The following is a 70,022-nucleotide window of genomic DNA, read 5'->3' as shown; positions in this document are numbered from 1 at the left end:
TATTTGTTAAGCGCTTACTATGTGCAAAGCACTGTTCTAAGCGCTGGGGTAGATACAAGGTAATCAGGTTGTCCCACGTGGGGCTCACAGTCTTCATCCCCATTTTACAGATGAGGGAACTGAGGCCCAGAGAAGTTAAGTGACTTGCCCAAAGTCACCCAGCTGACAAGTGGCGGAGCCGGGATTTGAACCCACGACCTCTTGACTCCAAAGCCCGTACTCTTTCCACTGAGCCACACTGCTTCTCATTTATGTATTTATTTTTTTATGTCATCAATCGTATTTACTGAGCGCTTACTGTGTGCAGAGCACTGGACTAAGCGCTTGGGAAGTACACGGCAGCATATAGAGACAGTCCCTACCCAACAGCGGGCTCACAGTCTAAAAGGGGGAGACAGAGAACAAAACCAAACGTACTAACGAAATAAAATAAATAGAATAGATATGTACAAGTAAAATAAATAGAGTAATAAATCTGTACAAACATATATCCATATATACAGGTGCTGTGGGGAAGGGAAGGAGGTAAGATGGGGGGATGGAGAGGGGGACGAGGGGGAGAGGAAGGAAGGGGCCTATTAGGGTCCTACTTCATTTATTTATTTATTTATTTATGTATTTTTTTAATGTATTTATGTATTTTTATGTATTTATTGAGCGCTCACTATGTGCAGAGCACTGGACTAAGCGCTTGGGAAGTCCAAGTCGGCAACATCTAGAGACGGTCCCTACCCAACAACGGGCTCGCAGTCTAGAAGGGGAAGATAAGGTAACCCAGAGAAGTGGAGTGACTTTATCATCATCAATCATATTTATTGAGTGCTTACTGTGCGCAGAGCACTGGACTAAGCGCTTGGGAAGTACAAGTTGGGGCGCTTGGGAAGTACAAGTTGGGGAAGTACAAGTTGGGCTTGCCCAAAGTCACCCAGCTGACAAGTGGCGGAGCCGGGATTGGAACCCGCGACCTCTGACTCCCAAGCCCGGGCTCTTTCCACTGAGCCACGCTGCTTCTCTGGAGCCCTCTACTAAGTGCTTGGAGAGAATAATTGTGGTATTTGTTAAGCGCTTACTTAGTGCCAGGCACTGTACTAAGCGCTGGGGTGGATACCAGCAATTCAGGCTGGACACAGTCCCTGGCCCCCTGGCCCTGTCAATTCCCATTTTACAGATGAGGTAACTGAGACATGGATGGAGAAGTGAAGTAAGTTGCCCAAGGTCACACAGCAGACAAATGGCAGAGGTGGGATTATTCATTCATTCATTCATTCATTCAATCGTATTTATTGAGCGCTTACTGTGTGCAGAGCACTGGACTAAGCGCTTGGGAGTAGAACCCATGACCTTCTGACTCCAAGGCCGGTGCCCTATAATAATAATAATGATAATAATAATGTTGATGGTATTTGTTAAGCACTTACTATGTGCCAAGCACTGTTCTAAGCGCTGGGGGGGATTCAAGGTGATCAGTTTGTCCCACATGGGGCTCACCATCTTCATCCCCATTTTACAGATGAGGGAACTGAGGCCCAGAGAAGTTAAGTGGCTTGCCCAAGGTCACATAGCTGACAAGTGGCAGGACCAGGATTAGAACCCATGACCTCTGACTCCCAAGCCCGGGCTCTTGCCGCTGAGCCACGCTGCTTCTCTTGACTAGGGTATGCTGCTTCCCTCTATGCTCTCCCTCGTGGAGCCTGATTATCTTTTTTTTAATAGCATTTATTAAGCGCATACTATGTGCAAAGCACTGTTCTAAGCGCTGGGGCGGTTACAGGGTGATCAGGTTGTCCCACAGGGGGCTCACAGTCTTCATCTCCATTTTACAGGTGAGGAAACTGAGGCACAGAGACGTTAAGTGACTTGCCCAAAGATAGAGCAGTGCTTTGCACATAGTAAGCGCTTAATAAGTGCCATTATTATTATTATTACACTGCTGACAAGTGGCGGAGCTGGGATTTGAACCTGTGACCTCCGACTCCAAAGCCCACGATCTTTCCACTGAGCCATTAGTACAGCACTTGTCATATAGTAAGTGCCTAATAAGTACCACAACAGTGTGGCTCAGTGGAAAGAGCACCGGCTTTGGAGTCAGAGGCCATGGGTTCAAATCCCAGCTCTGCCAATTGTCAGCTGTGTGACTTTGGGCAAGTCATTTCATCATCATCATCAATCGTATTTATTGAGCGCTTACTATGTGCAGAGCACTGTACTAAGCGCTTGGGAAGTACAAATTGGCAACATATAGAGACAGTCCCTACCCAACAGTGGGCTCACAGTCTAAAAGAGAAGAAAATACAAAATTTGTATTTATTATGAAGATCCTTCACTGTCACTACCTCTGTTTTAAGTGTTTTAATATAAAACTTGCCATGGAAATCAGCCAATTCTCCTTTTAGCTGGAAAATTTCATTCTGAACATGTTTGACATTCCCTCATGCCCCCAGATTTCCTGACTTTATCCTCACATTCATCAGTCAGTATTTAGGATTTAATATTCCGAAACAGACTCCAGATACACGGTGTCGCTAGTGTTCAACTGTCACCCCACAAGAGCAGAATTAATGGGCAAAGGATGACCGCGAATGGATTTCTGACAGGGAAGTTCCCTTCCCTTCATCATCATCATCATCAATCGTATTTATTGAGCGCTTACTATGTGCAGAGCACTGTACTAAGCGCTTGGGAAGTACAAATTGGCAACATATAAAGACAGTCCCTACCCAACAGTGGGCTCACAGTCTAAAAGAAGTCTTCCCTTAATGAAGCTTGAAAAACAAAATACCCAAATATCTGAGGGGAAGCTTTCCTTTCAGGTGGGGGGATGGATTTTTATATTACTATGATGGCATCAGCGGCATTAATTCTTTGCAAATGAAGAAGGACGCTTCCTGTCTTGTTTCACTTCTCTGGGCCTCAGTTACCTCATCTGTAAAATGGGGAACAAGACTGTGGGACAACCTGATCACCTTTTAACCTCCCCAGTGCTTAGAACAGTGCTTGTCACATAGTAAGTGCTTAATAAATGCTATTATTATTATTATTATTATCACCTGAGAGACATCTCACTCTCTGGCCACACCTGAGGGTGGGCCTGCCGGGCAAGGGAGAGGGCTCAGATGGCTGGCAACCAATCAATCAAATCAATCAATTAGTACAGCTCCTGTTACCTAATCAGAGCTTAACAAATACCATTTAAAAAACTCCAAAAAGTAGTGTGTCCCCACCCTTCTCTTCCCATCCTGTAGCTGAGTCTGGGGCACAACTCTGGGAAGGGCACGAATGGATGGATGGCAGAACTGGGCATCGAATGGCAGAGAGGTCATGTGTGAGGAGGGGAGGAGAGAATGGGCAGGAGAAAGAAAGATTGGGTATGAATTTGGGCATATTTGTGGGCACGCAAGTATGTCTGTAAGTGTGTCTCTTTGTGGTTGTGTTGCAGTTTGCCTAAATGCTTATCTGGAGAGATAGAGAGAGAATGTGTGTGGGGCTGGGCCTCCTTTCCAGGGCGAGAGTGGTGTTCCTTAAGCGCCTACTGTGCACCAGGCACTGTACTAAACTAGAGAATCAATCAGTCATCATCATCATCAATCGTATTTATTGAGCGCTTACTATGTGCAGAGCACTGGACTAAGCGCTTGGGAAGTCCAAATTGGCAACATCTAGAGACAGTCCCTACCCAACAGTGGGCCCATAGTCTAAAAGGGGGAGACAGAGAACAAAACCAAACATACTAACGAAATAAAATAAATAGAATAGATAGGTACAAGTCAAATAAATAAATAGAGTAATAAATATGTACAAACATATATACATATATACAGGTGCTGTGGGGAAGGGAAGGAGGTAAGATGGGGGGATCGTCTCATCACCTGAGAGACATATCACTCTCTGGCCACACCTGAGGGTGGGGCTGCGGGGGGGGGGGGGGGGGGGGGGAATCAATCAATCAATCAATCGTATTTAGTGAATGCCTGGAATGCCCTCCCTCTACCCATCCGCCAAGCTAGCTCTCTTCCTCCCTTCAAGGCCCTACTGAGAGCTCACCTCCTCCAGGAGGCCTTCCCAGACTGAGCCCCTTCCTTCCTCTCCCCCTCTCCATCTCCCCCATCTTTCCTCCTTCCCTTCCCCACAGCACCTGTATATATGTATATATGTTTGTACATATTTGTTACTCTATTTATCTTGTACATATCTATTCTATTTATTTTATTTTGTTAGTATGTTTGGTTTTGTTGTCTATCTCCCCCTTCTAGACTGTGAGCCCGTGTTGGGTAGGGACTGTCTCTATGTGTTGCTGACTTGTACTTCCCAAGCACTTAGTACAGTGCTCTGCACACAGTAAGTGCTCAATAAATACGATTGATTGATTGAGCACTTACTGTGTGCAGAGCACTGTACTAAGCGCTTGGGAAGTACAAGTTGGCAACATAGAGAGACAGTCCCTACACAACAGTGGGCTCACAGTCTAGAAGGGGGAGAAGAAGCGTGGCTTAGTGGAAAGAGCCCGGGCTTGGGAATCAGAGGTCATGGGTTCTAATCCCGGCTCCGCCACTTGTCAGCTGTATGACCTTGGGCAAGTCACTTCACTTCTCTGTGCCTCAGTTACCTCCTCTGTAAAATGGGGATTAAGACCGTGAGCCCCATGTGGGACAACCTGATTACCTTGTATCCATCCCGACGCTCACAACAGTGCTTGGCACATAGTAAGCACTTAACAAATACCAACATTATTATTAAGCGCTGGCGTGGCTCAGTGGAAAGAGCACGGGCTTTGGAGTCAGAGGTCATGGGTTCAAATCCCGGCTCCGCCACTTGTCAACTGTGTGACTGTGGGCAAGTCACTTAACTCCTCTGGCCCTCAGTTCCCTCATCTGTAAAATGGGGATTAAGACTGTGAGCCCCACGTGGGACAACCTGATCACCTTGTAACCTCCCCATCGCTTAGAACAGTGCTTTGCACATAGCACTTAATAGATCAATCAGTCGTATTTATTGAGCGCTTACTGTGTGCAGAGCACTCTACTAAGCGCTTGGGAAGTATTGTTATTATACAAGCAATTCGTGTTGGACAGACTCCCTGTCCCACGTGGGGGCTCGCAAACTGAATCCCCATTTTACAGAGGAGGCAACTGAGATGCAGGGAAGTGAACTGACTTGCCAGGGGCGGAACTGGAATTAATAATAATAATAATAATGGCATGCGATGTGCAAAGCACTGTTCTAAGCGCTGGGAATGGGAATTCCCATTGGGAATTAGAACCCAGGCCCTTCTGTTTCCCAGGCCCTGGGGGTCTAGCCACTAGGCCGCGTTGAGGGTGGGGGGATTCTCGTGTGTGTGTGTGTGTGTGTGTGTGTGTGTGTGCGCGTGCGTGAATGAGTTCTCCAAGGGAATGAATGTAGATATTTGTTATGTGTATATATGTTTGTACATATTTATTACTCTATTTATGTATTTATTTTACTTGTACATATCTATTCTATTTATTTTATTTTGTTAGTATGTTTGGTTTTGTTCCCTGTCTCCCCCTTTTAGACTGTGAGCCCACCGTTGGGTAGGGACTGTCTCTATATGTTGCCACCTTGGCCTTCCCAAGCGCTTAGTACATCATCATCAATCATATTTATTGAGCGCTTACTGTGTGCAGAGCCCTGTACTAAGCGCTTGGGAAGTACAAGTAGTACAGCGTGGCTCAGTGGAAAGAGCAACGGGCTTTGGAGTCAGAGGTCATGGGTTCAAATCCCGGCCCTGCCAATTGTCAGCTGCGTGACTTTGGGCAACTCACTTAACTTCTCTGGGCCTCAGTGACCTCATCTGTAAAACGGGGATGAAGACTGTGAGCCCCCCGTGGGACAACCTGATCAACTTGTAACCTCCCCAGTGCTTAGAACAGTGCTTTGCACGTAGTAAGCGCTTAATAAATGCTATCATTATTATTATTATTACAGTGCTCTGCACACAGTGAGCGCTCAATAAATACGATTGATTGTGTGTGTGTGTGTGTGTGTGTGGGTGTGTTGTGTTGTGTTTCGGGGAGCATGTGCCTGACCTCCTCGCCCCCCTCTATCTCTCCTTTGTCTATGTTAATTCCTTTGCATAATTGAATCAAAACTCAGGGCCCGGGGGGGGTGGGGAGGTGCTAATTAATTAATTAATTCCTTCCCCACCCCCGGGAGGAGGGGGAGGGGGCTCCCCAAGAGGAAGCCACTCTTTGGGGGTGGAGGGGGGGGGGCCTTGGGTCATTTCTCGGCAGGGGAGGAGGAGGAGGAGGAGGAGGAAGGGTCAGACCGGGCCCCTGGGGGCCCTTATCCTCCTCTTCCTCCCACCTCCTCCTTGGCCTGGGGCAGGGAAGGCTGAGGGGGGAAGTTGGGAATTGTGGAGACAAAGGATTTGGTTCCCAACCCCCACACCCATGCCCCTGGTCCCACAGCACACAAATAGGGGCTGTGCCCTTGTGTGTGTTTGCCTGGGAGTTGTGTGAGGTTTTTCTGGGCCTGTGTGGGGTGTGTATGGGGGAGTTTTCTCTCCATTTCCTCTAAATCAATCAATCAATCATATTTATTGAGCGCTTACTATGTGCAGAGCGCCGTCCTAAGCGCTTGGGAAGTACAAATTGGCAACATCTAGAGACAGTCCCTACCCAACAGTGGGCTCACAGTCTAAAAGGGGGAGACAGAGAACAAAACCAAACATACTAACAAAATAAATAGAATAGATATGTACAAGTAAAATAAATAAATAAATAAATAGAGTAATAAATATGTACAAACATATATACAGTGTATATACACTATATATGTGTATATATCAATCAATCAATCATATTTATTGAGCGCTTACTATGTGCAGAGCACTGTACTAAGCGCTTGGGAAGTACAAATTGGCAACATCTAGAGACAGTCCCTACCCAACAGTGGGCTCACAGTCTAAAAGGGGGAGACAGAGAACCAAACCAAACATCCTAACAAAATAAAATAGAATAGATATGTACAAGTAAAATAAATAAATAGAGTAATAAATATGTACAAACATATATACATATATACAGTGTATATACACTATACACTGAGAAGCAGTGTGGCTCAGTGGAAAGAGCCCGGGCTTTGGAGTCAGAGGTCATGGGTTCAAACCCCGGCTCTGCCAATTGTCAGCTGGGTGACTTTGGGCAAGTCACTTAACTTGTCTGTGCCTCAGTTACCCTATCTGTAAAATGGAGATTAAGACTGTGAGCCTCACGTGGGACAACCTGATCAACCTGTATCTACCCCAGCGCTTAGAACAGCGCTTTGCACATAGTAAGCGTGTAACAAATACCAACATTATTATATCAATCAATCAATCAATCGTATTTATTGAGCGCTTACTATGTGCAGAGCACTGTACTAAGCGCTTGGGAAGTACAAATTGGCAACACATAGAGACAGTCCCTACCCAACAGTGGGCTCACAGTCTAAAAGGGGGAGACAGAGAACAGAACCAAACATACCAACAAAATAAAATAAATAGGATAGAAATGTACAAGTAAAATAAATAAATAAATAGAGTAATAAATATGTACAACCATATATACATATATACAGGTGTATATATACAGGTATATATATATATATATATATATGTTATATATACACAACACAACATCTAAACCAGTTGGATGAATTCTGTCGTTAAGGGCATAACTGGGGGAGGGCGAGGGGCCGGCTGGAGGCTCAGGGGGGTGGGATGGGGGGCCGCCAAGGACCAGGTCGCACGGGGGGGATCCGGGGGGGGAAGATTGCAAGTGGATTAAGGCCTGAAATCAATTTTCATCAGGGGACTAATACCTGGCGACATCCTGGCACCCTGCCCTGCCTGGCGGCCTGGCCTGAAACCCAGAGACGCAGGCCGGCCCCGAGACAGAGAGATGGGAGAGACCAAAAATGGGCCGAGAGATGGACGTCAGGTTTAGGAAATGGGTTGGGAGTTAGTAATAATAATGATGACGGCATTTATTAAGCGCTTACTATGTGCAAAGCACTGTTCGCAGCGCTGGGGAGGTTACAACGTGATCAGGTTGTCCCACGGGGGGCTCACAGTCTTAGCCCCCATTTTGCAGATGAGCTCACTGAGGCACACAGAAGTTTGTGACTTGCCCAAAGCCACACAGCTGACAAATGGCAGAGGCGGGATTAGAACCCACAGCCTCTGACTCCCAAGCCCGGACTCTTTCCACTGAGCCACGCTGCTTCTCCATAAGCCTTTCAGAGGCCATCAATCAGTCAATATTTACTGAGCACTTATTTCGTGCAGAGCACTGGTCTAAATGCTTGAGAGAGTACACTAGAACAGAGTCGGTAGACGCGTTCCCTGCCCACGACAAACTTGTCGAGCGCTTACTTGATGCAGAGTACTGGACTAAGCGCTCGGGAGAGTCCAATACAACAGAGTTCATCATCAATCGTATTTGTTGAGCGCTTACTATGTGCAGAGCACTGTACACGTTCTCTGCCCACAACAAGCTTCCAGTCCTTGAGGGTCCGGATGGGGACCCAGCGCTCCTGCCTCCCCTCAGCTCCAAGAGAAGATGGAGTTGAAAGCCACAAAATGTTAGGTCCCTCCCTCTTTGATATCTCTCATTCATTCATTCAATTATATTAAGCATTAATTAATCATATAATCGTATTAATCATATTATTCCCCCTTCTAGACTGTGAGCCCACTGTTGGGTAGGGACCGTCTCTATATGTTGCCAACTTGGACTTCCCAAGTGCTTAGTCCAGTGCTCTGCACACAGTAAGCGCTCAATAAATACGATTGAATGAATGAATGAATGAATGAATTAAGCACTTACTGTGCGCAGAGCACTGTACTAAGCGCTTGGGAAAGTACAATGCAACAATAAACAGTGACATTCCCCTGCCCACAGTTCCCTCCCTCCTCATATCCCACAGTGACTCTCCCCACCTTCCAAGCTTTACTGAAGGCTCGTCTCCTCCAAGAAGCCTTCCCTGACTAAGCCCTCCTTTCCTCTTCTCCCACTCCCTTTGGCGTCTCCCTGACGTGCTCCCCTTATAATAATGATGGCATTTATTAAGCGCTTACTATGTGCAAAGCACTGTTCTAAGCGCTGAATCATCATCAATCGTATTTATTGAGCGCTTACTATGTGCAGAGCACTGTACTAAGCGCTTGGGAAGTACAAATTGGCAACATATACAAATTGGCAACATATATACCCCCGGAATACCCCCTTCCCCCAGCCCCACACCAATTTTGTCCAGATCCATAATCCATTTATTTCTATTAATGTCTGTCCCTCCCTCTGGATTGTAACCACACTGTGGACAGGGAACGTGACTCTTTACTCTGCCAAGCGCGTAGTACAGTACTATGTACAAGTTCACAGTCTCCCCGTAGACTGCGAGCTCACTGTGGGCAGGGACTGTCACTGTTTATTGTCATATTGTACTCTCCCAAGCGCTTAGAATAATAATAATAATAATAATAATAATGTTGGTATTTGTTAAGCGCTTACTATGTGCCAAGCACTGTTCTAAGCGCTGGGGTAGATACAAGGTAATCAGATTGTCCCACGTGGGGCTCACAGTCTTCATCCCCATTTTACAGATGAGGGAACTGAGGCCCAGAGAAATGAAGTGACTTGCCCAAAGTCACACAGCTGCCAAGTGGCAGAGCCGGGATCTGAACAGTGCTCTGCATTCATTCATTCATTCATTCATTCAATCGTATTTATTGAGCGCTTACTGTGTGCAGAGCACTGTACTAAGCGCTTGGGAAGTACAAGTTGGCAACATACAGAGATGGTCCCTACCCAACAGCGGGCTCACAGTCTAGAAGGGGGAGACAATCAATCAATCAATCAATCAATCAATCATATTTATTGTGCGCTTACTGTGTGCAAAGCACTGTACTAAGCACTTGGGAAGTACAAGTTGGCAACATACAGAGACGGTCCCTACCCAACAGCGGGCTCACAGTCTCGAAGGGGGAGACAATCAATCAATCAATCAATCAATCAATCATATTTATTGAGTGCTTACTGTGTGCAGAGCACTGTACTAAGCGCTTGGGAAGTACAAGTTGGCAACATACAGAGACGGTCCCTACCCAACAGCGGGCTCACAGTCTAGAAGGGGGAGACAATCAATCAATCAATCAATCATATTTATTGAGCGCTTACTGTGTGCAAAGCACTGTACTAAGCGCTTGGGAAGTCCAAGTTGGCAACATATAGAGACAGTCCCTACCCAACAGTGGGCTCACAGTCTAGAAGGGGGAGACAGAGAACAAAACCAAACATACTAACAAAATAAAATAAATGGAATAGATATGTACAAGTAAAATAACTAGTGAAATAAATATTACTGCACACAGTATGTGCTTAGCAAATACGATTGGATGACTGCGAGCTCACGGTGGGCAGGGAATGTTATTGTTTATTGTCGCATTGCGCTTAGTACAGTGCTCTGCACACAGTAAGTGCTTAAGAAGTACGATTGGATGAATGGACTTTTCGACTGTGAGCCCACTGTTGGGTAGGGACTGTCTCTATATGTTGCCAATTTGTACTTCCCAAGTGCTTAGTACGGTGCTCTGCACATAGTAAGCGCTCAATAAATACGGTTGATGATGATGAGGATGGATGCTCTGCACACAGTCAACGCTCAATGAATACGATCGACTGACTGGCCGCTCCACCGGCCAGAGGTGAGGAAAAGGGGGGCGATGGGCAGGTTGTTGGGGGGCGGTGGGTCACCTCCTCCATCCCCAGGGGTTGCCCGCCAGTCCGTGGCAGGGCAAGAAGGGCACCGGCCCCCCGGGCACTGGCCTTCCCAGACTGAGCCCCTTCCTTCCTCTCCCCCTCGTCCCCCTCTCCATCCCCCCATCTTACCTCCTTCCCTTCCCCACAGCACCTGTATATATGTATATATGGTTGTACATATTTATTACTCTATTTATTTATTTATTCATTTATTTTACTTGTACATTTCTATCCTACTTATTTAATTTTGTTGGTATGTTTGGTTCTGTTCTCTGTCTCCCCCTTTTAGACTGTGAGCCCACTGTTGGGTAGGGACTGTCTCTATGTGTTGCCAATTTGTACTTCCCAAGCGCTTAGTACAGTGCTCTGCACATAGTAAGCGCTCAATAAATACGATTGATTGATTGATTGATTGGCCTTCGGCGAGGCGGGCGGACGGATGGATGGACGGATGGACGGACGGATGGAGGGGGAACCAGCCGGCCCCCAAGAGATCATCGTTAATTGCAGACGGCACAGGGCAGGGGATTAAGAGCTGGGTGGCCAGTCTCAAGCCAAAGTCACCTCTCACCGCCGCCCCCGGACCCCCAAACCGGCCCCTCCGTCGACGGATTAGCGGCTGAAATATAGCGGATGGCAGCTGACATCACCACAGCCTCCACTTAAATCTCGCCCGCCCGACGGGGGCTGCTCCCTTCTGTCCCCCGCCAACCTCCGGCCCCCCAAACCACCATCCATCGGCCCCTGCTCCCTCTCCCCGGCTGAACACCCCCCGGCCGGGGTCTCCAGGCCCGCAGCAGGTGAGTGGTAGGGCCCGTCTCTATATGTTGCCAGCTTGTACTTCCCAAGCGCTTAGTACAGTGCTCTGCACGCAGGAAGCGCTCAATAAATACGATTGATCGATTGATTGGTCCAGGGGAACCCGGGGGCGGGAAGCGCGGGGGGACCTGAGCAGCTCCGCTCCATGAAATCTGGAGATTTGAGAAGGTGGGAGACGGAAAAGTTGACTGAACGCCCGCCTCAGGTGGCATGGGAGAGTCTTGGGGATGGGAAGAGAATCGGGGAATAATAATAATGATGATGATGGCATCTATTAAGTGCTTGTTATGCACCGTTCTAAGCGCTGGGGAGGTTATAAGGTGATCAGGTTGTCCCACGGGGGGCTGACAGTCTTCATCCCCATTTTACAGATAACTAATAATAATAATGGCATTTATTAAGCGCTTACTATGTGCAAGACACTGTTCTAAGGCACAGAGAAGTGTAGTGACTCGCCCAAAGTCACAGAGCTGACAAGTGGCGGAGCGGGGATTTGAACCCATGACCTCTGACTCCAAAGCCCAGGCTCTTTCCACTGAGCCACGCTGGAAGAGGAGGGTGTCTGAGAGGCACGAGGGGCAGGTGGTCTGTCAGTCAATCGTATTTATTGAGCTTTTGTGTGCCGAACACTGCGCTAAGCGCTTTGTGGGGGGATGATGACAATATAACAATATAACAGATACATTCCCTCCCAAAATGAGCTTATAGTCTAGAGGGGGAGACAGACATTAATAAAAATAAATACATTACTTGGTCGAGAGCAGCCAGGAGAAAGGAGGTTATGAAAGAGTCGGACTCCTCTGAGGAATTTGCCGGGAGAGAATGCTGCGGAGCCCTGGCCAGCTGGGGTGGGCTGGTAAATGTTTTAGGATATCTGCATATATGTTTTAGGAGTTTATGTTTTAACATAAACATACGTTTATATGTTTTTAGACTGTGAGCCAACTGTTGGGTAGGGACTGTCTCTATATGTTGCCGATTTGTACTTCCCAAGCGCTTGGTACAGTGCTCTGCACATAGTAAGCGCTCAATAAATATGATTGATTGATTGATTTTAGGAGTCCTGGGCCAAGCAGGGAGGCTGATGAGGAGGAGTTTGAGCTTGAGTTTTAAGAGTAGGTGAGCCCCAGGGCACCATACAGCCCAGTGCATCTGTTTGTAGCGTAATTCCAGTTATCAAATGGCATTTATTATATCACCGCCCGGACCAGCAAAAGACCGCCAATCAGTCAGACTCTCAATCAGTCAGTGGTATTTATCGAGAGCTAGTATGGACGTAAGTGTTTTGGGCCCGGGATGTGTAAGAGAGGACTTTAAGGGATGCAGAATGGAGGGGAAATGAGAGGTTAGGGAAAGGGAAGGCTTTTTGGAGGACATATGGTTTTAGGAGGGCATTGAAGATGGGGAGAGTGGTGGATTGTCTGAGAAGGGGTGGAAGTTCTGGGCCAGAGGAAGGATAAAAGGGTACGAGAGCGACTGAGAAAAATCTTAGTTCCTCCAGCGTTAGAGGAGTGAAGAGTGTGGAACGGGTCATAGAGACGAAGATGAGTGAGGTTAGGTAAGATGGGGCGAGTTGGTGGTCGCGGGCCTTAAAAGCCGGCGGTGCGTACTCTCTATGTGATGTGGTCTTAGATAATAATAATAATAATCATAATAATAATAATGGTATTTGTTAAGCGCTTACTATGTGCAAAGCACTGTTCTAAGCGCTGGGGGGGATACAAGGTGATCAGGTTGTCCCACTTGGGGCTCACAGTCTTAATCTCCATTTTACAGATGAGGGAGCTGAGGCCCAGAGAAGTTAAGCGACTTGCCCAAAGTCACACAGCTGACAATTGGCAGAGCCGGGATTTGAACCCATCCCGGCTCTGCCGATGATGAGGGTTTTTGAGGAATGGGGAGACACATTTATATTATAAAAATGATCTGGGTAGCAGGGTAGAGTATGAACTGAAATTGGGAAAGGAGGCAGGGAGGGTCAGTGAGGAGGTTGAGGCAATAGTTGAAGTGGGATAGGATAAGAAGCATGGTGGCAGTTTGGATGGGGAGGAAAGGGCGGATTGTAGAGATTTTGTGAAGGTAGAACCGACAGGATTTAGCGACAGATTGACTGAATGGGTCGAGGATAATGCCAAGGTTGCGGACTTGCGAGTCAGGAAGGATGGTGATGTTGTCTACAGCGACGGGAAAGTTGGGTTTGGGTGAGAAGATGAGGAATTCCGTTCTGGACGTGGGTTTGAAACAGTGGGGTTGGAGGTTCAGTGGCTGCCGACAATAATAATAATGATGGCATTTATTAAGCGCTTACTATGCGCAGAGCACTGTTCTAAGCGCTGGGGAGGTGATCGGGTCGTCCCACCGGGGGCTCACAGTCTTAATCCCCATTTGACAGATGAGGTAACTGAGGCCCAGAGAAGTTAGGTGACCTGTCCAAAGTCACGCAGCTGACAAGTGGCAGAGCCGGGATTTGAACCCGTGACTTCTGACTCCAAAGTCCAGAAAGTCCCAACAGTGTCCTTTTTGGGGGTCCCGAGGTCCAAAATGAGCGATAGCAGGTAAGATGAAGGTCAGGCTAAAGGAGGGACTTCCCAACGACGGAAGGAAAGCTTGTCTTCCCCTGATAACCTCCCTGAAATAAAAGACACCTTTGGGGGAGCAAGACAGGGGAAGGGACGAGACGACCCTTCAAGAAGCAGCGTGGCCTAATGGGTAGAGCCCGGGCCTGGGCGTAAGAAGGTCATGGGTTCTAATCCCGGCTCTGCCACTTGTCTGCTGTGTGACCCCGGGCAAGTCACTTCACTTCTCTGGACCTCAGTTCCCTCATCTGGAAGATGGGGATTGAGACGTGGGACAGGGACTGCGTCCAACCCGATTTACTTGTCTCCACACCAGCGCTTAGTACAATGCTTGGCACATAATAAGCGCTTAACAAATACCACAATTATTATTATTATTACCCACCCCAGTGCTTAGTACAGTGCCTGACACATAGTAATAATAATAATAATGATGGCATTTGTTAAGCGCTTACTATGTGCCAAGCACTGTTCTAAGCGCTGGGGGGGCTCCAAGGTGATCAGGTTGTCCCACGGTGGGGCTCACAGTCTTAATGCTCATTTTACAGATGAGGGAACTGAGGCCCAGAGAAGTGAAGTGACTTGCCCAAGGTCACACAGCAGACATGTGGCGGAGCCGGGATTCGAACCCATGACCTCTGACTCCAAAACCCAGGCTCTTTCCGCTGAGCCACGCTGCTTCTCTGTAAGTAAGTAAGCACTAAACGTGGCTCAGTGCTTTGGAGTCGGAAGTCATGGGTTCAAATCCCGGCTCCCCCACACATCTGCTGTGTGACTTTGGGCAAGTCACTTAACTTCTCTGGGCCTCAGCTACCTCATCTGTAAAATGGGGATGAAGACTGTGAGCCCCCCGTGGGACAACCCGATCACCTTGTAACCTCCCCAGCGCTTAGAACAGTGCTTTGCACATAGTAAGCGCTTAATAAATGCCATTGTATAAAAAAACCCAAAACAAATACCATTATTGTTAGTATTATTATGAACTCCAGGGGCTAGAGATCCAGGGAGGGGGTGGGAGAGGATGCTGAAGAGGGAGATGCCCCCCCCCCCATTTCATTCATTCACTCAATTGTATTTATTGAGCGCTTACTGTGTGCAGAGCACTGGACTAAGCGCTCATCCCCATACAGTTGCCCCCAACCCCCAGGCCCCTTTGCTCCCAGAGGAAGAGGAGGAAGATGATGAACAAAGCTATTGATTGGGAAGGGGGCAATTTTGAGAAAAAGCACGGCGTAGTGGAGAGAGCAGAGGCCCAGGGGTCAGGGGGCCTGGGTTCTAATCCCGGCTCCACCGCTTGTCTGCTGTATGACCTTGGGCAAGTCACTTCACTTCTCTGTGCCTCCATTACCTCATCTGTAAAATGGGGATTAAGATGTGAGCCCCATGGGGGACACGAACCATGTCCGACCTGATAAGCTTGTATCTACCCCAGCGCTTAGTACAGTGCCTGGAACATAGTAAGCACTAAACAGATGGCATTTCTTTAAAAAAGAGCAAGGGAAATGAAAAATGAATAAATCTGTGGAATAAATTCAGGGCTATCTCCATTAATAGCTGTTGGGATGATCGGGGGTGAGGGTCAGGGGGTGGGGAGGTGAAGATTAATAATAATAATAATAATGATGGCATTTATTAAGCACTTACTATGTGCAAAGCACTGTTCTAAGCGCTGGGGATGCTACAAGGTGATGAGGTTGTCCCCCGGGGGGCTCACAGTCTTAATCCCCATTTTACAGATGAGGGAACTGAGGCACAGAGAAGTTAAGTAGAGAAGCAGCGTGGCTCAGTGGAAAGAGCCCGGGCTTTGGAGTCAGAGGTCATGGGTTCAAATCGCTGCTCTGCCAACTGTCAGCTGTGTGACTTTGGGTAAGTCACTTAACTTCTCTGTGCCTCAGTTACCTCATCTGTAAAATGGGGATTAAAACTGTGAGCGACAGCCTGATCACCTTGTAACCTCCCCAGCGCTTAGAACAGTGCTTCGCACATAGTAAGCGCTTAACAAATACCATCATTATTATTATTATTAAGTGACTTGCCCGAAGTTACACAGCTGACAATTGGAGGCGCTGGGATTTTCATTCATTCATTTAATCGTATTTATTGAGCGCTCACTGTGTGCACAGCACTGTACTAAGCTCCCTGAAGACTTTCTGGAGGAGTTTGCTTTGTAAGAGGCTTTGAAGGAGGAACTGGGACCACCCCTTGCCTGCTGTATGATCTTGGGCAAGTCACTTAACTTCTCAGTGCCTCAGTTTCTTCAGCTGTAAAATGGGGATTCAATGTCTGTCCTGTACTAAGCTCCCTGAAGACTTTCTGGAGGAGTTTGCTTTGTAAGAGGCTTTGAAGGAGGAACTGGGACCACCCCTCGCCTGCTGTATGATCTTGGGCAAGTCACTTAACTTCTCGGTGCCTCAGTTTCTTCAGCTGTAAAAAGGGGATTCAATGTCTGTCCTGTACTAAGCTCCCTGAAGACTTTCTGGAGGAGTTTGCTTTATAAGATGCTTTGAAGGAGAAACTGGGACCACCCCTTGCCTGCTGTATGATCTTGGGCAAGTCACTTAACTTCCCGGTGCCTCAGTTTCTTCAGCTGTAAAATGGGGATTCAATGTCTGTCGTCCTTCCTACTGTGAGCCCCATGTGGGATGGGGACCGTGTCCGACCTGATTAACTTGTATCTACCCAGTGCTTAGTACAGTGCTTGACGCATAATAAGCACTCGGCAAATGCCGGAGAATAAAAAAGGAAGAGGGGATTTCAAGCAGGGGAAAGGGCTGGAGCAGTGGAGAGGTGGGGAGACTGTGAGCCCACTGTTGGGTAGGGCCTGTCTCTGTATGTTGCCAACTTGTACTTCCCAAGCGCTTAGTACAGTGCTCTGCACACAGTAAGCGCTCAATAAATACGATTGATTGATTGATTGATTGAGTTGAGACTGAGGTACAGCTAGAAAACCTTCCTCTGAGGAGGGGCTTGGAGTGTGGATGTCTCTGAGAGGGAGGGGTGTAGGGTAATAATCATAATAATTGTGGTATTTGTTAAGCGCTTATTGTGTGCCAGGCACTATACTAAGCACTGGGGTGCATATAAGCAAATGGGGTTGGACACAGTCCCGGTCCGGAATGGGGCTCCCAATCTCAATCCCCATTTTGCAGATGAGGCACAAAGAAGTGAACAGTGCTTTGCACATAGTAAGCGCTTAATAAATACCATTAAAAAAAAAAAGTGACTTGCCCCAAGTCACACAGCAGACAAGTGGCAGTGCCCACCCCCACGCCCCCATCCATAATTTACTTTAGTGTCCGTTTCCCCCACTAGATTGTAAACTCCCTGAGGGCTGGGAACCTGAATATTAATTTTAGGGTACTCTTCTGAGCGCTTAGTTTAGAGTTCTGCACAGAGTCGGTGCTCAATAAATATGACTGGCTGATTGATGGGTGCTCAATAAATATGATTGACTGATTGATGGGGTGTGTCTCTGAGCGGGGTTTAGGGAGATGAATGTCTCCGAACTGGGGGTAGGGTGTACAGGAGGGGGCATCTATTAGACTGTGAGCCCACTGTTGGGTAGGGACTATCTCTATATGTTGCCAACTTGTACTTCCCAAGCGCTTAGTACAGTGCTCTGCACACAGTAAGCGCTCAATAAATACGATTGATGATGATTCCGTCATCCACATCATTGAGCATAGGGAAACAGAAAACAGAACCCCAATTTCATCTCTCCATGGCTGCTAATCCTGGCTCCTTGTCTGCTGTGTGGCCTTGGGCAAGTTACTTCACCTCTCTGTGCCTCAGTTCCCTCATCTGTAAAATGGGGATTAGTAATAACGACGGCGATTAATCATAATGACGGTAGTTGTTATTAGATTTGATTTGGTATATGATTGTGTGCATTTATTACTCTATTTATTTATTTATTTTACTTGCACATATCTGTTCTATTTATTTTATTCTGTTAATATGTTTGGTTTTGTTCTCTGTCTCCCCCTTCTAGACCGTGAGCCCGCCGTTGGGTAGGGACCGTCTCTAGAGGTTGCCAACTTGGACTTCCCAACCGCTTACTCCAGTGCCCTGCACACAGTAAGCGCTCAATAAATACGATTGATTGATTGATTGATTGCGACAGAGAACAAAACCAAACGTACTAACAAAATAAAACAAAATAAAATCCAGATCTGGTGGGAGTGACCTCACTTCCAGCCCTGGCCGCAGCCCTGACCACCGTGTGTCTGCAATGGAAGGACTCATCTCTGTCCCCTAACAGGGATACTTGATAATAATAATAATAATAATAATAATAATAATGGCATTTATTAGAGTAATAAATAGAGTAATAAATACATGCAAACATATATATATATATATTAATTAATATAGTGCCTGGCACTTAGTAAGCGCCTTACCAATACCACAATCATCATCACCATCTCTCCCCTGTCCCCTCCCACGGCCAGAGTAGCCCCCCTGGGCCATTCCCGCACCCCCAGAGACCCCCCACCCACCCTCAGCAAGTAGCCAATCTCCCCGGCTGCTAATCTGCCAGGCTGGGGGTGGGCCCAACCTAATTCCCCTCATGTGATGTCTGGGAAGGGGGAACCGCAGGGGGTTTGGAGCAGAAAAGTGACTTCTGTAGAGTGGGAAGCCCAAATCCTGCTCAGGACCCAGGCCTCCCTCTCCCCCCTCCCCAATTTGATCTCTCTGATTCAGCCTCAGGCGTCCTGCTCATAGCCTGCACCCGCTTTCCCCCCCAGGGTCTTCTACGCCCCCTGATCCAGACCCCCACTCCCCAGCTCAGCAGCCCCATAACCGGAGGTGAGTACCCATTTTTTTGCTCTCTTCCTCCCTTCAAGGCCCTGCTGACTGTGAGCCCACTGTTGGGTAGGGACTGTCTCTATGTGTTGCCAGCTTGTACTTCCCAAGCGCTTAGTACAGTGCTCTGCACATAGTAAGCGCTCAATAAATACGATTGATTGATTGATTGATTGCTGAGAGCTCACCTCCTCCAGGAGGCCTTCCCAGACTGAGCCCCTTCCTTCCTCTCCCCCTCGTCCCCCTCTCCATCCCCCCCATCTTACCTCCTTCCCTTCCCCACAGCACCTGTATATATGTTTGTACATATTTATTACTCTATTTATTTATTTATTTATTTTATTTGTACATACCTATCCTATTTATTTTATTTTGTTAGTAGGTTTGGTTTTGTTCTCTGTCTCCCCCTTTTAGACTGTGAGCCCACTGTTGGGTAGGGACTGTCTCTATATGTTGCCAATTTGGACTTCCCAAGCGCTTAGTACAGTGCTCTGCACATAGTAAGCGCTCAATAAATACGATTGATGATGATGGTGTTGGGGGGCGGGGGGGGGTTCAGTCATTGTACTTCCCAAGCGCTTAGTACAGTGCTCTGCACACAGTGAGCGCTCAATAAATACGATTGATTGATTGATTGATTGGGGTTGGACCCTGATGGGTGAGGGAGGAGGCAGAGCTAGAAGGACATTGTCGTATTCATTCATTCATTCAATCGTATTTATTGAGCGCTCACTGTGTGCAGAGCACTGGACTAAGCACTTGGGAAGTACAAGTTGGCAACATACAGAGAGGGTCCCTACCCAACAGCAGGCTCACAGTCTAGAAGGGGGAGACAATCAATCAATCAGTCGTATTTATTGAGCGCTTACTGTGTGCAGAGCACTGTACTAAGCGCTTGGGAAGTACAAGTTGGCAACATACAGAGACGGTCCCTACCCAACCGCGGGCTCACTGTCTAGAAGAGGGAGGCAGACAACAGAACAAAGCATATTCACAAAATTAAAATAAGTAGACCAAATATGTACAAGTAAAATAAATAAATATTTCTTTATTGTCCTCTCCCGAGCGCTTAGTACAGTGCCGTGCACACAGTAGGCGCTCAGTATGTGCGATCGAATGAATGAATGGAGACTCACAGAGACAGATCAATAAATACCACTGAATGAATGACTGAAGGCTCAGAGACAGATCAATAAATACCGCTGAAGGAAGAGACATTCATTGAAGACATTCATTGAGACATTCATTCAAGCGCTTAGTACAGTGCTCTGCACACAGTAAGCGCTCAATAAATACGATTGATGATGATGATTGAAGACACTGACGAGACATTCAATGAAGAGATTCAGAGACAGATGAGAAGCAGCGTGGCTCAGTGGAAAAGAGCCCAGGCTTTGGAGTCAGAGGTCATGGGTTCAAATCCCGACTCCGCCAGTTGTCAGCTGGTTGACTTTGGGCAAGTCACTTCACTTCTCTGGGCCTCAGTGACCTCATCTGTAAAATGGGGATTAAGACTGTGAGGCCCCCCCCGCCGTGGTACAACCTGATCACCTTGTTACCTCCCCAGCGCTTAGAACAGTGTTTTGCACATAGGAAGCGCTTAATAAATTCCATTCTTATTATTATTATCAATAAATACCACTGAATGACTGAGCCCCCTCCTTCCTCTCCCCCTCCCCCCGCCTTACCTCATTCATTCATTCAATCAATCGTATTTATTGAGCACTTAGTGTGTGCAGAGCACTGTACTAAGCGCTTGGGAAGTACAAGTTGGCAACATATAGAGACGGTTCCTACCCAACAGTGGGCTCACAGTCTTCCCCTCCCCACAGCACCTGTATATATGTATATATGTCTGTACGTATTTATTACTCTATTTATTTATTTATTTTATTTGTACATATTTATTCTATTTATTTTATTTTGTGACTATGTTTTGTTTTGTTGCCTGTCTCCCCCTTCTAGACTGTGAGCCCGCTGTTGGGTAGGGACCGTCTCTTGTGCTTCCCAAGTGCTTAGTCCAGTGCTCTGCACACGGTAAGCGCTCAATAAATACGATTGAATGAATGAATGAAGACCCAGAGACGGATCGATGAATACCACTGAATGAATGAATGAAGACTCAGAGACGGATCAATAAGCGCTTAGTACAGTGCTCTGCACACAGTAAGCGCTCAATAAATACGATCGATTGATTGATTGATCAATAAATACCATCATCATCATCATCATCATCAATCGTATTTATTGAGAGCTTACTATGTGCAGAGCACTGTACTAAGCGCTTGGGAAGTACAAATTGGCAACATATAGAGACAGCCCCTACCCAACAGTGGGCTCACAGTCTAAAAGGGGGAGACAGAGAACAAAACCAAACATACTAACAAAATAAAATAAATAGAATAGATATGTACAAGTAAAATAAATAAATAAATAGAGTAATAAATATGTACAAACATATATACATATGTACATAAATACCACCGAAGCAACGAATAAAGACTCAGAGACAGAGACTTCGAGGGAGACCCGAGGGCGGGGAGAGAGCCTGGGGTTTCTGTTGGACCCTCCCGAACGCTTAGCCCAGTGCTTCTCACTTCATAAACGTTTAAGCGCCTATTAAGCACCTTGCTGATTGTAAGCGCTCGGTATTGATGGCTTGATTGGCTGAGAAAGACGGAGATGGAGGGGAGGACTCAGAGACCCAGGAGAAGGGAGGGATTCAGAGATAGGCCCAATCAATCAATCAATCAATCGATCGTATTTATTGAGCGCTTACTGTGTGCAGAGCACTGTAGATCTGGCCCAGAGATCCAGAAGCCAGAGACAGAGGGGGTTGGATTCTCCATGGGAGGCTAAAGAATGGAAAGACTTTTCCTCTCCCTGTCATTTCATTCATTCATCCATTCGATCGTATTTATTGAGCGCTTACTGTGTGCAGAGCACTGTACTAAGCGCTTGGGAAGTCCAAGTTGGCAACATATAGAGACCCAACAGCGGGCTCACAGTCTAGACGGGGGAGGTCCAGTCCCCCCATGGCCTGGTGGATAGAGCCCGGGCCTGGGATTCACAAGGTCATGGGTTCTAATCCCGCCTCTGCCACTTGTCTGCTGGGTGACCTTGGACAAGACGCTTTACTTCTCCGTCCCTCGGTTCCTTCATCTGTAAAATGGGGATTGAGACTGGGGCCTCAGTTCCTTCATCTGTAAAATGGGGATTGAGACTGTGAGCCCCACGTGGGACAGGAACTGGGTCCAATCCGATTTGCTGGGATCCACCCCAGCGCTTAGAACAGTGCCTGGCACATAGTAAGCGCTTCACAAACACCATTATTATTATTTAGGGAAAAGGATCTTTCAATGCTCCCCACCCACCCACCCTCGGGGTGTCTCCCACCTTCACCCTGGAAGATCTTTTTGCAGTTTACCCTCCTCCCTTTCATCGTGGCTCAGTGGAAAGAGCTTGGGCTTTGGAGTCAGAGGTCATGGGTTCAAATCTTGGCTCCGCCAATTGTCAGCTGGGTGACTTTGGGCAAGTCACTTCACTCCTCTGGGCCTCAGTTCCCTCATCTGTAAAGTGAGGACTGTCTGAGCCCCTCGTGGGACAATCTGATCACTCTGTAGCCTCCCCAGCGCTTAGAACAGTGCTTTGCACGTAGTAAGCGCCTAATCAATCAATCGTATTTATCATCATCACCATCAATCGTATTTATTGAGCGCTTACTATGTGCAGAGCACTGTACTAAGCGCTTGGGAAGTACAAATTGGCAACACATAGAGACAGTCCCTACCCAACAGTGGGCTCACAGTCTAAACGGGGGAGACAGAGGACAAAACCAAACATACCAACAAAATAAAATAAATAGGATAGATATGTACAAGTAAAATAAATAAATAAATAGAGTAATAAATATGTACGTTTATTGAGCGCTTACTGTGTGCAGAGCACTGGACTAAGCGCTTGGAAAGCCCAATCCCTGCCTGTTCCAGGCTTCCCAGTTTCCTTCTCCTTGTGGGGAGCCTGAGCAGCCGTGGGGAGGGCTACCCAGACATCCTGATTGCAGTGTGCTAAACCCCCCTGGGGGGCGGGGGGGGGGGTCCTCGTCTGCTGGAGATTTGGGGGGGTGGGAGTGGGAATCCCAGGCGCTAGACCGGCCCCTGGGAATGTGCAAATGTGTATGTGTGCGGCCGTCTGTGTTTGCCTATATAATTCTCTTTGGAAGTTGGGGGGGTGGGAGAAGGGGGTCCCGGTGCGGGCCTGTGATTTCAGTTTAATGTGGCATTGTATTCCGAATCCCAGCCTCTCCCTCATCAAACAAAAAGCGATAGGGAGGGAGGGAGGGAGAGGACCCAGGCGTCCGGTCCTCCTGCCCCCCTCCCGTCCCCTCGGCGACCCCCCTCCTCCCCTGCCGGGCGTTGATTGCTTTAGAGGAGGGGGCGGAGGTGTGACCCGGGCCCTGACCCCTGACCCCTGACCCGCCCCCCACTCTGCTCCCGCAGCTCCTCGGGGGTGTCACCTTCCCTCCCGGCCGAGCATGATGGCTTACATCAAACAGCCCCATTACGCGGTCAACGGACTCGCCCTGGCCGGCCCGGGCATGGAGCTGCTCCACTCGGCCGTCGGATACCCGGGTAAGGCCCCCCAAACTCCCGGGCACCCCCCCTGCAGCCCCCCAATCCCTCCCACACCCCCAGGACTAGGCCCGCCTCCTCCCCATCCCCTCCTTGCCCCACACTGGCGGCTGCCAGCTGGCCCCTGAAGGGTTAAATCCTGCCTATTACTAATAACAATCATAATAATGGCATTTGGTAAGCGCTTACTATGTGCCAAGGACCAGGCCCGCCTCCTCCCCATCCCCTCGTTGCCCCACACTGGCGGCTGCCAGCTGGCCCCTGAAGGGTTAAATCCTGCCTATTAATAATAACAATTATTGGTAAGCGCTTACTATGTGCCAAGGACCAGGCCCGCCTCCTCCCCATCCCCTCGTTGCCCCACACTGGCGGTTGCCAGCTGGCCCCTGAAGGGTTAAATCCTGCCTATTAATAATAACAATTATTGGTAAGCGCTTACTATGTGCCAAGGACCAGGCCCGCCTCCTCCCCATCCCCTCGTTGCCCCACACTGGCGGCTGCCAGCTGGCCCCTGAAGGGTTAAATCCTGCCTATTAATAATAACAATAATAATAATGATGATGGCATTTGTTAAGCGCTTACTATGTGCCAAGCACTGTTCCAAGCGCCGGTGGGGGATGCAAGGTCATCAGGTTGTCCCACATGGGGCTCCCAGTCTTCATCCCCATTTTCCAGATGAGGTTTAACCTCACCGAGAGAATCAATCAATCAATCGTATTTATTGAGCGCTTACTATGTGCAGAGCACTGTACTAAGCGCTTGGGAAGTACAAATTGGCAACACATAGAGACAGTCCCTACCCAACAGTGGGGTCACAGTCTAAAAGGGGGTTTGTGACTCACAGACACACAAATTTCTCACCAACCGAGAAGTTTTGTGACTTTTACAAGTTTCACACCGAGAAGTTTGTGACTTACCCAAAGGTCACCCAGCAGACGAGTGGCGGGGTCGGGATTAGAACCCATGACCCCTGACTCCCAAGCCCGGGCTCTTTCCACTGAGCCACGTTGCTTCTCTACTGATGGGGAGGGCGCTTCCCCAAGTCCCCTCCCCGCCCCAAGGTGTCATCCCCCCTGCTCATCCCGCTGTTGGGTAGGGACCGTCCCTATATGTTGCCAACTTGGACTTCCCAAGCGCTTAGTACAGTGCTCTGCACACAGTAAGCGCCCAATAAATACGATTGAATGAACGCATGAATGCTCATCTTCCTTCCCTCCCTCCCACCAGGCGGGGGTCGGGCCGGGGTCTCCCATTAGAACTGTGCTTTGCACATAGTAAGCGCTTAATAAATGCCATTATTATTATTATTATTATTATTATCTGCAGCCTCCATGCGAACCACAGAGAGATCCCACCCCCATCCGCTTGGGGAAGGGAGGCAGCTCACTTTATAGGTCGACTGGACCCATTTTACAGATGGAAAAACTGGAGGTTCAAAACTCCCTCTCTTTGGCCGCAAACCCCCAGACTCCCTTTTGATTGGCTGCCGCCCCGCTGGGTTAAGAGCCCGGGCTTTGGAGTCGGAGGCCATGGGTTCAAATCCCGGCTCCGCCACTTGTCAGCTGTGTGACTTTGGGCGAGTCACTTCGCTTCTCTGGGCCTCAGTTCCCTCATCTGGAAAATGGGGATGAAGACTGTGGGACAACCTGATCACCTTGTAACCTCCCCAGTGTTTTGCACATAGTAAGCGCTTAATAAATGCCATTATTATTATTGGCCGGAACCCCAGCAGATCTGCTTCTCACTTGTCCTCGTGATGCTTAGGGGAGTCTGTTTAGTGGAAAGCCATTAAAAGGCTTTCCTTCTTCAGAAGCCTGTCAAGCCCCCTGGGGGGAAACCGAGGCACGGAGATGGGCAGGGCAGAGATGCCACATTGAGCCCTGCCCTTCCTCCCAGACCATCACTGTGGAAGCAGCGGGGCCTAGCAGATAGATCCCGGAGTCTGGGGGTCAGAAGGACCTGGGTTCTAATCCTGCCCGCTGCTACCTTTCTGCTGTGTGAACTTGGGCAGGTCACTTCACTCTGTGCCTCAGTTCTCCTATCCTCAAAATGGGGATGAAGACTGTGAGCCCCTCGTGGGACATTAATTCATCCATTCAATCGTATTTATTGAGCGCGTACTGTGTACTAAGCGCTTGGGAAGTACAAGTTGGCAACATATAGAGACGGTCCCTACCCAACAGCGGGCTCAGGGACTCTGCCCGACCCCATTTGCCTGTGTCCAATTTAGAGAAGCAGCGTGGCTCAGTGGAAAGAGTGCGGGTTTGGGAGTCAGAGGTCATGGGTTCGAATCCCACTTGTCAGCTGTGTGACCTTGGGCAAGCCACTTAACTTCTCTGTGCCTTGGTTACCTCATCTATAAAATGGGGATGAAGACTGTGAGCCCCATGTGGGACAACCTGATCACCTTGTATCCCGCCCAGCGCTTAGAACAGTGCTTCACACAAAGTAAGCACTTAACAAACACCGTTAGTATTATTATTATTACAGTGCGTGGCACATAGTAAGCGTTTAACAAATAACGCAATTATTATTATTCATATTATTATTGGGTACCGGAACCTGGCGGGGCAGGGGCTGAGCCCACTGCTGGGTAGGGACTGTCTCTATATGTTACCAACTTGTACTTCCCAAGCGCTTAGTACAGTGCTCTGCACACAGTAAGCGCTCAATAAATACGATTGATGATGATGATGATGGATGCCTAGGTAGTCCCCGGATTACCGAGAAGCCAAGCTGCTGCCTGTGGGGGCAAGGAGGCCCGGTACCCCTGGGGCGGGTGGTCGGGAGGGGGCCGGCCCTGATTTTGCAGAGAAGCAGCGTGGCTCAGTGGAAAGAGCACGGGTTTGGGAGTCGGAGGGCACGGGTTCAAATCCCGGCTCCGCCAATTGTCAGCTGTGTGACTTTGGGCAAGTCACTTCTCCGGGCCTCAGTTCCCTCATCTGTAAAATGAGGATTAAAGACTGTGAACCCCCCGTGGGACAACCTGATCACCTTGTAACCGCCCCAGCGCTTAGAACACTGCTTTGCACATAGTAAGCTCTTAATAAATGCCATTATTATTATTATTATTATTATTATTTTGTGCCCCTTCCCCCGGCCCCAGCCACCCCCAGGAAACAGCGTCGGGAACGTACGACCTTCAGCCGGGCCCAGCTGGACATCTTGGAGGCTCTGTTCGCCAAGACCCGCTACCCGGACATCTTCATGCGCGAAGAGGTGGCACTGAAGATTAACCTCCCCGAGTCCAGGGTGCAGGTGAGCCCTCACCCCACGTCCCCCACCCAATCAATCAATCAATCAATCAATCGTATTTATTGAGCGCTTACTGTGTGCGGAGCACTGTACTAAGCGCTTGGGAAGTCCAAGTTGGCAACATATAGAGACGGTCCCTACCCAACAGTGGGCTCACAGTCTAAAAGGGGGAGACAGAGAACAAAACCAAACATACTAACAAAATAAAATAAAGAGAATAGATATCATCATCAGCATCAATCGTATTTATTGAGCGCTTACTATGTGCAGAGCACTGTACTAAGTGCTTGGGAAGTCCAAGTTGGCAACATATAGAGACCGTCCCTACCCAACAGTGGGCTCACAGTCTAAAAGGGGGAGACAGAGAACAAAACCAAACATACTAACAAAATAAAATAAATAGAATAGATAGGTACAAGTAAAATAAATAAATAAATAGAGTAATAAATATGTACAAACATATCTACAGGTGCTGTGGGGAAGGGAAGGAGGTAAGATGGGGGGAATGGAGAGGGGGATGAGGGGGAGAGGAAGGAGGGGAACCCTGTTACCTGCCCACCCCCTGCCAAGGAGGGAAGGGGGAAAGAGGAAAAGAGGAAAGAGGGAAGAGAAAAAGGGAGGGAAGGTGAAAATAATTATAACTGTGGTATGGGTTAAGCAATTACTAGGTGCTAAGCTCTGGGGTAGGTAACTGAGAAGCAAAGTGGCTTATTCATTCATTTAGTCGTATTTATTGAGCACTTACTGTGTGCAGAGCACTGTGCTAAGCACTTGGGAAAGTACACTAGAACAGTAAACAGTCACATTCCCTGCCCACAATGAGCTCACAGTCTAGATTGGGAGAAACAGACATCAATACAAGTAAATAAAATTACAGATATGTACATAGGTGCTGTGGGGTTGGAACAGGGGAGGACCCAGTGGATAATAATAATAATAATAATAATAATAATAATGATGCATTTGTTAAGCACTTATTGTGTGCAAAGCACTGTTCTAAGCGCTGAGGAGGATACAAGGTGATCAGGTTGTCCCATGTGGGGCTCACAGTCTTCATCCCCATTTTACGGATGAGGTAACTGAGGCCCAGAGAAGCTAAGTGACTTGCCCAAGGTCACGCAGTTGACAATTGGCAGAGCCGGGATTAGAACCCATGACCTCTGTCTGACTCCCAAGCCCGGGCTCTTTCCACTGAGCCACGCTAATGGCTAGACCACTAGCGGCTAGACCACAGGCCCAAGAGTCAGAAGGCCACCAGCTCCACCGTTTGTCTGCCGTGTGACCTTGGGCAAGTTGCTTCATTTCTCCGGGCCTCAGTTACCTCATCTGCAAAATGGGGATTAAGAGTGTGAGCCCCATGTGTTGCCAACTTGTACTTCCCAAGCACTTAGTACAGTGCTCTGCACACAGTAAGCGCTCAATAAATACGATTGATGACGACGACGTGGGACAGGGACTGAGTCCAACCTGATTGGCTTGGGTCTACCCAAATGCTTAGAACAGTGCTTGGCACATAGTAAGCACTTACTATATAATATAATTATGATTATTATAATTATCATATTATATATTATATTATTAATACTATATAGCTTGTTGATACTATATAATATAATCATGATTATTATTTAGATAGCCTATGGAACTCACAGTCTAAGGAAAAGAGGAGAGCGAGAGGTGGGGAGGGTTGGGAGGGAAAGAAAGAGGAAGAGAAGGAAATGGGAAATGGCAAGATTTCTCCCCCCGGAATGTCAATCCATCGCATTTATTGAGCGTTTACTGTGTGCAGAGCACTGTGCTAAGTGCTTGGGAGAGTCCAGTATAACAGAGTTGGTAGACACGTTCCCTGCCCACAAGGAACTTGCAGTCTAGAGGAGGAGGGAGATATGAATATAAATAAATTAATTATGGACGTGGGCCTAGAGAAGCAGCGTGGCTCAGTGGAAAAGAGCCCGGGCTTTGGAGTCAGAGGTCATGGGTTCGAATCCCGGCCCCGCCACATGTCTGCTTTGTGACCTTGGGCAAGTCACTTAACTTCTCTGGGCCTCAGTTCCCTCATCTGTAAAATGGGGATGAAGACTGTGAGCCCCACGTGGGACAACTTGATCACCTTGTATCCACCCCCAGCGCTTAGAGCAGTGCTCTGCACATAGTAAGCACTTAACAAATGCCATTAAAAAAAAAAAGTGCTTTGCAAAGGAAGGTGGGGTGAATTTCAAGTCCTTAATAGGTACAGATCTAACTCCACGTCCGTAGATATTGGGTAGAGCAAATTAGAGAAACAGCATGACCTACTAGGAAGAGCCCAGGCTTGAGAATTAGAGGACCTGGGTTCTAATCCTGCTCATTCAGTCATTCAATTGTATTTTTCAAGCGCTTCCTATGTGCAGAGCACTGTACTAAGCGCTTGGTACTCCTCCAACTCTTCTACCAACTCTGTATATGTATATATGTTTGTACATATTTATTACTCTATTTTACTTGTACATATCTATTCTATTTATTTTATTTTGTTAGTATGTTTGGTTTTGTTCTCTGTCTCCCCCTTTTAGACTGTGAGCCCACTGTTGGGTAGGGACCGTCCCTATATGTTGCCAACTTGGACTTCCCAAGCGCTTAGTCCAGTGCTCTGCACACAGTAAGCGCTCAATAAATACGATTGATGATGATGATGATATTGTGCTCTTCCAAGCATTTAGGACAGTGCTCTCAGTCAGCGCTCAATAAATGCGATCGATTGATTGACAGTTCCTCCACTTGCCTGGTGTGTGACTTTGGATGTCACTTAACTTCTCTGTGCGTCAGTTTCCTCATCTGTCAAATTGGTTCTTCTTCTTCATGTGAGCCCCATGTGGGACAGGGACCGTGTCAGATCTGATTTGCTTGTATCCACTCCAGTGCTCAGTACAGCGCCTGGCTCATAGTAAGCGCTTAACAAATCCCGTTATTATTGTCGTTGCGGAGCCGAGGGTTGATGTGCCCCTTCTTCATACGTCATCCGTACAGCGCTTACAATGTGTCGAGCACTGCTCTGAGCTCTGGGGAAGATACAAATTAATCAGGACGGGCTCAGTCCTGATTCCACACTGGGCTTCCAGTCTATAATAATAATAATAATAATGACATTTATTAAGCGCTTACTACGTGCAAAGCACTGTTCTAAGCGCTGGGGAGGTTACAAGGTGATCAGGTTGTCCCACGGGGGGCTCACAGTCTTCATCCCCATTTTCCAGATGAGGGAACTGAGGCCCAGAGAAGTGACTTGCTCAAAGTCACACAGCCGACAAGCGGCAGAGCCGGGATTCGAACCCATGAACTCTGACTCCAAAGCCCGGGCTCTTTCCGCTGAGCCACGCTGCTTCTCTAAGTAGGAGGGAGGACAGGTATTGAGTCAGTTGAGGAAACTGAGGAAGAGAGGAACTGAAGTGACTTGCCCAAGGTCACACCAGGAACAATGGGCAGAGATGGGATTACTATCATTAGGGAAGCAGCGTGGCTGAGTAGAGAGAGCCCGGGCTTGGGAGTCAGACGTCATGGGTTCTAATTCCAACTCCGCCGCTTATCAGCTGTGTGACTTTGGGCAAGTCACTTAACTTCTCTGGGCCTCAGTTCCCTCATCTGAAAATGGGGATGAAGACCGGGAGCCCCACGTGGGACAACCTGATTACCTTGTATTCATTCATTCATTCAATCGTATTTATTGAGCGCTTACTGTGTGCCGAGCACTGTACTAAGCGCTTGGATCCACCCCAGCACTTAGAACAGTGCTCATAATAATAATAATAATGGCATTTATTAAGCACTTACTATGTGCAAAGCACTGTTCTAAGTGCTGGAGAGGTTACAAAATGATCAGGTTGTCCCAGTGCTTGGGACGTAGTAAGCGCTTAACAAATACCATCATTATTATTATTGTTAGTAATGATAACAATGGTACTTGTTAAGCGCTTACTGTGTGCCAAGCACCGTTCGAAGCACTGGGGTTGGACACAGTCCCTGTCCCACGTGGGGCTCACAGTCTTAATCCCCATTTTCCAGATGAGGTCACTGAGGCACGGAGAAGTCAAGTGCCTTGCCCAAGGTCCCCCAACGGACACGTGGCGGAGCCGGGATTAGAACCCAAGTCCTCTCGATTCCCAGGCCCGGGGTCTTTCCACTGGGCTACGCGGCCCCTCTCCTTCCAAAACGGACAGCCCCCCCAAAAGTCCTCAGCGCTCTCCCCTTCCCCGCCAGGTCTGGTTCAAGAACCGCCGGGCCAAGTGCCGGCAGCAGCAGCAGCAGCAGCAGCAGAGCAGCGGACAGGCCAAGGCCCGGCCGGTCAAGAAGAAGAGCCCCCCGGCATCGGAGCCCGGCCCCGGCGGCCAGTACAGCCCGGCTGCGGCCGGCGGCCCGGCGGGCCCCCCCCGGCTCCACGGTCGGCGCCACCGTGTCCATCTGGAGCCCGGCCTCCATCTCGCCGCTGCCCGACCCGCTGGGCACCGCGGCCCCCGGCGCTCCTTGCCTGCAGCGCCCGGCCGCGGGCTCGGCCTACCCCGTGGCCTACCCGCAGGCGGGCCCCGCCGGCTACGGACACGGCTACGGGGCCTCGGGCTCCTACTTCGGGGGGCTGGACTGCGGACCCTACCTGTCGCCCATGCATCCCCAGCTGGGCGCCCCGGGGGCGGCCCTCAGCCCCATCGCCACCCCCACCATGGGGGGCCACCTGAGCCAGTCCCCCGCCTCGCTCTCGGGCCAGGGCTACGGGGCCGCGGGGCTGGGCTTCGGCCCCGTGGACTGCCTGGATTATAAGGACCAGTCGGGCTCCTGGAAGCTCAACTTCAACGCGGCCGACTGCCTGGACTATAAGGACCAGAGTTCTTGGAAGTTTCAGGTCTTGTGAGGGGGGTGCCAGCTGGCGGGGGGACCGGGTGCGAGACGGGGGAGAGAGGGGTTTCCCCGGACCCCCGGTTGAAGCATCCTCCCCCGTCCCGCTGCCTTCCTCTAGCCCGGCCCGCGGTCATCCTCCTCGCCCCTCCCCAGAGGGGCCTCGAGCTGAGCCCGCTTGGCAAGGTGATACCCCGTCCCCATCCCCTCGGCCAAACCGGGGGTGTCGGAGACACTCCCGCCTAGATCGGGGGGAGAAGGAGGAGCTCCCGGATTGTTGGGAGTCGGGACGGATGAGGCCCAAGAGGTGAGGAGAAGCCCGCGCTCTTGAGTTTTCTCTCCAGAGTTTGCCCAGGGGCACGTTCTTGTGCCTAAGACACTTTGCAACTAGAGGTTCTCTGGATCTGAGCCGGGAAACCCAGAAAGTGGGCAAGGGGCAGAACAACCAGGGGTGCCACCGCCCCCCGCACCCCGTGCTGCGTGAAGCCTCAAGTCTCCCTTCAGGTGTCACTCCATCCCCTCCGGATGAGTTCCGCAACCACGAGGCTCGGGGTTTGAGACACCGAACCGAACCAGAGCCTTTCCGTCAACTTCACGGACACCTCGCCGAGCATCCGGGGGGGAAAAGAATATCTACGGGCGCTTTTACGGAAACCGCGGGGACCGTGTCCTCCGATCGAGAGGCTTAGAGGACGTTTTTAGTTTTCTTTCTTTTCTGTCTTCGGGGAATCGTTTTCTGGGTCGCTGGAGAACCCACAGGTTAGAGGAGAGCAGAGAGTCGGGGGGGAGATGCCCCAGGGGTCCCATTTTCAGAATGGAACCAAGGCCGAGCTCCCACAGCCCCCGACTTCCCGGACCCCAAGGATGACGGATAGAGGCAGGGGAAGAGATTTCGACAGAATCCCGGAAACTGTTCTGGCTGTCCTGCCTCCCTGCTCTCCCGACATGAGCGGGAAGGAGACTGGGAGGAGATGGGAGGGGAAAAAGCCCATTCCACCGGCTTTCTGGGCTTGGGAGCAAAGGTTCCCGGGACTGTGTTTTACCTTGGAGCCTGAAAACTGGGAGGAGAGAGAACTAGTCACAGCTACCATACCCTTTCCCATGCCCGGGAGGGAGAGAAGGAATTCTTCATCCCTGCCTCTCTAGCCTTTCTCCTTCCCACCAAAGCATCTTAGCCTGGGCCAGGGTACTGGCAACACTGAGGCCTGAGTCCCAAGGGGGATGTGGGTCAGTAGAGTCAGGGTGGCGAGACATGTGTGTGTGTCCAATCCCGCCCCCCGACAAATTCTTGTCCCTGACCTCACTTATTGGGGCTCTTTTAGCAGAGAGAGAGGTGGGAGGGAAACACCCACACACAAACACACACAGATTGATCAGCCCCAGGCCTGACTCCAGGTATCCCCCTCTCCATTCAGCTTGAGACCCCTATTCTCTTTCCCCTCTTCCCCTCCTTCACCTGCCAGGCCCCCAGGTGAAAATGAGAAAAAATTAAATGAAATACTTGAGAAAGGGCCCAACTGTTTTGTGCTGGTTTCCTCAGAGTCCGGAGAGGCCCTAGGCCCCGTGTCGCCGTGTCCAGCGCCATGGTGGGCTGGGCCCTCCACGCCCACCCAGGCCAGCCGGAGGGGCTCTCCTGGCTTTGGGGGTCGGGGTCCCCGAGGTTGAACCTCAGCCCGGCCCCCGCCTCCAGCCTGGGTTATTTTTACTGATCTAATTTCACAAATGCTCCAATCCTCTTAGCCCAGACCTGGCCTCAGCACATTGGTAAGTGAATTAGAGGGGATTGGGGGGGCGGGGGCTGCCCTGGGGGAGGTCAGGCTGACAAATTGGTTGTAGATGGGGGTGACAGCTGGGATCCCTGGGGGGCTTCTGGGAAGTGCCCTCTCCCCACCCTGAGAGTGGGATTAAGTGGGCCTTTTCTGGAGCCCGTGGTGGGGGCAGGTGGAAACTTACTCCTGTGTTCCCATCCTCCTGGCACGTGGACATACTAGGAGACAGCGCAGGGAGACCCCAACACATCAATCAATCAATGGTATTTGTTGGGTGCTTACTGTGTGCAGAGCTCTGTACTAAACGCTTGGGAGAGTCCAATATAACGGGTTGGTAGACACGTTCCGAGCCCACAGTGAGTTTATGAGGGGGGAGAAGACGGGGACAGAGGGAAGCAGGGAGAATAATAATGATTTTGGTATTTGTCAAGTGCTTGCCATGTGCCAGGCACCGTACTAAGCGCTGGGGTTGGATGCAAGCAAATCGGGTTGGACACAGTCCCTGTCCCACGTGGTGCTCACAGTCGCAATCCCCATTGTAATAATAATGATGGCTTGAAAAATAACTGCGGTATTTGTTCAGGGCTTCTTATGTTCCCAAGCACTAGGATAATAATAATAATGATGGCATTTAAGTGCTTACTATGCAAAGCACTGTTCTAAGCACTGGGGAGGTTACAAGGTGATCAGGTTGTCCCGCGGGGGGCTCTCAGTCTTCAACCCCATTTTACAGATCAGGGAACTGAGGCCCAGAGAAGTGAAGTGACCGGCCCAAAGTCACACAGCTGACAAGTGGCGGAGCGGGGATTTGAACTCAAGGCCTCTGATTCCAAAGCCTGTGCTCTTTAACACTGAGCCACGCTGCTTCTGCTTCATTGTGCCAACACACTATTTTGTTAGTATGTTTTGGTTTTGTTCTCTCGTCTCCCCCTTTTAGACTGTGAGCCCACTGTTGGGTAGGGACTGTCTCTATATGTTGCCAACTTGTACTTCCCAAGCGCTTAGTACAGTGCTCTGCACACAGTAAGCGCTCAATAAATACGATTGATTGATTGATTGAGGTAAGATAGAGGGGGATGGAGAGGGGGAGGAGGGGGAGAGACCTGCCTAGCCACTGCCCTAGATAGAAATGGAATGGGCAGAGGACTGGAAACTCTCCAGGTGTGACCCCGAGAGGGGAACTCTGCTCACAGTAAGTGCTCAATAAATACGATTGATTGCTTGAAGTACATAAGCACTGTGGGGCTGAGGGTGGGGTGAATAAAGGGTGCAGATCATTCATTCGGTCGTATTTATTGCACATTTAGGATGATTCATTCATTCAATCGTATTTATTGAGCACTTACTGTGTGCAGAGCACTGGACTAAGCGCTTGGGAAGTCCAAATCGGCAACATGTAGAGACGGTCCCTACCCAACAACGGTCTCACAGTCTACAGCAGGGAGACGGACAGCAAAACAAAACGTGGACAGGTGTCAAGTCATCAGAATAAATAGAAATAAGCTAGATGTACATCATTAACAAAATAAATAGAATAGTAAGTATGTCCAAGTAAAATGCATTCATTCAATCGTATTTATTGAGCGCTTACTGTGTGCAGAGCACTGGACGAAGCGCTTGGGAAGTACAAATCGGCAACGTATAGAGACGGTCCCTACCCAACAATGGTCTCACAGTCTAGAAGGGGCAGACGGACAACAAAACAAAACATGTGGACAGGTGTCAAGTCATCAGAATAAATAGAAATAAAGCTACATTCATTCATTCATTCATTTGTATTTATTGAGTGCTTACTGTGTGCAGAGCACTGTACTAAGCGCTTGGGAAGTACAAGTCGGCAATATATAGAGATGGTCCCTACCTAACAGTGGGCTCACAGTCTAGATGCACATCATTAACAAAATAAATAGAATAGTAAATATGTCCAAGTAAAATAGAATAATAAATCTGTACAAACATATATACAGGTGCTGTGGGGAGGGGAAGGAGGTAGGGCGGGGGGGATGGGGAGGAGGAGAGGAAAAAGGGGGCTCAGTCTGGGAAGGCCTCCTGGAGGAGGTGAGCTCTCAGCAGGGCTTTGAAGGGAGGGATGATGTGCAGAGCACTGTACTAAGCACCTGGGAGAGTACAATGCAACAATAAACAGACACATATCCTGCCCACAACGAGCTTAGAGTCTAGAGGGGGCCATAGGATGCTTGCAAACCTTTCTGGCCACTCCCCTCCTCCTTGTGCTCCCTTCAAGGCCCTACTGAGAGCTCACCTCCTCCAGGAGGCCTTCCCAGACCGAGCCCCTTCCTTCCTCTCCCCCTCATCCCCCTCTCCTTCCCCCCGTCTTACCTCCTTCCCTTCCCCACGGCACCTGTATATATGTATATATGTTTGTACAGATTTATTACTCTATTTATTTTACTTGTACATATCTATTCTATTTATTTTACTTTGTTAGTATGTTTGGTTTTGTTCTCTGTCTCCCCCTTTTAGACTGTGAGCCCCCTGTTGGGTAGGGATCATCATCATCATCATCAATCGTATTTACTGAGCGCTTACTATGTGCAGAGCACTGTACTAAGCGCTTGGGAAGTACAAATTGGCAACATATAGAGACAGTCCCTACCCAACAGTGGGCTCACAGTCTAAAAGTTCAGAGCAGTGAGTCGGCCAAGGTTGCCCAGCAGACGCGTGGGGGAGGCGGGATCGGAACCCAGATCCTCACTGTCTCTCTATGTTGCCAACTTGTGCTTCCCAAGCGCCCAGCCCAGCACTCCGCACACAGTAAGCGCTCAACCAACACGATTGATTGATCGATTGATTGAGTCCCGGGCCACTGAGCCGAAAGAAAGCCGAGTTGAGGAGCTTTTGTCTCTATATGTTGCCAACTTGGACTTCCCAAGAGCTTAGTACAGTGCTCTGCACACAGTAAGCGCTCAATAAATACGATTGATTGATTGATTGTGCTCACCCCATTCATTCATTCATTCAATCTTATTTATTGAGCGCTTATGTACTCCCCACAACTCCCATATCATGCAGTTTGGGGAAAGGGGGGGAAGAGAGAGAAGAGACAGTGTAGGGCAGAATCAGGGGATTGAGGAAGTCCTCTGAGTGGGACCAGACTATGAGAGGGGCAGAGTGTCCCCCATGCCCATGTCTCTAATCGTGTCAGCATTTTGTCAGCGTGGGGGAGGAGGAGACAGATTGGGTTTAATCCATTCTGATCCCCAGTACAGATGGAGTTTGGGGGGTGGGGGGCTGCTCAGACCCAGAATGAGGCAGTAGGGGTGAGGGGGAGGATGACCAGCTAATGGGGACAGACGAGATGACCCTCATTCATTCATTCAATCGTATTTCTTGAGCGCTTACTGTGTGCAGAGCACTGGACTAAGCGCTTGGCAACATCTAGAGACGGCCCCTACCCAACAGCGGGCCCGCAGTCTAGAAGGGGGAGGCAGACAACCAAACAAAACATATTAACAAAATAAAATAAATATGTACACGTAAAATAAATAAATATCCATTCATTCAATCGTATTTATTGAGCGCTTACTGTGTGCAGAGCACTGGACTAAGCGCTTGGGAAGTCCAAGTCGGCAACATATAGAGACGGTCCCTACCCAACAGCGGGCCCACAGTCTAGAAGGGGGAGGCAGACAACCAAACAAAACATATTAACAAAATAAAATAAATATGTACACATAAAATAAATAAATATCCATTCATTCAATCGCATTTATTGAGCACTTACTGTGTGCAGAGCACTGGACTAAGCGCTTGGGAAGTACAAGTCGGCAACATATAGAGGCGGTCCCTACCCAACAGTGGGCTCACAGTCTAGAAGGGGGAGGCAGACAACAGAACAAAACATATTAACAAAATAAAATAAATATGTACACATAAAATAAATAAATATCCATTCATTCAATCGTATTTATTGAGCGCTTGATGTGTGCAGAGCACTGGACTAAGCGCTTGGGAAGTCCAAGTCGGCAACATACAGAGGCGGTCCCTACCCAACAGTGGGCTCACAGTCTAGAAGGGGGAGGCAGACAACCAAACAAAACATATTAACAAAATAAAATAAATATGTACACATAAAATAAATAAATATCCATTCATTCAATCGTATTTATTGAGCGCTTGATGTGTGCAGAGCACTGGACTAAGCGCTTGGGAAGTCCAAGTCGGCAACATCTAGAGACGGTCCCTACCCACCAGCGGGCTCACAGTCTAGAAGGGGGAGGCAGACAACAAAACAAAACATATTAACAAAATAAAATAAATATGTACACATAAAATAAATAAATATCCATTCATTCAATCGTATTTATTGAGCACTTGATGTGTGCAGAGCACTGGACTAAGCGCTTGGGAAGTCCAAGTCGGCAACATCTAGAGACGGTCCCTACCCACCAGCGGGCTCACAGTCTAGAAGGGGGAGGCAGACAACAAAACAAAACATATTAACAAAATAAAATAAATATGTACACATAAAATAAATAAATATCCATTCAATCGTATTTATTGAGCGCTTGATGTGTGCAGAGCACTGGACTAAGCGCTTGGGAAGTCCAAGTTGGCAACATATAGAGACGGTCCCTACCCACCAGCGGGCCCACAGTCTAGAAGGGGGAGGCAGACAACAAAACAAAACATATTAACAAAATAAAATAAATAGAATAAATATGTACACATAAAATAAATAAATAAACATTCATTCATTCAATCGTATTTATTGAGCACTTACTGTGTGAAGAGCACTGGACTAAGCGCTCACCCCCCGACTCCCCCAAACTACCCCGGGTTCAGGGAAAGGGGTGGGGGAAGAGGCTGAGAACTTGCAGGTGGAAAGGGGGTCACTTATTCCCCAGTCTCCGGCCCCCCACCCCCGGGACTCACCATCCCCTTAAAGCAAAGAGAAGCAGCGTGGCTCAGTGGAAAGAGCCCGGGCTTTGGAGTCAGAGGTCATGGGTTCGAATCCCGGCCAACTGTCAGCTGTGTGACTTTGGACAAGTCACTTCACTTCTCTGGGCCTCAGTGCCCTCATCTGTAAAATGGGGATTAAAACTGTGAGCCCCCGGTGGGGCCACCTGATCACCGTGGAACCTCCCCCAAGCGCTTAGAACAGTGCTTTGCACATAGTAAGCGCTTTATGTTTGGTTCTGTTCTCTGTCTCCCCCTTTTAGACTGTGAGCCCACTGTTGGGTAGGGACTGTCTCTATGTGTTGCCAATTTGTACTTCCCAAGCGCTTAGTACAGTGCTCTGCACATAGTAAGCGCTCAATAAATACGATTGATTGATTGATTGATTGATTTAGACTGTGAGCCCACTGTTGGGTAGGGACTGTCTCTATATGTTGCCAACTTGGACTTCCCAAGCGCTCAGTACAGTGCTCTGCACACAGTAAGCGCTCAATAAATACGATTGATTGATGGATTGATTGAACAAATACCATCATTATTATTATTATGCCCTAGTGGAAGTCAGAGGACCTGGGTTCTAATCCCCGCTCCATCACATGCCTGCTGCATGCCTTGGGGCAAGTCACTTCACTCCTCAGTGCCTTAGTTCCCTTCTCTGCAAAAATAGGGATTCAATACCTGTTCATTCATTCGTATTTATTGAGCGCTTACTGTGTGCAGAGCAGTGGACTAAGCGCTTAGGAAGTGCAAGTCGGCAACATATAGACTGTGAGCCCGCTGTTGGGTAGGGACCGTCTCTCTATGTTGCCGGCTTGGACTTCCCAAGCGCTTAGTCCAGTGCTCTGCACACAGTAAGCGCTCAGTAAATACGATTGAATGAATGAATGGAGACAGTCATCATCATCATCATCAATCGTATTTATTGAGCGCTTACTATGTGCGGAGCACTGTACTAAGCGCTTGGGAAGTACAAATTGGCAACACATAGAGACAGTCCCTACCCAACAACGGGCTCTCACCTAGAGTGCGCGTCCCATGTGGTGAGTTAGGGCCCAGGCTTGGGAGTCAGAGGTCATGGGTTCAAATCCCGACTCCGCCGCTTGTCAGCTGTGTGACTTTGGGCAAGTCACTTCACTTCTCTGGGCCTCAGTTCCCTCATCTGTAAAATGGGGATTAAGACTGTGAGCCCCACGTGGGACAACCTGATCACCTTGTATAATAATAATGGCATTTATTAAGCGCTTACTATGTGCCAAGCACTGTCCTAAGCACTGAATCCCCGCTTGTATCCCCCCCAGCGCTTAGAACGGTGCTTTGCACATAGTAAGCGCTTAACAAATGCCATCATTATTATTATTATTACCCCAGCACTCGGGAACACAATAAGCCCTGAACAAATACCACAGTTATTTTTCACTAAACTTCTCTGGACCTCCATATCCTCATCTGTAAAAGGGGATTAAAACTGTGAGTCCCACATGGGACAGGGACTTGTCTCGTATCTACCCCAGCGCTTAGAACAGTGTTTGACACATAGTTGATGCTTAACAAATACCACTATGATTATAATTATAGGAGGCACTATACTAAGTGCAGGGTTACATACAAAATAATCAGGCAGGACACAGTCCCTGCCCCACATGGGGCTCAAAGTCTAAATGGAAGGGAGAACAGGCATAATAATAATAATGCCATTTATTAAGCGCTTACTATGTGCAAAGCACTGTTCTAAGCACTGGGGAGGTTACAAGGTGATCAGGTTGTCCCACGTAGGTCTCACAGTCTTAGTCCCCATTTTACAGATGAGGTAACTGAGGCCCAGAGAAGTGAAGTGACTTGCCCAAAGTCACACAGCTGACAATTGGCGGAGCCGGGGTTTTCACAGGTGTGGAAACTAAGGCACAGAGAAGTTAGTAGCTTACCCAAGGTCACCCAGCCCCACAAATAATAATAATAATGATGATGATAATGGCATTTGTTAAGGGTTTACTCTGTGCAAAGCCCTGTTCTAAGCGCTGGGGAGGATACAAGGTGATGAGGTTGTCCCACGTGGGGCTCACACAGTCTTCATCCCCATTTTACAGGTGAGGCAACCGAGGCCCAGAGAAGTTGTGACTAGCTCAAAGCCACACAGCTGACAACCGGCGGGGTCGGGATTAGAACCCATGACCTTTGACTCCCAAGCCCGGGCTCTTTCCACTGCGCCACACTGCTCCCCTAGGTATCAGTAATTAAATTTTTTTTTTTACAGTAATGTCTATCCCCTCCTCAAGCCTGTAAAGTTGTTGTGGGTAGGGAATGTGTCTGTTGTTCTATTGTCCTTTGCCAAGCGCTTAGTCCAGTGCTCTGCACACAGTAAGCGCTCAATAAATAGGATGGACTTAACTGTCTCGCGTGTCCGTCTCGCAGGCCGGAGCCGCCCCCTGGTGGACACAAGGAGGCAAGTCGGGTTCCCCCTGACCCTCTCCTGACCGCCCACCCCTCTCAGGCGCCTATATGTATATATGTATATGTGTGTATGTATGTATGTGTGTGTGTGTATATATATGTATATATGTATGCGTACGTATACGTATGTATATGTACGTATACGTATGTATATGTATATATGTGTGTATATATATGTGTATGCATGTGTGTGTATATATAAGTATATGTGTGTGTGTGTATATATATATATGTGTGTGTGTATATATGTATATACTACGTGTAGGGTAACATACGAAATAATCAGGCAGGACACAGTCCCTGCCCCACATGGGGCTCAAAGTCTAAATGGAAGGGAGAACTGACATTGAATTAGACCCACTAGTAATAATAATAATAATAATAATAATAATAATAATAATAATAACGATGATAATGGCATTTGCTATGTATGTATGTGCACATGTACATATATACACATATATGTATATATGTGTATGTATATATATGTGTGTGTGTGCATGTGTGTGCATGTATATGTATGTATGTGTATGCATGTATATATAGATATATGTGTATGTGTACATGCACACACATACATGCATACATATACATATGTATGTGTATATATATATGTATGTGCATGTATATGTATATATGTATGTGTGTATACACACATATATATGTATAAACAAACACATATATATATACACACATATATGTGTATATATACACACATTTATATATATATATATATATATATATACCTGAATAATAATAATAATGGCATTTGTTAAGCGCTTACTATGTGCAGAACACTGTTCTAAGCGCTGAGGGGGAATACAAGGTGATCAAGTTGTCCCACATGGGGCTCACAATCTTCATCCCCATTTTACAGATGAGGTAACTGAGGCGCAGAGAAGTGAAGCACCTTGCCCAAGGTCACACAGCAGACGTGGTGGAGTCGGCATTCGAACCCATGACCTCCGACTCCAAAGCCCTTGCTCTTTACACTGAGCCACGCTGCTTCTCTATGTATGCACACACGCACACATATATATATGTATACACACATATTTATATAAAATGGCATTTATTAAGTGCTTATTATGTGCAAAGCACTGTTCTAAGCGCTGGGGAGGTTACAAGGTGATCAGGTTGTCCCACGGGGGGCTCATAGTCTTCATCCCCATTTTACAGATGAGGGAACTGAGGCCCAGAGAATAATAATAATAATAATAATAGCATTTATTAAGCACTTACTATGTGCCAAGCACTGTTCTAAGCGCTGGGGAGGCTACAAGGTGATCAGGTTGTCCCACGGGGGGGCTCACAGTCTCCACCCCTGTTTTCCAGATGAGGGAACTGAGGCCCAGAGAAGTGAAGTGACTTGCCCAAAGTCACACAGCTGACAATCGGCGGAGGCTGAATTTGAACCCATGACTTCTCAATTGACTCCTATTTATTGAGCGCTTACTACTACTACTACTAATAATAATGATGGTATTTGTTAAGCGCTTACCATGTGCCGAGCACTGTTCTAAGCACTGGGGGAGATACAGGGTAATCAGGTTGTTCCCCGTGGGGCTCAGAGTCTCTCAATCCCCATTTTACAGATGAGGGAACTGAGGTACGGAGAAGTTGTCCAAAGTCACACAGCTGACAATTGGCAGAGCCGGGATCTGAACCCATGACCTCTGACTCCAAAGCCCAGGCTCTTTCCACTGAGCCACGCTGCTCCTCTAAATGCAACAAGCATTTGCATCGCCGTGGGCAGGAAATGCATCTTGTTTATTGTTGATCTGTACTCTTCCAAGCGCTTAGTACAGTGCTCTGCACACGGTAAGCGCTCAACAAATACGAATGAGCGAGTAAATGTGCACATTCGTTTTCATTCATTCATTCATTCATTCAATTGTATTTATTGAGTGCTTACTGTGTGAGAGCACTGGACTAAGCGCTTGGGAAGCCCAAGTTGGCAACATATAGAGACGGTCCCTACCCAACAGTGGGCTCACAGTCGAGAAGGGGGTGACAGAGAACAAGAAAAAACATATTAACAAAATAAAATGATTAGAATAAATATGTACAAATAAAATAAATAAATAGAGTAATAAATTCATTCATTCATTCAATCAATCATATTTATTGAGCGCTTACTGTGTGCAGGGCACTGTACCAAGCGCTTGGGAAGTCCAAGTCGGCAACATACAGAGATGGTCCCTACGCGACAGTGGGCTCACAGTCTAGAAGGGGGTGACAGAGAACAAGAAAAAACAAATTAACAAAATAAAATGATTAGAATAAATATGTACAAATAAGATAAATAGAGTAATACATTCATTCATTCATTCAATCGTATTTATTGAGCTCTTACTGTGTGCAGGACACTGTACCAAGCGCTTGGGAAGTCCAAGTCGGCAACATACAGAGACGGTGCCTACCCGACAGCGGGCTCACAGTCTAGAAGGGGGAGTCAGAGAACAAAATCAAACATATTAACAAAATAAAATGATTAGAATAAATATGTACAGATAAAAATTCATTCATTCATTCAATCGTATTTATTGAGCGCTTACTGCGTGCAGGGCACTGTACCAAGCGCTTGGGAAGTCCAAGTCGGCAACATACTGAGATGGTCCCTACCCGACAGCGGGCTCACAGTCGAGAAGGGGGTGACAGAGAACAAGAAAAAACATATTAACAAAATAAAATGATTAGAATAAATATGTACAAATAAAATAAATAAATAGAGTAATAAATTCATTCATTCATTCAATCAATCATATTTATTGAGCGCTTACTGTGTGCAGGGCACTGTACCAAGCGCTTGGGAAGTCCAAGTCGGCAACATACAGAGATGGTCCCTACCCGACAGTGGGCTCACAGTCTAGAAGGGGGTGACAGAGAACAAGAAAAAACAAATTAACAAAATAAAATGATTAGAATAAATATGTACAAATAAGATAAATAGAGTAATACATTCATTCATTCATTCAATCGTATTTATTGAGCTCTTACTGTGTGCAGGACACTGTACCAAGCGCTTGGGAAGTACAAGTCGGCAACATACAGAGACGGTGCCTACCCGACAGCGGGCTCACAGTCTAGAAGGGGGAGACAGAGAACAAAACAAAACATGTTAACAAAATAAAATGATTAGAATAAATATGTACAAATAAAAATTCATTCATTCATTCAATCGTATTTATTGAGCGCTTACTGCGTGCAGGGCACTGTACCAAGCGCTTGGGAAGTCCAAGTCGGCAACATACTGAGATGGTCCCTACCCGACAGCGGGCTCACGGTCTAGAAGGGGGAGTCAGAGAACAAAACAAAACATATTAACAAAATAAAATAATTAGAATAAAAATGTACAAATAAAATAGAGTAATCAATACGTACAAACATGTATACGTATATACATGTTTTATGGCCAAGGGTACTAAGGCCAAGGGTACTAAGGTCTCCGGAAGAGAGGTCCGGCACGGCGGCGCGGGACGGTCAGATGGTCATCTCGAAGGCGGGGCGGCCGTGGGGGTCGGATTTTTCGGGGGGGTCCCTCCTCGAGCGGCTCCTCAGCGAGGTCCTCGGCCAACTCGCCCAACTTCAGCCCCACGGCGCAAAGTTGCCGGAACAGTTGCCCGTCCACCTCCCGCAGGCTTCGCTGCAGCCGTCCGAAGGTTAAAGAGAGACCGTCAGGGTCGCCGCCAGCCCCCCGAGCCGGGGGCAGGGGGGCTTGGGCCAACGTCCAAGAGATGAGTTCGAATCTCCCCCCGACCCCCAGGGCCTTCCTCATTACTCACTAGCTGCCCCCTCAGCCAGGCCAAGCGGTCTCGGAGCCGGGCCTCTCCCGCGGGCCCGCCACCGCTGATCGCGGCCTGGGCCGGCTCGGGGTCCAGGGGCAGGGGGCTTCCCTGCAGGGCGCGGGGAGGAGGGGGCAGGCCCCAGGGCGCCGATCCCCCCTGGCACAGACGATGCCACGGGTCCATTCTGCCGGATTCTGGGGTTCGCTCCCGCGTGCCCACTCTCACGCTTCGGTCTGCCCCGGGGAGCAGGGTCCGAAGTCCAGGCGGGAGCAGCGGGCCGGTGCTCGGGGGTGAAGGGCAGAACCGGGTGGGGGCCCAGACGATCCCGGAGATGGCAAAGGGCACGGCTGAAAACACCGCCATCCGCCTCTCCATTGCGAGCTCATTGCGGGCACGGCGTATGTCTGTTCCATTGCCCTCTCGCAAGCGCTTAATACAGTGTTCTGCACACGGTAAGCACTCGGTGAATTCCTCCTTTTAGACTGTGAGCCCACTGATAGGTAGGGACTGTCTCTATATGTTGCCAATTTGGACTTCCCAAGCGCTTAGGACAGTGCTCTGCACACGGTAAGCGCTCAATAAATCATCATCAATCGTATTTATTGAGCGCTTACTATGTGCAGAGCACTGGACACGGTAAGCGCTCAATAAATCATCATCAATCGTATTTATTGAGCGCTTACTATGTGCAGAGCACTGGACTAAGAGCTTGGGAAGTACAAATTGGCAACATATAGAGACAGTCCCTACCCAACAGTGGGCTCACAGTCTAAAAGGGGGAGACAGAGAACAAAACCAAACATACTAACAAAATAAAATAAATGGAGTAGATATGTACAAGTAAAATAGAGTCACAAATATGTACAAACATATATACATATATACAGGTGCTGTGGGGAAGGGAAGGAGGTAAGATGGGGGGGATGAAGAGGGGGGCGAGGGGGAGAGGAAGGAAGGGGCTCAGTCTGGGAAGGCCTCCTGGAGGAGGTGAGCTCTCAGCAGGGCCTTGAAGGGAGGAAGAGAGCGAGCTTGGCTGATGGGCAGAGGGATTGGGGGCATTCCAGGCCCGGGGGAGGACGTGGGCCGGGGGTTGATGGCGGGACAGGCGAGAACGAGGCCTAACGGGGAGGAGATTAGCAGTGGCAGAGGAGCGGAGGGTGCGGACTGGGCTGTAGAAGGAGAGCAGGGAGGTGAGGTAGGAGGGGGCGAGGGGATGGACGGCCTTGAAGCCCAGGGTGAGGAGTTTCTGCCTGAAATGCCATCATCATCATTATTGTTATTATCATCATCCTATGAGGATGAGCCCCCTCCTTCCTCTCCCTCTCCTCCCCCTCCCCATCCCCCCCGCCTTACCTCCTTCCCCTCCCCACAGCACCTGTATATATGTCTATGTTTGTATGAATTTATTACTCTATTCATTTATTATATTTGTGCCTATTTATTCTATTTATTTTATTTTGTTAATATGTTTTGTTCTCTATCTCCCCCTTCTAGACTGTGAGCCCGCTGTTGAGGTAGGGACCACCTCTATCTGTTGCCGACTTGTACTTCCCAAGCGCTTAGTCCAGTGCTGTGCACACAGTAAGCGCTCAATAAATACGATCCAATGAATGAATCAACCAATATGGAAGTGACAGGGCCATCAGCCTATGAGGAGCGAGAGGGCGGAGCCCTCAGCCTATGAGGAGGGAGAGGGCGGGGCCACCAATCCGGGAGTGAGGAGGGGGCGGGCCATCAACCTATATGGAATGACAGGGCCGTCAGCCTATGAGGAGCGAGAGGGCGGGGCCCTCAGCCTATGAGGAGGGAGAGGGCGGGGCCACCAATCCGGGAGTGAGGAGGGGGCGGCCATCAACATATATGGAATGACAGGGCCGTCAGCCTATGAGGAGCGAGAGGGCGGGGCCCTCAGCCTATGAGGAGCTAGAGGGCGGGGCCACCAGCCCGGGAGGGGGGAGGGGGCGGGGCCATCATCCTACATGGAAGTGACGGGGCCGTCAGCCTATGAGAAGCGAGAGGGCGGGGCCCTCAGCCTATGAGGAGCGAGAGGGCGGGACCCTCAGCGAATATGGAAGTGACAGGGCCATCAGCCTATGAGGAGCTAGATCTCGGGTCCCTCAGCCTATGAGGAGCTAGGGGGCGGGGACACCATCCTGGGAGGGAGGAGGGGGCGGGGCCATCAACCTATATGGAAGTGACAGGGCCGTCAGCCTATGAGGAGTGAGAGGGCGGGGCCCTCAGCCTATGAGGAGTGAGAGGGTGGATAATCATCATAATCATAATAATGGCATTTGTTAAGCACTTACTATGTGCAAATCACTGTTCTAAGCGCTGGGGAGGAAACAAGGTGATCAGGTTGTTCCGCATGGGGCTCACAGCTCTTATTGAGCACTTACCCTCCCCATTCCCCCCCCACCTTACCCCCTTCCCCTCCCCACTGCACCTGTATATATGTATATATGTTTGTACGGATTTATTACTCTATTTATTTTTATTTGTACCTATTTATTCTAGTTATTTTATTTTGTTAATATGTCTCGTTTTGTTGTCTGTCTCCCCCTTCTAGACTGTGAGCCCGCTGTAGGGTAGGGACCGTCTCTAGATGTTGCCAACTTGTACTTCCCAAGCGCTTAGTCTAGTGCTCTGCACACAGTAAACGCTCAATAAATACGATTGAATGAATGAATAAATGTATATACGTTTGTACGTACTTATTACTCTATTTTATTTGTACCTATTTATTCTATTTATTTTATTTTGTTAATATGTCTTGTTTTGTTGTCTGTCTCCCCCCTCTAGACTGTGAGCCCACTGTTGGGTAGGGACCATCTCTAGATGTTGCCAACTTGTACTTCCCAAGCGCTTAGTCCAGTGCTCTGCACACAGTAAGCGCTCAATAAATACGATTGAATGAATGAACCCATGAGGCGTGAGAGGGCGGGGACACAACCTGTGAGGAGGGAGAGGGCGGGGCTATCAACCTATATGGAAGTGACAGGGCCGTCAGCCTATGAGGAGCGAGAGGGCGGGGCCATCAACCAATGAGGAGGGAGAGGGCGGGGCCACCAGCCCGGAAGTGATGAGGGGGCGCGGCCATAATCTTATACGGAAGTGACAGGGCCATCAGCCTATGAGAATCGAGAGGGCGGTGCCATCCGCCTATGAGGAGTGAGAAGGCGGGGACATCAACCTATGACGAGAGGGGGCGGGGAGGAGGAGTGACGCGGAGCCTATGGGAGCGCGCGCGGCCGGAAGCACGTGACGGACCCAAGATGGCCGCGCCCTGCCGGGTAGGTGACCGGGGCGCGGGGGGCGGGCGGTGTACGGTGTCGAGCCGAACCGAGCCGATCCGAGCCGAGCCGAGCGGCCCCCGGCAGCCCCCTTTCCGCCGGGCCCCCGGACCCTGTGTTAGCGCGCGGCCCTCGGGGCGACGGGCCCCTGCGGAGGCGGGAGCCAATAGGAAGGGCGGAGAGGCAGAGCGACAGGGAGAGGAGCCAATGGGGGGCGGGGGGCGGGCCCAGCGCGGCCCCCGCTGGCCAATGGGGGGCCGAGGCCTCCCAGCGCTTACAGCAGGGCTGGGTACCTGCCAATCATCATCATAAAAATAATTTTGGTATTTGTTAAGCGCTTACTACGTGCTAAGCGCTGTTCTAAGCGCTGGGGAGGTTACAAGGCACATAGTAAGCGTTTAACAAATACTACCCTCATCATGATTATTATTGATCATCACAGTGTTTGGCACCTAGTAAGCGCCTAACAAATATCATGATTATTATTGGCCATCGCAGTGTTTGGCACCTAGTAAGCGCCTAACAAATATCATTATTATTATTGACCATCAAAGTGTTTGGCACCTAGTAAGCGCCTAACAAATATCATTATTATTATTGACCATCACAGTGTTTGGCACCTAGTAAGCGCGTAACAAATATCATTATTATTATTGGCCATCACAGTGTTGGCACCTAGTAAGCGCCTAACAAATATCATTATTATTATTATTGACCATCACGGTGTTTGGCACCTAGTAAGCGCTTAACAAATATCATTATTATTATTGACCATCACAGTGTTTGGCACCTAGTAAGCACCTAACAAATATCATGATTATTATTGACCATCACAGTGTTTGGCACCTAGTAAGCGCCTAACAAATATAATGATTATTATTGACCATCACAGTGTTTGGCACCTAGTAAGCGCCTAACAAATATCATTATTATTATTGACCATCACAGTGTTTGGCACCTAGGAAGCGCCTAACAAATATCATTATTATTATTATTGACCATCACAGTGTTTGGCACCTAGTAAGCGCCTAACAAATATCATGATTATTATTGGCCATCACAGTGTTTGGCACCTAGTAAGTGCCTATCAAATATCATTATTATTATTGGCCATCACAGTGTTTGGCACCTAGTAAGCGCCTAACAAATATCATTATTATTATTATTGACCATCACCGTGTTTGGCACCTAGTAAGCGCTTAACAAATATCATTATTATTATTGACCATCACAGTGTTTGGTACCTAGTAAGCGCCTAACAGATATCATTAGTATTATTGACCATCGCAGTGTTTGGCACCTAGTAAGCGCCTAACAAATATCATTATAATTATTAACCATCACTCCATCAAATAATAGTAATAATAGTAATGATAATGGTATTTGTTAAGCGTTTACTATGTGCCAAGCCCTGTTCTAAGCGCTGGGGGACCGGGGGGAGACAAGGTGATCAGGTGTTCATTCAATCGTATTTATTCACTCATTCATTCAATCGCATTTATTCATTCGTTCATTCAATGGTATTTTATAATAATAATGGCATTTATTAAGCGCTTACTATGTGCCAAGCACTGTTCTAATTTATTGAGCACTTACTGTGTGCAGAGCACTGTACTGAGCGCTTGGGAAGTACAAGTTGGCAACAGATGACAGAGACGGTCCCTACCCAACAGTGGGCAGGTTGTCCCACGTGGGGCTCGCAGTCGGAATCCCCATTTTACAGATGAGGGAATTGAGGCGAAGAGAAGTGACTTGCCCAAAGTCACACAGCGGAGCCATTCATTCAATCGTATTTATTTTTTTTTTTTACTCTATTTATTTATTTTATTTGTACCTATCTATTCTATTTATTTTATTTTGTTAGTATGTTTGGTTCTGTTCTCTGTCTCCCCCTTTTAGACTGTGAGCCCACTGTTGGGTAGGGACTGTCTCTAGATGTTGCCAATTTTGTACTTCCCAAGCGCTTAGTACAGTGCTCTGCACATAGTAAGCGCTCAATAAATACGATTGATGATGATGATGATTTATAGAGCGATTACTGTGTGCAGAGCACTGTACTAAGCGCTTGGGTGTCGGTATTAGAACCCATAACCTCTGACTCCTAAACCCGGGCTCTTTCTACTGAGCTACACTGCTTCTCGATTTACTGAGTGCTTACTGTGTGCAAAGCACTGTAATAATAGTGATGATATTTGTTAAGTGTTTACTATGTGCCCAGCACCATTAATAATAATAATAATAATGGTATTTGTTAAGTTCTTACTATGTGCCAGGCACTTTACCAAGCACTGGAGTGGATACAAGCAAATTGGGTTGGACCCAGTCCCCTATCCCACGTGGGGCTCACGGTCTCAATCCCCATTTTACAGATGAGGGAACTGAGGCCCAGAGAGGTGAAGTGACTTGCCCAAGGCCATACAGCAGACAAGTAGCAGAGCCGGGGTTAGAAGTCACTGTCCTAAGCGCTGGGATAGATACAAGGTAATCAGGTTGTCCCGCGGAAAGCGCACAGTTTTAACTCCCATTTTGCAGATGAGGTAAGTGAGGCACAGAGAAGTTAAGCGGCTTGCCCAAGGTCACACAGCAGGCAAGTGGCGGAGCTGGGATTAGATCCCTTATGCTCTGACTCGCAAGCCCAGGCTCTTTTTAAGCGCTTGGGAGAGCGCGATATAACAACAGACACGTTCCGGCCCACAGTGACCTCAATCATATTGAGCTAAGAAGCAGCGTGGTTCAATGGAAAGAGCCCGGGCTTTGGAGGCCGAGGTCATGGGTTCGAATCCCGACTCCGCCACATGTCTGCTGTGTGACCTTGGGCAAGTCACGTAACTTCTCGGAGCCTCAGTTATCTGTAAAATGGGGGTTAAGACCGTGAGCCCCACGTGGGACAACTTGATCACCTTGTATCCCCCTTCCAGCGCTTAGAACAGTGCTCTGCACATAGTAAGCGCTTAACAAATGCCATCATCATTATTATTATTATTATAGAGCACTGTACTAAGCTGCATGTGAAGCAGTATGTTGTAACGGACAGAGCCCGGGCCTGAAAGTCAGAAGGTTATGGGTTCTAATTCCGGTTCTGCCATATGTCTGCTGTGTGACCTTGGGCAAGTCACTTCACTTCTCTGGGCCTGGGCGTCAATAAGGTCGTGATTTCTCATCCCAGCTCCGTCATTAGTCTGCTGTGCGTCTTTGGGCAAGTCGCTTGGCGTCTCTGTGCCGCCTCAGTTCCTTCATCAGCGTGGCTTAGTGGAAAGACCACGGGCTTGGGAGTCAGGTCGTGGGTTCTAATCCTGGCTCCGCCGCTTATCCGCTGTGTGACTTTGGGCAAGTCACTCAACTTCTCTGTGCCTCGGTTACCTCATCTGTAAAACGGGGATTAAGACTGTGCGCCCCACGTGGGACAAGGTGATTGCCTTGTATTTACCCCAGCGCTTAGAACAGTGCTTGGCACATAGTAAGCGCCTACTATCATCGTCATCTGTAAAACGGGGATTAAGACACTTAGAACAGTGCTTGGCACATAGTAAGCGCCTACTATCATCGTCATCTGTAAAACGGGGATTAAGACTGTGAGCCCCGTGCGGGACAGGTACTGCATCCAACTTGATTTGCTTGTAACCACCCCAGCGCTTAGTACATTGTTTGGCATATAGTAAGCACTGAACAAATACCGTGGTTATTAATTGTATTTATCAAGTGCGTACTGAGCGCCCATATTCAACTCACCTGGGACCTGACTGTTATCCCAAGAGAGAGGCAGGCGGGTTCCACTGTCAAGGGTCATTCATTCATTCATTCAATCGTATTTATTGAGCGCTTACTGTGTGCAGAGCACTGGACTAAGCGCTTGGGAAGTCCAAGTTGGCAACATCTAGAGACGGTCCCTACCCAACAGCGGGCTCACAGTCTGGAAGGGGGAGACAGACAACAAAACAAAACATATTAACAAAATAAAATAAATAAATAGAGTAATAAATCCGTACATACACATATGCAGGTGCTGTGGGGAGGGGAAGGAGGTAAGGCGGGGGGGGGGGATGGGAATAATAATGATGGCATTTATTAGGCGCTTACTATGTGCAAAGCACTGTGTGACTTTAGGCAACTCGCTTAACCTCTCTGGGCCTCAGTGACCTCATCTGTAAAAATGGGGACTAAGACTGTGAGCCCCCCCGGCAGTGGGAGAACCTGATCACCTTGTAACCTCCTCAGTGCTTAGAACAGTGCTTGGCACATAGTAAGCGCTTAATAAATGCCATCATCATTCTAAGCGCCACTCTAGTCCCCATTTTACAGATGAGGTCACTGAGGCGCAGAGAAGTTAAGTGACGCACCCTCCGCTCCTCTGTCGCTAATCTCCTCACCGTTAGGCCTCGTTCTCGCCTGTCCCGCCATCGACCCCCGGCCCACGTCCTCCCCCTGGCCTGGAATGCCCTCCCTCTGCCCATGTGCCCATAAGCGCTTAGTCCAGTGCTCTGCACACAGTAAGCGCTCAATAAATACGATTGATTGATTGATTGATCTGCCAAGCTAGCTCTCTTCCTCCCTTCAAGGCCCTACTGAGAGCTCACCTCCTCCAGGAGGCCTTCCCACACTTCCTCTCCCCCTCCTCTGCCCCCATCTTACCCCCTTCCCTTCCCCACAGCACCTGTATATATGTATATATATTTGTACATATTTATTACTCTATTTATTTATTTATTTTACTTGTACCTATCTATTCTATTTATTTTATTTTGTTAATATGTTTGGTTGTGTTCTCTGTCTCCCCCTTTTATACTGTGAGCCCACTGTTGCGTAGGGACCGTCTCTATATGTTACCGACTTGTACTTCCCAAGCGCTTAGTCCAGTGCTCTGCACACAGTAAGTGCTCAATAAATACGATTGATTGATTGATTGATTACTCTATTTGTTTTACTTGTCCATATCCTATTTATTTTGTTAATATGTTTTGTTCCGTCTCCCCCTTCTAGACTGTGAGCCCGCTGTCGGGTAGGGACCGGCTCTAGATGTTGCCAACTTGGACTTCCCAAGCGCTTAGTAGGGTGCTCTGCACACAGCAAGGGCTCAGTAAATACGATCGATCGATTGATCGATTGATTGACGTCCCCCGCAGGACCACCGCAGGACACCTTGTAACCTCCCGAGCGCTTAGAACTTAGTGCTTTGCACATAGTAAGCAGCTTGGCTTACTACTTGATCACCTTGTCTCTTACTACTTACTACTACTACTACTTACTACTATTATCATCATCATCATCAATCGTATTTATTGAGCGCTTACTGTGTGCAGAGCACTACTTACTACTTGGCTTACTACTTAGAGTACTACTACTACTTACTACTATCATCATCATCATCAATCATATTTATTGAGCGCTTACTGTGTGCAGAACACTACTTACTACTTAGAGTACTACTACTACTTACTTCTATCATCATCATCATCAATCGTATTTATTGAGCGCTTACTGTGTGCAGAGCACTACTTACTACTTGGCTTACTACTTAGAGTACTAGTACTTACTACTACTTACTGCTTGGCTTACTACTTAGAGAAGCAGCTTGGCTCAGCGGAAAGAGCCCGGGCTTCGGAGTCAGTGGTCATGGGTTCCAATCCCGGCTCCGCCAGTTGTCAGCCGGGTGACTTTGGGCAAGTCCCTTCACTTCTCTGGGCCTCAGTTACCTCAGCTGTAAAATGGGGATTGACCGTGAGCCCTCCGTGGGATGACCTGATCACTCTGCAGCCTCCCCAGCGCTTAGAGCGGTGCATTGCCCATAGTAAGCGCTTAATAAATGCCATTATTATTATTAGTAGTAGAAGTAGTATGTATATATGTTTGTACATATGTGTTACTCTATTTATTTTACTTGTACCTATCTATTCTATTTATTTTATTTTGTAAGTATGTTTGGCTTTGTTCTCCGTCTCCCCCTTTTAGACTGTGAGCCCACTGTTGGGTCGGGACCGTCTCTATATGTTGCCAACTTGGACTTCCCAAGCGCTCAGTCTAGTGCTCCGCACACCGTAAGCGCTCAATAAATACGATTGATGATTGATGATGATCATCACCATGGTATGTTTGGCTTTGTTCTCCGTCTCCCCCTTCTAGACTGTGAGCCCACTGTTGGGCCGGGACCGTCTCTATATGTTGCCAACTTGGACTTCCCAAGCGCTCAGTCCAGTGCTCTGCACACCGTCAGCGCTCAATAAATGCGATTGATGATGACGATAGTAAGCGCTTAATAAATGCCATCATCATCACCATGGTGGGGTGGGGGGGGAAAGTCAGGAAGGGGTTCGGGTGTCCCCGCCTCCAGCCCCTCTTGCTCATCACCATCGTCATCAATCGTATTTATTGAGCGCTTACTGTGTGCAGAGCGCTGTCCTAAGCGCTTGGGGAGTGCAAGCTGACCCACCTTCTCGCCCGCGTCGCATCTCCCGCAGCTGCTTCTGGGCCGGGGGCTCTTTGGGGTCCCGAGATGGGGCGGGGTCCGGCCCAGCGGCTCCGTCGCGCCCTCGCACCCGGCCCCGTCCTCTCGGACCCAGCGACTCCTCCAGAAGCTCAGCCTGCACTACTACGACGTGGAAGGCCTGGTGGCCTTGGTCAGCAAGCTGCGACGCTGGAACCTTTATCGCAAAAACAAGTGAGGACGCCCCCCGCCCCCCCTCCCCCCCCCCCCGTCGTATTTGCCGAGCGCTTAACTCGGTGCGGAGCATTGTGCTAAGTGCTCGGGCGAGCAGTTGGACCGACGCGGCCGCTGTCCACAGCGACCTTCCAGTCTGGAAGGGGGGAGGCTGGACATCAATCAATCAATCAATCGTATTTATTGAGCGCTTACTATGGGCAGAGCACTGTACTAAGCGCTTGGGAAGCACAAATTGGCAACACATAGAGGCAGTCCCTACCCAACAGTGGGCTCACAGTCTAGAAGGGGGAGACAGAGAACAGAACCAAACATACCAACAAAATAAAATAGGATGGAAATGTACAAGTAAAATAAATAAATAAATAGAGTAATAAATATGTACAACCATATATACATATATACAGGTGCTATGGGGAAGGGAAGGAGGTAAGATGGGGGGATGGAGAGGGGGACGAGGGGGAATAAGTAAAGATCGATAAATAAATAAATAATAAATAAATGATAAATAAATAATAAATAAACATCGAGAGAAATAAATAAAGGACGGAGGTGGACGTAAGCGGCGTGGGGTCCGAAGGCGGGAATGAATTAAGGGAGCGAGTCAGGGCGACGGAGGAGGGAGTGGGAGAAGAGGAAAGGGGGGCTTAGTCAGGGAAGGCCTCTTGGAGGAGATGTGCAGAGATAGGAAGTAAGGGGGAGAGAGGGGTATGGTCTTTAAATAATAATAATAATAATAACGATAGCATTTATTAAGCGCTTACTTATGTACTGTTCTAAGCGCTGGGGAGGTTCCAAGGTGATCAGGCTGTCCCACGGGGGGCTCCCAGTCTTCATCCCCATTTTGCAGATGAGGGAATTGGGGTCCAGAGAAGTGAAGTGACTGGCCCAAAGTCACCCAGCTGACAAGTGGCGGAGCCGGGATTTGAACCCCTGACCTTGACACTGCAGGAAGCCTGGGGTAGATAGAGGATAATTAGGTCAGACATAGGCTGCATAGCAATAATTGTGGTAGTTGTTAAGCACTTATTATATGCCAAGCACTGTTCTAAGCACTAGGGTAGATAGGAGGTAATCAGGTTGGACGCCGTCCCTGTCCCATGTGTTGCTCAGTCAATCAATCAATCAATCAATTGTATTTATTGAGCGCTTACTGTGTGCAGAGCACTGGACTAAGCGCTTGGGAAGTCCAAGTTGGCAACATCTAGAGACAGTCCCTACCCAACAGTGGGCTCACAGTCTAAAAGGGGGAGACGGAGAACAAAACCAAACATACTAACAAAATAAAATAAATAGAATAGATATGTGCAAGTAAAATAAATAAATAAATAGAGTAATAAATATGTACAAACATATATACAGGTGCCGTGGGGAAGGGAAGGAGGTAAGATGAGGGGGATCCGTGGTGTAGAGTCCTGATGCGGGAGATTTTGAAGAGTTGTGCTCCTATGTGCCCCAGAAAAATCTGTGCTGATAAACTCACGTCCTCTGCTACAGCCTCACTGTCCTCTTCCTGGTGGGCCCGACCTCCAGGGAATGCATTTTTCCAAGGATGTAACCTATGGCTCATTATCATCATCGTCAATCGTATTTATTGAGTGCTTACTGTGTGCTGAGCACTGGACTAAGCGCTTGGGAAGTACAAGTTGGCAACATATAGGGACGGTCCCAACCCAACAGTGGGCTCACAGTCTAAAAGGGGCAGATGGAGAACAAAACCAAACATACTAACAAAATAAAATAAATAGAATAGATATGGACAAGTTAAATAAATAAATAAATAGAGTAATAAATATGTACAAACATATATGCAGGTGCCGTGGCGAAGGGAAGGAGGTAAGATGAGGGGGATCCATGGTGTAGAATCCTGATGCGGGAGATTTTGAAGAGTTGTGCTCCTGTGTGCCCCAGAAAAATCTGTGCTGATAAACTCACGTCCTCTGCTACAGCCTCACTGTCCTCTTCCTGGTGGGCCCGACCTCCAGGGAATGCGTTTTTCCAAGGATGTAACCTATGGCTTATTATCATCATCGTCAATCGTATTTATTGAGCGCTTACTGTGTGCAGAGCACTGGACTAAGCGCTTGGGAAGTCCAAGTTGGCAACATCTAGAGACGGGCCCTACCCAACAGTGGGCTCGCAGTCTCCTAGTCTAAGGTGAAGGGAGAAAGGTATTTGTACTCTCCCAAGCACCTAGTACAGTGCCCTGCAAGTGTAGATTCTCAGTAAGTACCTCTGATTGATTGATTGATTGATTGAATTCCCATTGTACCAACTTGTACTTCCCAAGCGCTTAGTCCAGTGCTCTGCACACAGTAAGCGCTTAATAAATACGATTGATTGATTGACCTCTGACTCCAAAGCCTGGGCTCTCTCCACTGAGCCATGCTGCTTCTCTTTAAGTACTTACTATGTGCCAAGCACTGTAAATAATAATAATGATGATGGCATCTGTTAAGCGCTGACTATGTGCAAAGCACCAAGCGCTGTGTTCAAGCGCTTAGTACAGTGCTCTGCACACAGTAAGCGCTCAATAAATACGATTGATGATGATGAAAGCACCGTTCTAAGCGCTGGGGTGGATACATGCAAATCGGGTTGGCTGCAATCAATCGTATTTATTCAGCGTTTACTGTGTGCAGAGCACTGTACTAAGCGCTTGGGAAGTCCAAGTCGGCAACATAGACGGTCCCCACCCAACAGTGGGCTCACAGTCTAGCAGCATGGCTCAGTGGAAAGAGCCCAGGCTTTGGAGTCAGAGGTCATGGGTTCAAATCCCAGCTCTGCCACTTGTCAGCTGTGTGACTTTGGGCAAGTCACTTCACTTCTCTGGGCCTCAGTTCCCTCATCTGGAAAATGGGGATTTAGACTGTGAGCCCCACGTGGGACAACCTGATCACCTTGTAACCTCTCCAGCGCTTAGAACAGTGCTTTGCACATAGTAAGCGCTTAATAAATGCCATTATTATTATTATTATTATTATTAGAAACAGTTCCGTGTCCCACGGGGGGCTCACAGTCTCAATCCCCATTTTACAGATGAGATAACTGAGGCACAGAAAATGAAGCGACTTTCCGTAGGTCACACAGCAGACGAGTGATATTCATTCATTCAATCATATTTATCGAGCGCTTATTGTGTGCAGAGCACTGTATTGAGCGCTTGGGAGAGAACAGTAGAACAGTAGTCATTCATTCAATCGTATTTATTGAGCGCTTACTGTGTGCAGAGCACCGTACTAAGCGCTTGGAAAGTGCAAATCGATATAACAGACACGTTCCCTGCCCACAATGAGCTTACAGTCTAGAGTGTGAGCCCACTGTTGGGCAGGGACTGTCTCTATATGTTGCCAGCTTGGACTTCCCAAGCGCTTAGTACAGTGCTCTGCACACAGTAAGCGCTCAATAAATACGATTGATGATTGATTGAGTGGGAGACGGACATTGATAGCAATAAATAAATGTATTACAGCTATGGATGTAAGTGCTGTGGGGCGGGAGGGGGATGAATAAAGGGAGCACGTCAGGGGGACGCAGAAGGGAGTGGGAGGCCTTAGGGAATACGGGAGAATTAACGGATACGTTCCCGGCCCGCAATGAGCTTCCAGTCTCGGCCCTGGGACTCGCAAAGTCATGGGTTCTAATCCCGGCCCCGCCGCTTGTCTGCTGTGTGACCTTGGGGAAGTCACTTCACTTCTCTGGGCCTCGGTTCCCTCCTCTGTGAAGTGGGAATTGAGACCGGGAGCTCCACGTGGGGCGGGGACCGTGTCCAACCCCATTTGCTTGGTATCCACCCCGGCAATTAGGACAGTGCCTGGCACATTTGATGATGATGATGATGACTGTCTCTATATGTTGCCAACTTGTACTTCCCAAGCGCTTAGTCCAGTGCTCTGCACACAGTAAGCGCTCAATAGATACGATTGATGATGACTGTCTCTAGATGTTGCCAACTTGGACTTCCCAAGCGCTTAGTCCAGTGCTCTGCACACAGTAAGCGCTCAATAAATACGACTGATGATGGTGATGACTGTCTCTAGATGTTGCCAACTTGGACTTCCCAAGCGCTTAGTCCAGTGCTCTGCACACAGTAAGCGCTCAATAAATACGACTGATGATGGTGATGACTGTCTCTAGATGTTGCCAACTTGGACTTCCCAAGCGCTTAGTCCAGTGCTCTGCACACAGTAAGCGCTCAATAAATACGATTGATGATGGTGATGACTGTCTCTAGATGTGGCCAACTTGGACTTCCCAAGCGCTTAGTCCAGTGCTCTGCACACAGTAAGCGCTCAATAAATACGACTGATGATGGTGATGACTGTCTCTAGATGTGGCCAACTTGGACTTCCCAAGCGCTTAGTCCAGTGCTCTGCACACAGTAAGCGCTCAATAAATACGACTGATGATGGTGATGACTGTCTCTAGATGTTGCCAACTTGGACTTCCCAAGCGCTTAGTCCAGTGCTCTGCACACAGTAAGCGCTCAATAGATGCGATTGATGATGATGACATAGTAAGTGCCGTAACAAATACCATCATTATTATTATTATTACTATTAATAAAGCAGGCTCTCTCCGCTCCATCCAGGCGCCTCCTGTCCTGGGAGAGTCGGTACGGGCCTAACGTCGCCGCCACCCTCTTCGTCCTGCAGAAGGGAGGGGGTGTCAGGTAGGAGACGCCCCTTTCCCGGCCCCCCATCTCTCTCCCTCTCCGTCTTTCCCTGTCCCTCTCCCCCTCTCCCCCCATTCCCGGGAGCGAATCCTGCCCCGGCCCATCGCCGGCGGGCGGGCGGGCGGGCGGAGACCCAAGAGCGGCGTCCACTCTACTCCAGGTTTCGGGGTCAGGAGCAGTGGTACCGAGTTGACGCCAAGGGCCGCTTCTGCCGCGATTTCATGGACCACCCGGAGATCCCCGTGGAGGAGGTGGACGTGAGCGGCTCCGTCGTCAACTACTACGGCCTGGACAACTTAGGTGGGTGGGCTGACCCGGCTGCGGCAGGGAGGGAGACGTCAGTCGGTCAGTCAGTTGTGTTTATCGAGCGCTTACCATGCGCGGGACACTGTACTGAGCGCTTGAGAGAGCACAACGGAACAGTCAACAGGCACGTCCCCCGCCCGCAACGGGCTTACAGTCTAGAGGAGCCAGAAGGGGAGGTCCCGCGGCCTGGCACTGTGCATAGGGACTGTCCCTCTATGTTGCCAACTTGGACTTCCCAAGCGCTTAGTACAGTGCTCTGCGCACAGTGAGCGCTCAATAAATACGATTGACACGGTGACCTGTCCGGCGTCGGATGACCGTGACCCGGGGTTGGGGGGGCGGCGACCGTCTGGGGGGGACTGAGATGGAGAAGGCTGGGAAGGGGTGGTCCCGGGTGAGGAGCTAAAGGAAAATTCGGGGCAAGGGTCCGCTCCTCTACAGCCCCGCAGTGGGAAGTGATATTTATTCTATTTATTTTATTTTGTTAATATGGTTGGTTTTGTTCTCTGTCTCCCCCTTCTAGACTGTGAGCCCACTGGTGGGTAGGGACCGTCTCGATATGTTGCCAACTTGGACTTCCCAAGCGCTTAGTACAGTGAGTAAGCGCTCAATAAATACGACTGAATGAATGAATGAGTGAATGATGGGGAGAGAGGAGTATGGTCTTTGTTAAGTACTTACTATGTGCCAAGCACTGTAAATAATAATAATAGTAAAAATGACGGCATTTGTTAAGTACTTACCATGTGCCAAGCACTGTAAATAATAATAATAATAGTAATAATGATGGCATTTGTTAAGTACTTACTATGTGCCAAGCACTGTAAATAATAACAATAGCAATAATGATGGCATTTGTTAAGTACTTACCATGTTCCAAGCACTGTAAATAATAATAATAGTAATAATGATGGCATTTGTTAAGTACTTACTATGTGCCAAGCACTGTAAATAATAACAATAGCAATAATGATGGCATTTGTTAAGTACTTAGTATGTGCCAAGCACTGTAAATAATAATAATAGTAATAATGATGGCATTTGTTAAGTACTTACTATGTGCCAAGCACTGTAAATAATAACAATAGTAATAATGATGGCATTTGTTAAGTACTTACCATGTGCCAAGCACTGTAAATAATAATAATAATAGTGATAATGATGGCATTTAAGTACTTACTATGTGCCAAGCACTGTAAATAATAATAATAGTAATAATGATGGCATTTGTTAAGTACTTACTATGTGCCGAGCACTGTAAATAATAATAATAATAGTAATAATGATGGCATTTGTTAAGTACTTATTATGTGCCAGCATTGTAAATAATAATAATAGTAATAATGATGGCATTTGTTAAGTACTTACTATGTGCCAAGCACTGTAAATAATAATAATAATAGTAATAATGATGGCATTTGTTAAGTACTTACTATGTGCCAAGCACTGTAAATAATAATAATAGTAATAATGATGGCATTTGTTAAGTACTTACTATGTGCCAAGCACTGTAAATAATAATAATAATAGTAATAATGATGGCATTTGTTAAGTACTTACTATGTGCCAAGCACTGTAAATAATAATAATAGTAATAATGATGGCATTTGTTAAGTACTTACTATGTGCCAAGCACTGTAAATAATAATAATAATAATAATGATGGCATTTGTTAAGTACTTACTATGTGCCAAGCACTGTAAATAATAATAATAATAATGATGATGGCATTTGTTAAGTACTTACTATGTGCCAAGCACTGTAAATAATAATAATAATAGTAATAATGATGGCATTTGTTAAGTACTTATTATGTGCCAGCATTGTAAATAATAATAATAGTAATAATGATGGCATTTGTTAAGTACTTACTATGTGCCAAGCACTGTAAATAATAATAATAACAGTAATAATGATGGCATTTGTTAAGTACTTACTATGTGCCAAGGACTGTAAATAATAATAATAGTAATAATGATGGCATTTGTTAAGTACTTACTATGTGCCAAGCACTGTAAATAATAATAATAATAGTAATAATGATGGCATTTGTTAAGTACTTACTATGTGCCAAGCACTGTAAATAATAATAATAGTAATAATGATGGCATTTGTTAAGTACTTACTATGTGCCAAGCACTGTAAATAATAATAATAGTAATAATGATGGCATTTGTTAAGTACTTACTATGTGCCAAGCACTGTAAATAATAATAATAATAATGATGATGGCATTTGTTAAGTACTTACTATGTGCCAAGCACTGTAAATAATAATAATAATAGTAATAATGATGGCATTTGTTAAGTACTATGTGCCAAGCACTGTAAATAATAATAATAGTAATAATGATGGCATTTAAGTACTTACTATGTGCCAAGCACTGTAAATAATAATAATAATAATGATGATGGCATTTGTTAAGTACTTACTATGTGCCAAGCACTGTAAATAATAATAATAATAGTAATAATGATGGCATTTGTTAAGTACTATGTGCCAAGCACTGTAAATAATAATAATAGTAATAATGATGGCATTTAAGTACTTACTATGTGCCAAGCACTGTAAATAATAATAATAGTAATAATGATGGCATTTGTTTAGTACTTACTATGTGCGAAGCACTGTTCTAAGCGCCGGCACTGTTCTAAGCGCTGGGGTGGATACGTGCAAATCGGATCGGCTACAGGTCCGTGTCCCACGTGGGGCTCACAGTCTCAGTCCCCATTTTACAGATGAGATAACTGAGGCACAGAAAATGAAGTGACTTTCCGTAGGTCACACGGCAGACAAGTGATAGAGTCATTCATTCAGTCGTATTTATTGTATCCAGTGCTGTGCACACAGTAAGCGCTCAATAAATACGATTGAGATTGATTGAGATTGATTGATTGATTGAATGTGGTGGGGGCTGCCCCAGGCGGAGGCCCAGTGGGGGTCAATCAATCAATCAATCAATCATATTTATTGAGCGCTTACTGGGTGCAGAGCACTGTACTAAGCGCTTGGGAAGTCCAAGTTGGCAACATCTAGAGACAGTCCCTACCCAACAGTGGGCTCACAGTCTAAAAGGGGGAGACGGAGAACAAAACCGAACATACTAACAAAATAAAATAAGTAGAATAGATATGTACAGGTAAAATAAATAAATAAATAAATAGAGTAATAAATAAGTACAAACACATACACATATATACAGGTGATATACATATATACAGGTGATATACATATATACAGGCATATTTATTTATTTATTTACAGGTTTATTTATTTATTTTACTTGTACATATCTATTGTTTATTTTATTTTGTTAGCATGTTTGGTTTTGTTCTCTGTCTCCCCCTTTTAGACTGTGAGCCCACTGTTGGGTAGGGACCGTCTCTAGATGTTGCCGATTTGTACTTCCTAAGTGCTTAGTCCAGTGCTCTGCACACAGTAGGGGATGAAGAAAGGGAACAATTCAGGGCGATGCGGGAGAAGAGGAAAGGAGGGCTTAGTCAGGGAAGGCTTCTTGTCTCCCCCTTCTAGACTGTGAGCCCACTGTTGGGTAGGGACTGTCTCTATATGTTGCCAATTTGTACTTCCCAAGCGCTTAGCACAGTGCTCTGCACACAGTAAGTGCTCAATAAATACGATTGATGATGATGCAGATATGTATATATATATATATGTATATATGTATATATGTATATATACACATATATACAGGGTCGCGGGGTTAAGCCTTTTCCTTCATTCATTCATTCAGCCGCATTTATTTATTTATTATTTATTTATTTATTTATTTGCTTACTTACTTTATTTATTTATTTTACTTGTACATGTCTATTCTGTTTATTTTATTTTGTTAGCATGTTTGGTTTTGTTCTCTGTCTCCCCCTTTTAGACTGTGAGCCCCCTGTTGGGTAGGGGCTGTCTCTAGATGTTGCCAACTTGTACTTCCCAAGCGCTTAGCACAGTGCTCTGCACACAGTAAGCGCTCAATAAATACGATTGATGATGATACAGGTATGTATATATATGTATATATGTATATACACACACATATATACAGGGTTGTGGGGTTAAGCCTTTTCCTTCCTTCCTTCATTCAGCCGTATTTATTTATTTATTTATTTATTTATTTATTTATTTATTATTTATTTATTTTACCTGTACATATCTATTCTGTTTATTTTATTTTGTTAGCATGTTTGGTTTTGTTCTCCGTCTCCCCCTTTTAGACTGGGAGCCCCCTGTTGGGTAGGGGCCGTCTCTAGATGTTGCCGATTTGTCCTTCCCAAGCGCTTAGCACAGTGCTCTGCACACAGTAAGCGCTCAATAAATACGGTTGACGATGATACCTGTATATATGTATATATGTCTCTCTATGTTGCCAATTTGTACTTCCCAAGCGCTTAGCACAGTGCTCTGCACACAGTAAGCGCTCAATAAATACGATTGCTGATGATACAGGTATGTGTGTGTATATATATATATATATGTATATATATATATACACACACACATATATGCAGGGTTGCGGGGTTAAGCCTTTTCCTTCATTCATTGTCGCATTTATTTATTTATTTATTTATTTATTATTTATTTATTTTACTTGTACATATCTATTCTATTTATATTATTTTGTTAGTATGTTTGGTTCTGTTCTCTGTCTCCCCCTTTTAGACTGTGAACCCACTGTTGGGTAGGGACTGTCTATAGATGTTGCCAATTTGATGTCGCTCAATAGATACGATTGATTGATTGATTGATTGATTGAGCGCTTACTGTGTGCAGAGCACTGGACTAAGCGCTTGAACTAAGAAGTTGTCCTAAGCCTCACCCGGGGATCCCCCGTCCGTCCATCCCTCCCCACCCCAGAGCCCCTGAAGGAGCTGAAAGCGCTGCACCTGGCCCGCTGCCCCTACGTCGACGACTGGTGCCTGAGCCGCCTGCACATAGTAGCCGCCTCTCTGGAGGAGCTGACCCTGGCCGGCTGCCCCCTCGTCACCGAGCGCGGCCTGGCCTGTCTCCACCACCTCGGGTAGGCCCGGCCCCTCGGGCCCCGGGAGGGACCGGGGGCTGCACCGCCCTGGGGTCGGGGGCCCCGGGCGGGCGTGGGGGGCCTGGGCCGGACCCCCTCCCTCCTCTTCCAGCATCCCCCGAGCAGCGTGGCTCGGTGGGAGAGAGCACCGGGCTTTGGAGTCAGAGGTCATGGGTTCGAATCCGGCTCTGCCGATTAGCTGTGTGACTTCTCTGGGCCTCAGTGACCTCATCTGCAAAATGGGGATTAAGACTCTGAGCCCCCCACGTGGGACAACCTGATCACCTTGTAACCTCCCCGGCGCTTAGAGCAGTGCTTTGCACATAGTCTGCGCTTGAGAAGCAACGTGGCTCAGTGGAAAGAGCCCGGGCTTTGGAGTCAGAGGTCATGGGTTCGAATCCGGGCTCCGCTGATTAGCTGTGTGACTTCTCCGGGCCTCAGTTCCCTCATCTGGAAAATGGGGATTAAGACTGTGAGCCCCCCACCGTGGGACAACCTGATCACCTTGTAACCTCCCCGGCGCTTAGAGCAGTGCTTTGCACATAGCAAGCGCTTGAGAAGCAACGTGGCTCAGTGGGAAAGAGCCCGGGCTTTGGAGTCAGAGGTCATGGGTTCGAATCTGGGCTCCGCCAATTAGCTGTGTGACTTCTCTGGGCCTCAGTGACCTCATCTGGAAAATGGGGATTAAGACTCTGAGCCCCCCACGTGGGACAACCTGATCACCTTGTAACCTCTCCGGCGCTTAGAGCAGTGCTTTGCACAGAGTAAGCGCTTGAGAAGCAACGTGGCTCAGTGGGAAAGAGCCCGGGCTTTGGAGTCAGAGGTCATGGGTTCGAATCCGGGCTCCGCCGATTAGCTGTGTGACTTCTCTGGGCCTCAGTGACCTCATCTGCAAAATGGGGATTAAGACCGTGAGCCCCCCACCGTGGGACAACCTGATCACCTTATAACCTCCCCGGCGCTTAGAGCAGTGCTTTGCACAGAGCAAGCGCTTGAGAAGCAACGTGGCTCAGTGGGAAAGAGCCCGGGCTTTGGAGTCAGAGGTCATGGGTTCGAATCCGGGCTCCGCCAATTAGCTGTGTGACTTCTCTGGGCCTCAGTTCCCTCATCTGGAAAATGGGGAGGAAGACTGTGAGCCCCCAACGTGGGACAACCTGATCACTTTATAACCTCCCCAGCGCTTACAGCAGTGCTTTACACAGAGTAAGCGCTTGAGAAGCAACATGGCTCAGGGGAAAGAGCCCCGGCTTTGGAGTCAGAGGTCAGGGGTTCGAATCCGGGCTCCGCCGATTAACTGTGTGACTTCTCTGGGCCTCAGTTCCCTCATCTGGAAAATGGGGATTAAGACTGTGAGCCCCCCACCGTGGGACAACCTGATCACCTTGTAACCTCCCCAGCCCTTAGAGCAGTGCTTTGCACATAGTAAGCACTTGAGAAGCAACGTGGCTCAGTGGGAAAGAGCCTGGGCTTTGGAGTCAGAGGTCATGGGTTCAAATCCGGGCTCCGCCAATTAGCTGTGTGACTTTTCTGGGCCTCAGTTCCCTCATCTGGAAAATGGGGAGGAAGACTGTGAGCCCCCCACCGTGGGACAACCTGATCACCTTGTAACCTCCCCAGCGCTTAGAGCAGTGCTTTGCACAGAGTAAGCGCTTGAGAAGCAACATGGCTCAGTGGGAAAGAGCCTGGGCTTTGGAGTCAGAGGTCATGGGTTCGAATCCGGGCTCCGCCAATTAGCTGTGTGACTTTGGGCAAGTCACTTCGCTTCTCTGGGCCTCAGTTCCCTCATCTGGAAAATTGGGAGGAAGACTGTGAGCCCCACATGGGAAAACCTGATCATCTTGTAACCTCCCCAGTGCGCTTTGCACATAGTAAGTGATTGAGAAGCAACGTGGCTCAGTGGGAAAGAGCCCGGGCTTTGGAGTCAGAGGTCATGGGTTCAAATCCAAACTCCGCCAATTAGCTGTGTGATTTTGGGCAAGTCACTTCGCTTCTCTGGGCCTCAGTTCCCTCATCTGGAAAATGAGGATTAAGACTGTGAGCCCCACATGGGACAACCTGATCACCTTGTAACCTCCCCAGTGCTTAGAACAGTGCTTTGCACAGAGTAAGCTCTTGAGAAGCAACGTGGCTCAGTGGAAAGAGCCTGGGCTTTGGAGTCAGAGGGCATGGGTTCGAATCCGGATTCCACCAATTAGCTGTGTGACTTTGGGCGAGTCACTTCGCTTCTCTGGGCCTCAGTTACCTCATCTGGAAAATGAGGATGAAGACTGCGAGCCCCATGTGGGCCAACCTGATCACCTCGTAACCTCCCAAGCTCTTAGAACAGTGCTTTGCACATAGTAAGCGCTTAATAAATGCCATTATTACTATTATTATCCCCAGGAACCTGAGGCGACTGGACATCTCAGACCTGCCGGCCGTGTCCAACAAGGGTTTAACCCAGATCCTGGTGGAGGAGATGCTGCCCCGGTGCCAGGTCGTGGGGGCCGACTATCGGGACGGGCTGAGGGAGCCCGGACGCCCCGGCCGGTAGCCTTCACCCCCTCCGCTCTCCCTCTCTCTCTCCTCCTCTTCTCCCTCCCTCCCCGTCACCCCATTTTTGGCCCCCGAGGGCCAGTCAGTCGGGCCCGGGCACTGTACTGGACACCAACAATAAACCAGTGACACACAGGACAACTGCCTGAGTCGGGAGTGTCTCTGGGGGCTGGCGGGGAGGGTCTCCTTACCCGCCCCCCGAATTTCTCCCCCAAGTCCCGGGCCGAGGGGGCTCACCCTGGGGTGAAAATGGGGAAAGCTGCAGCGAAATAGTAATCGTGGCGGCATTAGACAGTGCTCAGCGCTTAGAACAGTGCTTTGCACATAGTAAGCGCTTAATAAATGCCATTATTATTATTATTATTAAGCGCTTACTACGTGCAAAGCAAAAGGGAGGGGGTCACTTGGTCGCTGAATGAGGGCGGGCAGGAGGATGCATTCGTTCATTCAATAGTATTTGTTGAGCGCTTGCCGGGTGCGGGGCACTGTACTGAGCGCTTGGGAGGTGTAGGTTGGTAACATATAGAGACGGTCCCTACCCGGCAGCGGGCTCGCAGTCTAGAAATATTACTCTATTTATTTATTTATTACTCTTTATTTATTATTCTATTTATTTATTATTACTCTATTTACTTGTACATAGCTATTCTATTTATTTTATTTTGTTAGTATGTTTGGTTTTGTTCTCTGTCTCCCCCTTTTAGACTGTGAGCCCACTGTTGGGTAGGGACTGTCTCTAGATGTTGCCAACTTGGACTTCCCAAGCGCTTAGTACAGTGCTCTGCACCTGGCAAGCGCTCAACAAATACGATTGAATGAATGAATGAATACATCCTCTGGCCCACCCTCATTTAGTAACCGAGTGACCCCCTCCCTTTTGCTTTGCACGTAGTAAGCGCTTAATAAATGCCGTCATGATTACGATTTTGCTGCAAGCTTTCCCCATTTTCACTCAATAAATACGATTGATTGATTGATTGATAGAAGGGGGAGAGATGTATCCTGTATATATGTATATACCTGTATATATCAATCAATCAATCCATCAATCATATTTATTGAGCGCTTACTGTGTGCAGAGCACTGTACTGAGCGCTTGGGAAGTACAAGTTGGCAACATATAGAGACAGTCCCTACCCAACAGTGGGCTCACAGTGTATATATGTTTGGACGTATTTATTACTCTGTTTTATTTGTACATATTCTACTTATTTTGTTAATATGTTTTGTTTTGTTGTCCGTCTCCCCCTTCTAGACTGTGAGCCCACCGTTGGGTAGGGACCGTCTCCGTCTTGTTGCCAACTTGGACTTCCCAAGCGCTTAGTACAGTGCTCTGCGCACAGTGAGCGCTCAATAAATATGATTGAATGAATGAATGAATGATGATGATATTTATTGAGCGCTTACCATGTGCAGAGCACTGGACTAAGCGCTTGGGAGAGGACAATAGGACGATAAACAGACACATTCCCTGCCCACAACGAGCTGACAGTCTGGAGGAGAGCGGACTTCAACAGGATCTTCCTGAGGGGTAGGAGAAGGAATCAATCGTTGGTATTTATTGAGCGCCTACTGCCTACAGAGCACTGTACTAAACCGTTTGGGGAAAGTATAACGGAGTCGGTAGATGTGATCCCTGCCCACAAGGTGAGGCCTGAGAGTCAGAAGGTCCTGGGTTCTAATCCTGCCTCCGCCTCTTGTCCATTGTGTGGCCTTGGGGAAGTCATTTCACTTCTCTGGGCCTCACTTACCTCATCTGTGAGATGGGGATTAAGACTGTGAGCCCTATGCGGGACAGGGACTGTGTCCAACCCGGATTGCTGGTATCCACCCCAGTGCTTAGTTCAGTGCCTGGCACATTGTTAGCACTTAACAAATGCCATAATTATTATAATGATTATTATTAGAGGGAAAGACAGACATTAAAATAGATTAGGGATGGGGAAATAGTAAAATATAAGACTGTTTACAGAAGTACCGTAAGCTCATTGTGGGCAGGGAATCTGTGTTTCCAAGCGCTTAGTACAGTGCCTGGCACATCGTAAGCGCTTAACAAATGCCCTAATTCTTATGGTGATTGTTATTAGAGGGAAAGACAGACATTAAAATAGAGTAGGGATGGGGAAATAGTAAAATATAAGACTGTTTACAGAAGTACCGTAAGCTCATTGTGGGCAGGGAATCTGTGTTTCCAAGCGCTTAGTACAGTGCCTGGCACATTGTAAGTGCTTAACAAATGCCATAATTCTTATAGTGATTGTTATTAGAGGGAAAGGCAGACATTAAAATAGATTAGGGATGGGGAAATACTAAAATATAAGACTGTTTACTGAAGTACCGTAAGCTCATTGTGGGCAGGGAATCTGTGTTTACTGATCCACTGGACTCTTCCAAGCGCTTAGTACAGTGCCTGGCACATCGTAAGCGCTGAACAACTGCCATAATTCTTATAGTGATTGTTATTAGAGGGAAAGACAGACATTAAAATAGATTAGGGATGGGGAAATAGTAAAATATAAGACTGTTTACAGACGTACCGTAAGCTCATTGTGGGCAGGGAATCTGTGTTTACTGATCCACTGGACTCTTCCAAGCGCTTAGTACAGTGCCTGGCACATCGTAAGCGCTTAACAAATGCCATAATTCTTCTAGTGATTGTTATTAGAGGGAAAGACAGACATTAAAATAGATTAGGCATGGGGAAATAGTAAAATATAAGACTGTTTACAGAAGTACCGTAAGCTCATTGTGGGCAGGGAATCTGTGTTACTGATCCATTGGACTCTTCCAAGCGCTTAGTACAGTGCCTGGCACATCGTAAGCACTTAACAAATGCCATAATTCTTATAGTGATTGTTATTAGAGGGAAAGACAGACATTAAAATAGAGTAGGGATGGGGAAA

At 47.8% G+C, this 70,022-nt stretch overlaps 3 protein-coding genes across 3 annotated transcripts; 2 read left to right on the top strand and 1 right to left on the bottom strand.

The window, feature by feature from the left end:
• Positions 1-23,492: 23,492 nt before the first annotated feature.
• Positions 23,493-31,723, top strand: CRX (cone-rod homeobox). Its single transcript, XM_038767564.1, is given in 4 exon segments — positions 23,493-23,610; positions 26,693-26,847; positions 31,078-31,224; positions 31,226-31,723. Coding segments are annotated over 4 exon segments (918 nt in total).
• A 12,480-nt stretch (positions 31,724-44,203) lies between these two features.
• On the bottom strand, positions 44,204-44,847 carry ERICH4 (glutamate rich 4). Its single transcript, XM_038767544.1, is given in 3 exon segments — positions 44,204-44,381; positions 44,383-44,490; positions 44,630-44,847. Coding segments are annotated over 3 exon segments (348 nt in total). The 5' UTR covers positions 44,816-44,847; the 3' UTR covers positions 44,204-44,327.
• Positions 44,848-47,793: 2,946 nt separating this feature from the next.
• DMAC2 (distal membrane arm assembly complex 2) lies at positions 47,794-67,257 on the top strand. The gene is made up of 6 exons (XM_038767657.1): positions 47,794-48,039; positions 54,375-54,574; positions 59,166-59,246; positions 59,410-59,549; positions 64,422-64,584; positions 66,967-67,257. Exons 1-6 carry the CDS (start codon positions 47,794-47,796, stop codon positions 67,115-67,117), a joined length of 981 nt encoding a protein of 326 aa, XP_038623585.1. The 3' UTR covers positions 67,118-67,257.
• Positions 67,258-70,022: the final 2,765 nt, after the last annotated feature.

The sequence above is a fragment of the Tachyglossus aculeatus genome, chromosome 26 (assembly GCF_015852505.1).
Source record: "Tachyglossus aculeatus isolate mTacAcu1 chromosome 26, mTacAcu1.pri, whole genome shotgun sequence".
In the NCBI taxonomy this organism is placed as follows: Eukaryota; Metazoa; Chordata; class Mammalia; order Monotremata; family Tachyglossidae; genus Tachyglossus; species Tachyglossus aculeatus.
This window is presented reverse-complemented; position numbering and strand designations above follow the sequence as displayed.

What these genes read in the sequence shown, in the direction of transcription:
- DMAC2 (XM_038767657.1), top strand. Translation starts at nt 47,794, where the DNA reads ATGAGGAGTGAGAAGGCGGGGACATCAACCTATGACGAGAGGGGGCGG. An exon ending in GCCGGGCCCCCGGACCCTGT is followed by an intron (nt 48,040 to 54,374) that starts GTTAGCGCGCGG and finishes CATCTCCCGCAG; the next exon opens with CTGCTTCTGGGCCGGGGGCT. An exon ending in GCCTGTCTCCACCACCTCGG is followed by an intron (nt 64,585 to 66,966) that starts GTAGGCCCGGCC and finishes TATTATCCCCAG; the next exon opens with GAACCTGAGGCGACTGGACA.